Source organism: Podarcis bocagei (genome assembly GCF_964188305.1).
Source record: "Podarcis bocagei genome assembly, chromosome: 16".
NCBI lineage: Eukaryota > Metazoa > Chordata > Lepidosauria > Squamata > Lacertidae > Podarcis > Podarcis bocagei.
The window spans coordinates 29,636,941-29,693,650 of record NC_138142.1 but is presented as its reverse complement, the minus strand read 5'-3'; the positions used below and the strand labels follow the sequence as shown (position 1 = coordinate 29,693,650).

At 49.7% G+C, this 56,710-nt stretch overlaps 2 protein-coding genes and 1 long non-coding RNA gene across 6 annotated transcripts; 1 reads left to right on the top strand and 2 right to left on the bottom strand.

Moving 5' to 3' along the window:
- Positions 1-20,014: 20,014 nt before the first annotated feature.
- LOC308576247 (C-reactive protein-like) lies at positions 20,015-22,767 on the top strand. The gene is made up of 2 exons (XM_081175425.1): positions 20,015-20,199; positions 21,549-22,767. The coding sequence occupies exons 1-2, from the start codon at positions 20,133-20,135 to the stop codon at positions 22,166-22,168; spliced, it is 687 nt and encodes a 228-aa protein (XP_081031551.1). The 5' UTR covers positions 20,015-20,132; the 3' UTR covers positions 22,169-22,767.
- A 1,298-nt stretch (positions 22,768-24,065) lies between these two features.
- On the bottom strand, positions 24,066-26,250 carry LOC308576249. Its single transcript, XR_014003161.1, has 2 exons — positions 26,130-26,250; positions 24,066-24,605 (listed from the first exon to the last, which is right to left on the bottom strand). It is a non-coding gene; the product is annotated as an uncharacterized lncRNA (long non-coding RNA).
- A 4,564-nt stretch (positions 26,251-30,814) lies between these two features.
- On the bottom strand, positions 30,815-56,267 carry AP5B1 (adaptor related protein complex 5 subunit beta 1). Of its 4 annotated transcripts, none has more exons than XM_081174033.1 (3): positions 56,068-56,267; positions 34,754-34,916; positions 30,815-33,510 (listed from the first exon to the last, which is right to left on the bottom strand). In XM_081174033.1, exons 1-3 carry the CDS (start codon positions 56,169-56,171, stop codon positions 30,928-30,930), a joined length of 2,850 nt encoding a protein of 949 aa, XP_081030159.1. In that variant the 5' UTR covers positions 56,172-56,267; the 3' UTR covers positions 30,815-30,927. The 4 variants fall into 4 exon arrangements, with proteins under 4 accessions (XP_081030159.1, XP_081030161.1, XP_081030160.1 ...); XM_081174035.1 differs by lacking the exon at positions 56,068-56,267 and adding an exon at positions 40,468-40,486; XM_081174034.1 differs by lacking the exon at positions 56,068-56,267 and adding an exon at positions 36,596-36,702.
- Positions 56,268-56,710: the final 443 nt, after the last annotated feature.

The following is a 56,710-nucleotide window of genomic DNA, read 5'->3' as shown; positions in this document are numbered from 1 at the left end:
GACCAGCTTTGGGCCCGCTCCTCTGCCTTTAGCCGAGGCTCTCATTGGAGAAGTTAGCTGGGGACTTTCTACTGCTTGTTGTGCCCAATCAAAACAGCAGAGGAGCGGGGGCTAGATGGGCAGTTGGCAACCCTGTTTCTCAGCCACTGCTGCATGCACATGTGTGTGTGGGGGGGAGGTTAGAGCGCTGTGTGGCAAAGCTATTTCTCCATCTCTAGGTAGGCAGCTCAGAGGCGGAGAATCTGCTTGGCAAGCAAGCAGAACGCCAGGGATCAGCGAGGGACTCCTGTCTGAAACAACGGAGAGTCACTGCTGCCGGTCAGTGCAGACAGTATTGAGCCAGATGGACCCAAGAGGCTGACTCAGTATAAGGCATCTTACTCCAGCCCTCCATTTCCAGGCAGGGTGGAGGCCACTGCTCGCTGGCTGTTCCTCCTGGCCAGGGTTGCTGTGAGGTCAGGAGGAACGCTCAGTCCTTTCTGCTGCAGACGGCCGTGTTGCTGTTAGTGACCGGGGTGGCCCCCACCCAAATGGTGAGCCTGAGCGGGGTGGGGGGGGGGTGCTGAATCCAGCCCACAAGATGGTCTGCTTTGTCTCACGTATTTCTCCTAAACCTCTCCCCCACAGTTCAGCTTCTTCTTCAAACTTTTTTAAAAAAATAAATCCCAGTTTTGCCATTTCAGCCTTCCTGAGAATAAATGGAGGCTGGAAGCACTGGGTTAGGAAGGAGCAACTCCCACCACTAGGCACCGCTCCCTCCTGCAATGCCCAAGTTCTGTCGAATGTCAACCAGAAGCTTAATCCCTCGCATTTATATATGCCCCACTTCTGCAAGTTGTTGGGGGGGGGCACTTCTTATCCTCACAACTACCCTACATGGCAGGTTAGGCTGAAGGATGGCAAACTTAAGGTTCGCAGAGCTGAAGGCAAGCCATGTTGGCTGTGTGTGGATTTGAACCCGATACCTCTTGGTCCTAATCTAAACGCTGTTGGGCTTGTAAGCCTGAACCCTTCAGACTTCAGGCATATGTGTGGAACTGGTTCTGGTGAGACTGTGATGGTGGGCACAGAAGGCACTCTGTACATTCTCAAAGACACTACTTCCTATTTAACAGGGCTTCACTTTATATTGAACCTGTCATAAACAGCTGATTTGGAGCATGGAAAGGTTGCCTCAGTACCTTCATCATGCTTTACTTACCGGTAGGTGGAATCCCTGGTGCCCCTGTAGTCCCTGAGTACCAGAACCAAACTCTTCCAATGGAGACTACCAGAGGACAGTGAGATGCCAAAGGCAGGCTCTCACCAGACCAAGAGTAGGCTGGCAGCTCTTGCCTCGTTCAGTGTGGGGCTTGCATGGGAGTAGAGAGCTTTCCAGTGGCTCAGACCTATACGCTTTCCATTCTGTTGCTCTTAACAGCACCCCAAAACTGCCCCTGAGGAGGACTCCTCACCTCACTCCAGAGCTGTCTCTATGGCTCTATGGCTATACCCTCCCACAAGCCTCCTTTTCCCTGGGAAACATGGCGCCAGGCCTGGGAAAGGTGGTTGTGTTTCGCCTGGAAGTTCCCCATCAGTGCGCTGAACAATAATTTAGGAAGGGGTCTGCCAATTCATGCACGCCCCCCCATAAGATATCTCAACGGGGAGGAAAATGGGAAGGACCACTGAAGTTAGTCTTCTCCCTCCCCCACAAACTTCTATGCCTCTCACTGCTGCAGGGCAGGTATAAATTCAACAGGTGAAGGTGGCACGCCCATCTCTGTGTGCGACAGCTCAGGGCTGGGGGCAGTTGCATGTCTGCCTGTCTTGACAGGAGCCAGGATGAGTCCCTTAGCTGCCTCCCCCGCCCCACATCCCAAAGGGAGTAGGGTACAGCAGTTAGAGTGAAAATGCTTCAAGCCAGGGCATTTCATGGTTAAAAGCGGGGGCTGTGGGCCTTTCTCCCTGAGAACTCCTGGGTCCCAACAGGCGATGACTTGAGATATCAAACACATGGAAAGGGCTCCTCATTCAATTCCCCGTTTTCTGGCAGAGATGGTGGCACTTAATTGTTTTAGAGCAGAGGGAGGTGGAAGATGATCTTTTTCTTTTCTTTTGCTGCCCCCTATTTTAAAGAGGGAAGTGTGGGGCTTTGCGCGGGGGGGGGGGGGGAGGCTGGCAGTCAGGACTCCTGGGTTCTTTCCAGCCTTTGTCCTGCAAAAGCCATTTCCCCACTTGGCTCTTCCCCAGGCTGAGAGGGTGGGAGAGACATCATCGTGCGCCACAGGGGTTGGGGTTGGGTGTGGGACACTGAGTTCCTTCTCTCTTTCCTTCTCTGGGGGTGGAAGCCCCCCCCCACTCCAGACAGCTATTTCAGCCCCTGCTGCTGCATATGGAACCCTAGACCAGCCCCATAAGAATGGGGAGGGGTTGTTTGCAGGGGGAAAGGAGAGGCGTGTGTGTGTGTGTGTGTGTGTGTCTTGGACTGGAGGGTATTTTTTCAGAGGGGAGTGAATCTTTACTTTTCAAGGGTGGGGACTGTGTGCCAAGGAATCTCCCCCACCTCCTTTGCTTAGTTTGCAAGAGGTGCTGGGGCTCAAATTTCAGAAGCCCTCTGTCTGGCGTGGCTGTGATGATGACCCAGCTGCAAAGGAAGAACACCCTCTGTTCATGCTTGTCTTCCCCAAGCAATTTGCAAAGAAAATGCCCATGTTTCCCTGGTATTGCATGCAGGTTCAAGAGCTGAGCTCTGGGAACTCGGGGAAGGCTATCGGACCTCACTCATCCAACCTGGCAAGATGCTACCATATTTAATAGCAGCACAAAGCAGCAGAAAAGAAATATACAGTGCTACCTCTGGTTACGTACTTAATTCGTTCCGGAGGTCCGTTCTTAACCTGAAACTGTTCTTAACCTGAAGCAGCACTTTAGCTAATGGGGCCTCCAGCTGCCGCCGCACTGCCGGAGCACGATTTCTGTTCTCATCCTGAAACAAATTTCTTAACCTGAGGTAACATTTCCGAGTTAGCGAAGTCTGTAACCTGAAGCGTCTGTAACCCGAGGTACCACTGTAACAGGTTTTACTTTCCCCAAAGTGTGGAGCTGAATTGACTGGAGTGGGAGGGCAGCTTTTCCTCTTGAATTTCTGCCTGCTGTGACTCTTATTTCAGCCTGGCAGACTCTTATTTCAGGAATATCCTAACCCAGATGCAAAGTAAATAGAGCCAAAAGGGTTCACTCCATGTTAGGGTTAAGCCCCCAAATGCATGGGTGCCTCTTTCTGCCTCCATCCCACCCTGGTTCTCATCACTGAATTTCTCCACCTCTTGCCTTTTGAGTCTTGGACTGATTCTCTGCCAGAGATGTCCACAGACCCAGATTGCATCCCTCCCAACATGACCACCAGCCCAGAGAAGCTCCAGCCCTTTCAAGCACCAGCAAGGCAGCCCCCACCCCATGTGAAAAGGGTGGGGTACCTGATGCCTCATCATTCCCAGCATCATAGACTCTACTGAGCCAAAAGCTGGGGCTGCGGTGTTGCTGGGGTCAGACTGGGAAGGGAGGGTTACCAGCAGAACAGGAGACTGGACTCAGCTACAATTGGCAAAGAAAGAGCGCTTTGTACGCCTTGTTTATGCATTCTAACACTGCGACAAGAGATGGCGCTGTGGAGTTCGGTTTTTTGCTAACCTGATTTCTCATACAGAGTTTGCAACTCGTTTATCTGAAACGCTTCTAGATCCAGCCTGAGTTCTTCCCCACCCCCACCCCCACCAAAGCAACAACAACAACAACAACCCAGTCAAAGAGCAAAACAGTGCAGCTTTAAAATGATTGACATGATGTTTCTCCAGTGGAAAGGTCCTTCGGAAAGTACTTAGCCACAGATTGCACTGCAGAATTGACCTTTGGAACCTCTTGCTTCAGGATGTTGGGGTCGCCGCTGGCGGAATTAGGAGAGGAGCTGTACCTTTGTGATCAAGCATGTTCTTCCTCCTGCAGACTCCATCTCTAGCTCAGTATTGTCTACAAGGGCTGGAAGTTGCTCTCCAGGACTCCTCAGGGGCCCTTTAGCACCTCGAGTGTTTATGGCCGGCTGGGATTTGTCCCAGAACTCTGGTCATGCCTCTTGGGTCAGTCACAATCTCTTAACCTGACCCATCACACAGGGATGTTGTGGGGGTGAAATGGAGAGTGAGGAAGAACCATGTACAGCTCCTTGAGTTCCTTGGAAGGAGGGTGGGATAAAAATGAAATAAACAAATCAATAAATCATGGCAGCTTGACACAGTGAAGTTGCAATCACAGGGTTTGCAGCTATGTCTCACTTAAAACACACACACACAGGCACACACACACAAGGAAGGGTGGGAAACCTGGGCAAAATGTGCATTATTTTGTCAGCTCTAAAGGGGTGGAGATCTGCAGGCTTTTGCAATCAGGGCTGGACCTCAAATGGATGCAAAGTGGAATTGGATGGGGACTGTATGATCTCATCCCATACACTTAGAAGATACAAGCAAGGAACAAACAGGAAAACACACAAGGCCTAAAGATGTGAAATGTGAATGAGGAACCTCAGTTCTGTTCTCGCTGGCTCTCTGCGCAGAGAAAGAGGGGTGCATGTGGGGGGAGGCAGAGTGTCACGCAACCTGGGGTCCCAACAAGAGTGGGAAGGTACACTGCTAAGCCCCGATCCACGCAGCCAAAGATTTCGTGACTCTTCTGGAAGGGCCCTGCGGGTATTCTCTAAGGGCTGGTCCACAGTAGAAGAATTTCTTGAAGCTCAGAGCTGAGTTGCAGCTAATTTAACCAGCAGATGACTGGAAAGAGCCTGAGTAACATCTGGGAAGCAGAGTTGGCATTGTCAAAAAATGTGCTGTCTGTGCACTCCGTTCAGGTTCTGCTGCTTCGAAGGAGAGGGAGCAATGTCACCAATTCCGGAAACTGATTTCAAAGCTGGGAATCATATGGCGCAACCGTCAAGGGCGGCTCGATCTCTGAGCAAGCACAGAGTGCAAATTCATAACAAAGAAGAGAGTGACTTCAAACATGTGCAGAGCTTTTATTCTGCACCATGGCGCAAACACAACTATGTTTCAGGAACTGAAGAGTAAAGGGATGCTGGTCTGAGCCCCAAGCCCATCTCGTTAGCCCCTGAGCCAAATATCCATAATTAACCGCCAAATATCCATGCTGAAACTTTAGGTAGAAAACTGAGCTGGAAACAGACAGTGGCATTAAGTAGGCCTTGGCTTGTGAACCTGTCAGGCTAACAACATTAGGCTCTTACACAAGAGCAGAGGGTTTCCTGAGCATGGGCAGAGTAGCTTTCCATCACTGGCCCTTACACCTGTGGAATCAGAGGGAACAGTTTTCAGGATAGGGGAAATAGCATCTGGGTGTAATGATCTTTTCTTTCTTTCCTCACTTCCTTCAAACCCCTTTACAATCAAGGACCTTTCCTCCTATATCAAGGATAGGGAGCCAGTGACCCTTAAGATGTCGTCTTCATCCACTTTGACCAGCAGCACCAATGGTCAGGGATTATGGTCAGAGTAATTAATTCAGTAACACCTGGGGGGCCACAGATTCCCCTTTCCTGTTCTATAATCACCGCGGCACTGTTTACCATGGGCACATTCATACGTGTGGAGCAGAGCTCAAGAGTGGCAATTCAACATCTCTGTACTGAATTGTCATGGGTCAAAGTGGCAGGTGGGGGCTCTTGCATAGAATCACAACATTGCAGAGTTGGAAGAGACCCCAAGGCTCAACCCCCCTGCAATGTGTTGACTGTGAGTCTTCGGCCTGGTACCTTCCTGGGACGAAGGATTCCAGCAACATCTGGAAGGCCACAGGTACACTGGCTGTCAGCAGGGCTCCTAGGTTCCACCAAACACGCTTACCTGGAGATGCCAGGGTTTGAGGCCAGGACTATTAGCATATAAATGGTTGGGCTTTAGCTACGGCCCTCCCACAGTTCTTGGACAGGAATCCCGGGATGGCTTTATAGCTTAGATAAATTCACAACACCTAATTTTCTCAATGGCCACTAGCCGTTACTGCCCTCCAGGTGTTTTGGGGCTACAACTCCCATCATGCTGTTTGTGGCTGATGGGACCTGGAGTCCAATGATGGGCCACAATTTCTCCACCCCTTCGTGATGACAGGAGCAAGCCCAGCAGTAAATCAGACCGTGCAAGTTGGAGTTAACTCTTTATTAGCAAAACAGGGGAGTCAGGCCTAATGAGTGCAGCATACAAGTACAAGATAGTACAAGAATACTTGGCTAGTTTAGATGTATTCAAGTCTCCAGGGCCAGATGAACTGCATCCAAGAGTATTAAAAGAACTGGCAGATGTGATCTCAGAACCACTGGCAGTCATCTTTGAGAATTCCTGGAGAACAGGCGAAGTCCCGGCAGACTGGGGGAGGGCAAATGTTGTCCCTATTTTCAAAAAGGGGAAAAGAGAGGACCCAAATAATTACCGCCCAGTCAGTCTGACATCAATACCAGGGAAGATTCTGGAGCAGATCATTAAGAAAACAGTCTGTGAGCACCTAGAAAGGAATGCTGTGATCACCAATAGTCAGCATGGATTTCTGAAAAATAAGTCATGTCAGACTAACCTGATCTCATTTTTTGACAGAATTACAAGCCTGGTAGATGAAGGGAACTCAGTGGATATAGCCTACCTTGATTTCAGTAAGGCATTTGACAAGGTGCCCCATGATATTCTTGTAAAGAAGCTGGTAAAATGCGGTCTTGACTATGCTACCACTCAGTGGATTTGTAACTGGCTGACTGGCCGAACCCAAAGGGTGCTCATCAATGGTTCCTCTTCATCCTGGAGAAGAGTGACTAGTGGGGTGCCACAGGGTTCTGTCTTGGGCCCGGTCTTATTCAACATCTTTATCAACGACTTGGATGATGGACTCAAGGGCATCCTGATCAAATTTGCAGATGACACCAAACTGGGAGGGGTGGCTAACACCCCAGAGGACAGGATCACACTTCAAAACGACCTTGACAGATTAGAAAACTGGGCCAAAACAAACAAGATCAAGATGAATTTTAACAGGGAGAAATGTAAAGTATTGCACTTAGGCAAAAAAAATGAGAGGCACAAATACAAGATGGGTGACACCTGGCTTGAGAGCAGTACATGTGAAAAGGATCTAGGAGTCTTGGTTGACCACAAACTTGACATGAGCCAACAGTGTGACACGGCAGCTAAAAAAGCCAATGCAATTCTGGGCCTCATCAATAGGAGTATAGCATCTAGATCAAGGGAAGTAATAGTGCCACTGTATTCTGCTCTGGTCAGACCTCACCTGGAGTACTGTGTCCAATTCTGGGCACCACAATTCAAGAAGGACACTGACAAACTGGAACGTGTCCAGAGGAGGGCAACCAAAATGGTCAAAGGCCTGGAAACGATGCCTTATGAGGAACGGCTAAGGGAGCTGGGCATGTTTAGCCTGGAGAAGAGGAGGTTAAGGGGTGATATGATAGCCATGTTCAAATATATAAAAGGATGTCACATAGAGGAGGGAGAAAGGTTGTTTTCTGCTGCTCCAGAGAAGCGGACACGGAGCAATGGATCCAAACTACAAGAAAGAAGATTCCACCTAAACATTAGGAAGAACTTCCTGACAGTAAGAGCTGTTCGACAGTGGAATTTGCTGCCAAGGAGTGTGGTGGAGTCTCCTACTTTGGAGGTCTTTAAGCAGAGGCTTGACAACCATATGTCAGGAGTGTTCTGATGGTGTTTCCTGCTTGGCAGGGGGTTGGACTCGATGGCCCTTGTGGTCTCTTCCAACTCTATGATTCTATGATTCTATGATTCTATGATTCTATGATTCTATGATTCTATGATTAACCTGTTTCCACTAAGTCTTGCCCCCCAGGAAGCAGTTGCTGCGACTGAAGGTCGCTGCCTAAGTCCCCTCCTCTCTAGGGTTTCCCCCAAAGCAATCTGAGACTGTGCCTGCATGAAGCCAACTTCTCCTCCTCCTTCTTCATGCCTCTCCTGGTTCTGAGAGACCAGGGACAAGGGGAGCTTGTCATAGCAGGAGGGGAAGATACCCTCCTGACGTATCTCTGCCTCTTGGCCTCCCTCCTCTCCTGCTTCAGCTTCCGCCTCTGATTCTAGTCTTCTCTCTGCCACAGACTCTCCCTGCTCACTAAAACCTGGTGCCTCTTCAGCTTCCGACCCCTCCCCCCCTTCTCCCTCTGACCACTCATTGCCACCCCCCCAGGCTCTGCGCCTCCTTTCCTTGGAGGTTCCTCAGCGCATTCCTGCTGCCATTCCTCTGCATCCAACCAGTCCATGACAATACGCAACATCCAGGACTGTTGCTTTGCTGTCCTGCTAGTTGGCTTTCCAAGGGCACCCAACTGGGGATGGTGATGGCGGTCTATATTGGCCTTTGGCCTCTCCTTAGGTTCTTACAAGGGGAGACTGCTGGGAGGGCCTCTTCTTTTGTGGGTCAGGCTTGCGAGTGCAGCAGATCCCGGTTACGGAGGGGGCGCCTGCGTGGGCCCATGCAGCCAGGGGCCCTGCATTCTGCACCGTGGGTGTGTGGGAAAGCCATTCGGAGCTTGTGATTAGAGCCAGGTGGATGTGGGTGAAGGGCAGGGCCTGTGCTTTCCCCCCACCGCCCCGCCCCCTGGGAGGTGAGTCAGCCCGGGAAGAATCTGATGAGTTCATCCCTTCTGTCCCCGCAGCAGGAGCCCCACCCTGGGCCAGCTCTTTGTTCCAGAGGCCATGAGCCAAGATGACCCAGAGGAACAGCTGGGCCTGCTCTCTTTCCGCGGTGCTCGGGTCCAGCCTGCCTGGAGAACTTTCGGCGTGGCCAGGGTTACGAGCTGTCATTGACCCGAGTCTCTGTGTGCGCTGAGGACTCCCATGCACCTTCCCACCTCTGGCTCAGGAGCGTTGCCCTGGCTGGCTCTAACCACTAGGGACCCACTGCCTTTCCGGAACTGCACACAAGCTCACTTCCTGTGGAGCACTTGGAGAGGGCAGAAGCAGCAATGGGAAATGGAGTTAGGAGGCTCCGGGGAGAGGCAGTGGGTCCCCTCCTGAAGATGGGGCTTTGGCGACGAGGAATTAGACCACCAGTTCCTCTCGCTCCATATCATCCTGGCAAAGGGGCGTAGCTCAGTGACAGGGCGTCTGCTTTGCAAGCAGAAGGTCTTGGGTTCAATCCTCAGCATCTCCAATAAGGATGAGAGAGACCAGTGCCTGAAACCCTGCAGATTCTCTGCCAGTCTGTGTTGGCAATACTAAGCTAACCAATGATCTGATTAAGTCATGGGTAGGCAAACTAAGGCCTGGGGGCCAGATCCGGCCCAATCGCCTTCTAAATCCGACCTGCGAACGGTCCGGGAATCAGTGTGTTTTTACATGAGTAGAATGTCTCCTTTTATTTAAAATGCATTTCTGGGTTATTTGTGGGGCATAGGAATTTTTTCTCCCCCCCCCTTCAAAATATAGTCTGGCCCCCCACAAGGTTTGAGGGACAGTGGACCGGCTGACCTCTGGATTAAATATACGACATCGTTTCTCCGTTCCCAGGTCTACACTAACTGGCAGAAGCTCCCTATACATTTGGGATGGGGACATTCCCAGGCATGCCAAGGTTTGAACTGAAGTCCACTTGCATTGCAAAGCAGGTGCTCAGACATTGGGCTATGGCTCTTGTTTGAAACAGAAGGACCTGAAGACAACAAAATGATGCTCGTTCTAGGAGAGTCTAGAAGGATAGAGTTGGAAGGGACCACAAACATCATCTCGTACAACCGCCTGCAATGCAGGAATCCTTGACCCTGAGATTAGAAGTCTCCTGCTCTGCAGAATGAGCAGCAACGGCTGGGATCAGAATGGGGCAGGCAGACTGATTCATCCTCTTTTCTCACTGCTACCCCAGAAAGTCAGACCTCCAGACCAGCCTGTCCCCACTCCTGGCCGTGCCACCTGAGGCCGATGGGAGATCCAGGGGGACACAGGTCCTTCTCCCTGTTCCTTGGCAAAGGCTGTCTCTTTCTCTCCCATGGCTGGTGCTGGAAGCCCAGCTGAGTTGCTCCCCAGTTCCCAGCCTCTTCCATCCCTGTCTCACTTCCTGTTCTCCCAGGGATAAGATGTGCGGAAGGCTAAGGGAGGGCAGGCCAGGCCGGATCCTGCCTCCCTTGGGACCTCGTCCCCACGGCAGCTGTGGGGCACGGGGGCAGGGTGGTCAAAGGATGCCGCGGAAGTGAGGGCGGGGGGCGCAGCTGGGCCTCTGGGGCTGGAGCAGGGCCAGGGAGAGAAGGAAGAGGTCCTCTCAGTTCTTGGTCTCCCACCCCCATGCTCAGCAGGGACCAAAAGAGACTTTTCTTTAAGGGGGGGTGTCAAATGGAAAAACGATCCCTTGTCCTTTGTACTCACATGCTCTGCCTGCTTCCCTCCTCAGAGACCCAGCGTCTGAGCAGAGTGTTCGTTCCGCAGCGCACCTCTGGGTCACAGGCAGCGCCATGAGAGGGGGCTGCTTCAGTGCAAATCTCTGGCAGCGCAAAACATTGGGAGAGAGCCTGGCCACAACCTCCTGTGTTGCAAAGGAGCTGCCGTGCTCTTCCTAGACCAGATGTGGCTTCGCTGGGACCCAAAGACAGGCTGTGTACACACCCTTCATTTGAGGCACATGGCGACCTTCCCTTTAACCCCCCCCCACCGATTTTCCTGGGAACTGTAGTTTGTCCCCATTCCCAGCACCCTAAAACTATGGTTCCCAGGATTCTTTGGGGACAGACATGTGCATTAAATGTACAGCATGCCTGCACCCAGTGGTGCACGGCAGAGGAAGGTGCGCTCTGCAGAAGTGTGGGGAGAGGGGGAGAAGTGTGGGTGGACAGGTGCCCCCTCCCAATATTTTGTTCAAGTTGGTTGCTTAAGGTCACAACGTCTTCCACACTGTGGCGAGATGTATTGCATTTCTACTTAAACTTACACAATTATTTCTAAATCTGCAGCTATAAACCGACACGTGCAAGTCATGCGCAAATTAACCCCTGTGCATTTTAGGCAAGTTTGCATCTTCTTTCGTCATTTTCGGGGTCAGGAGTTCCTGGCAACGGCTCAGCAACTGAAATCCAGTACATGTAGGCTCAAACTGGGCAGTTGTTATCTCCCATGAAACCTGGGATTTGACCACACAATCTGTTCTGGGCCTCCCGGCCTCGGATTTCTGTGTGCATTAGATCCCTGTGCAATTGCGACACCCACACAGAGAGATGATTGAGGGGCCCAGAGGCAGTGCAGGCCTTTGCAGTGGGTGGGTGGGTGACCGGCCGTGTTTGGGTCACCTGCAACATGCAGCTGCTCTCTTAGTCCGAACGAACCGGCTTTGCAATGCTAGACCTCTCTGGGATACAGGACTGGGATGTGAGCCTTTTCCTTTCCTTTCTTTGCATGGGCCCAGGGAAGTTTCCCGTGACCATGCTGGAGAGGACAGGGAAGAAAACCTGGAGGTGTTCCCAAATGATCTTGGCCAGGGATTCTTCCACTGTCTGTCCCTGGCCTGTCTGGCAGAGTCAGCATCTCCAAGGCCTCTTGGCTAATTCTCCCATATGCTCTTTCGATTTTCAGTTACCAGCCAAGAAAGGAAAGACCTGAGCAGGGAGCGAAAAAGTTATGGTCGCCTCCCTTCAAAACAGATACTGTAGAGCTGGGAAAGCTTCAGAAAAGGGGATCCAAAATTAACCGGGGGGGGGGATTGGAGGGATTCCCCTGTGAAGGAAGGCTGCAGCATTGGGGACATTCTAGTTTCGAGAGAAAGGCGAGTGAGAGGAGACATGATAGACGTTTATAAAATTGTGCATGGCAGGGAGAAAGCAGATAGAGAAAATATTTAGTCCCTCTCTAGTACCGTAACTCTAGAAACTGGGACGTGGGTGGCGCTGGGCTCTCAACCGCAGAGCCTAGGGCAGGGGTCAGGAACCTTTTTAAGCTGAGGGCTGGTCCACTGTCCCTCAGACCTTGTGGGGGGGGGCCGGACTATATTTTGAAAAAATAATAATGAACGAATTCCTATGCCCCACAAATAACCCAGAAATGCATTTTAAGTAAGGTAGAAGGACACATTCTACTCATGTGAAAACATGCTAATTCTCGGACTATCTGCGGGCCAGGTTTAGAAGGCGATTGGGCCGCATCTGGCCCCGGGCCTTAGTTTGCCTACCCCTGAGCCTAGGACTTGCTGATCAGAAGGTTGGTGGTTCGAATCCTTGTGACAGGGTGAGCTCCCATTGCTCGGTCCCTGCTCCTGCCAACCTAGCAGTTCGAAAGCACGTCAAAGTACAGGTAGATAAATAGGTACCACTTTGGCGGGAAGGTAAACGGTGTTTCCGTGCGCTGCTCTGGTTCGCCAGAAGCGGCTTAGTCATGCTGGCCACATGACCCAGAAGCTGTCTGTGGACAAACCGGCTTCCTTGGCCTGTAAAGTGAGATGAGTGCTGCAACCCCAGAGTCATCCACGACTGGACTTAACGGTCAGGGGTCCCTTTACTTTTTAGTAACTCTAGAACTGCAGGACGGCCATTGAAGCTGAATGTTGGAAGATTTGGGACAGATGGGAGGTGGGGAGTCCTTATTCACTCAGCGCATAATTAAGCTGCGGAACTCACTCCCACTGGAAGCAGTGACCGACCCTCCAGGTGCTCCTATTTCCCAGGGACAGTCCTGGATTTATAGAAACCATCAAGAGACAATTTCTGCGACGTTATTAATGCAGTAAGATCTGTGAAGGAAAGGAGGACGATAAAGACTAGACCACCCGCAAGAAAGAAGGAAAAGGAAAAATCACGGCACCTGCCACCAATTATACTGGAACACATGAGCAGAGAACACATGGTTCATTTGGAAAAAGTAAGTTTTTACATTATTATTATTAAACTTATTAACATTGTTAAATTTGAATTAAATTTAATTTTTTATTATTATATTAGTAGTATTATAATTAAATTATTAATTAAATTTCTATGCTGCCCTTCATCCAAGAATCACAGGATGGTGTACAATATAAAAATGCAAAAATACATGCCATAGTAACAAACAGAAAGAATACCCCCACCCTCTGCCACCCCAGTTTAAAAGGCCACAGATGACTGAATCAGGCAAAGGGCTGGGGGAAAAGGAATGTTTTTGCCCGGTATCTAAAGATATTTAACGAGGGCACCAGGCGAGCCTCCGGGGGAGAACATTCTACAAATGGGGAGCCACCAGATAAAAATCCCTTTCTCGTGTTGCCAGCCTCTGGACCTCTTGCAGAGGTGGCACATGAAGAAAGGCTTCAGGAGATGGTCACAGTATTTAAATACCGTTTTCATTGATGCTTTGCAAAACATAAAAGCACTTCACACTTCACATCTGGAATTCCCCGATTCTTAATTGGATTGCTTGACATTGGCATGCACAGCTGATGAAGCTGACATGTAGCGCTGAAAAGCTCAGGGTTGACCACGTGTGCTTCTCTAATTCTTTTTTGCAGGTCAAGGTGGGATGAAGGGAGGTAGCCAACACTCTAGACCACTGAAGGAGAAGCATCATCTTCACAGTCATTGTCTGTGGGTGAATGAGAATCGAAGTTTAACAGGTGTGCTCAAATTTAAAACCTGGCTACCTTTAATGGTTGCTTTGTGCATGGTGGCAATTGATTTGTCCAGGACATTTCATTCTCTCTCTCTCTCTCATATATTTGTTGTTGTTTTTAGTCATGTCCGACTCTTTGTGACCCCATGGACCAGAGCACGCCAGGCACTCCTGTCTTCCACTGCCTCCCGCAGTTTGGTCAAACTCATATTAGTAGCTTCGAGAGCACTGTCCGTCCAACCATCTCCTCCTCTGTCGTCCCCTTCTCCTTGTGCCCTCTATCTTTCCCAGCTTTTCTCTTCTCTTCTCATGAGGTGGCCAGTATATTGGAGCCTCAGCTTCAGGATCTGTCCTTCCAGTGAGCACTCAGGGCTGATTTCCTTCAGAATGGAGAGGTTTGATCTTCTTGCAGGCCATGGGACTCTCAAGAGTCTCCTCCAGCACCAGAATTCGGCAACACCTCTGCTTCAAGGGAAAATGATTTGCTGGTGGCAGCAAGTCTTTTGCAGAGATTGGCCCCCTCCCCTCTCTGGCACTCGTACCAAAGTTCACTGATGTCCTTGTATGTTTTATGGAGATTACTGTAGCCCTTTGGGAGCTTACGTTGTAATCCTTACATGCAGCGTTGCCCATATAAACAATTGGCAGAAATATCATTCAAAACGCCTGGCTCTGAGCCAGAGAGCATACTCAGTGATAGGATAGGGGAAGAAAACTATGTTACCAAGGGAATATTCTTAGAGGAAGGGTCTGGATTGCAGAATACAGTATACACTAGGCACAGCGTAACCCAAGTACTTTTCTTTCAGTTGATCCCCCAAATCCCTCCAAGTCTCACAAAGGAAGGAAAGTGCAGACATAGCTGCTTCTCTCAAGCACAACCCTGACTTTTCTTTGCCAATGGCTATAAAGGCTTTTTGTAAATCCTCAGACCCAGTACTGCACTCAGCTCTGTTGAGGAATCCCAAACAAACAGTGCCCAAATCTTTTTGGAAGCAAAATCCTCTCATTGTAAGGAAACCTGGAATGTGTTTGTGTCACACATACAGCCAGCCAAAGAATGGGGAGCAGTTGATGGATAATGTACAGTAGGTGTGTTGATGATTATTCATTCTGAAGATTTGCTCGTGCCTTCGGACCACCAGACCCCAGGCAGGTTGGCAGAGGCTCTTTTCCCCTCCCTCATACCTTCCTTTCTGGCTCATGGAATCGCACTTTGCGTACAAGTTTTTTTTGAGTTGCAGGAGTTTCAGTCTAGATGAAACTCAGGGTTCCCTTCCAAACCTGCCATCCTGTAATTGCGAGAGTGGAATGTGCAAGGTAAGGAACGGCTTTGGCTGGCTGGCTTAAGTACCACAATTCAGCATACCCAAAGAAGTTGCCCTGTGCCATAAAACAAAAATGGGTGGGCCTTTCCCCCCAGCCTCTCACTTGGCTTATAGGGAGAATAACAATAGACTGAATTGTGTGTGAGAGTTAGAAGGTGGGGCACACAGAGACATGTCACCCCTGGAAAACCTAAAGACAAAGCAAGGTCTGTCTGATTCTTAGGTTGTATATATGTGTAAATAAAATCGTATATCCTAAAGACACCACAGTCTCTGTTGACCTTCATTCCAAGGAAGCCAAACCTGGGTAAATACAGGAGTCCCCGAAGTCCCTCACCTATCAGAGATTGGGGTGGCAAGTAACATTATTTTCTGCAGATTCACGGTAAATGTGTGTGTGTGTGTGTGTGTTGCAGAAATCCCACCCCCACTAAACAAAAAGGCAAATGGAAACTCAGCATGTTGTAGACAGACTTCAGAATGTCTCCTGCTTTACAGGACGAAGAGTCCAGACACTTACCGTATTTTTCACTCTATAAGATGCCCTTTTCCCCTCCTAAAATTAAGGGGAAATGTGTGTGCATCTTATGGAGTGAATGCAGGCTGCGCAGCTATCGCTGGAGCCAGAACAGCAAGAGGGATCGCTGCGCAGCACTCCCTCTCGCTGTTCTGGCTTAGCCACGTGAAGCCTCTTCAACATTTGATTCAGAAAATTTTTTTCCTTGTTTTCCTCCTCTAAAAACTAGGCGCGTCTTATGGCTGGGTGTGTCTTATAGAGTGAAAAATACAGTAAATAAGAATTTAATGTGCAATTAACATACGTGACAATAGTCCACATGTCTGTTCAGAGGTCTTTTTGTGTTTAATTGAGCTTACTCCCATTAGCCTGTTATGTGCAGATGACATGCCATGTGATTTCAACATTGCCAAGTGATGCAAGACCCCCCCCCCCTTCATGGAGAAATACACCCCTTGAGTTTCAGCAAAGCTTTTGGGGTTCCATGTATGACTGTGGCAGCATGGCACCAATCTAGAGATCAGATGGAGAAGTACTGCCCCCTGCTGGTGGATATATAGAGGACTTCAACATGACAACCTGGGTTGCTATCTAACAGCAGGGATTTAAGAGGCAGGGATAGGGATTTGAACATCTCTAAATATATGCTTCGTTAGACACACTCTTTATTATCTCCCCCCACTCCATTGCTGCCAACAATCTTGGCTGAGCCTTTGCTGTATCACATGACGTACAGCAGGGGTCGGAAACCAGGGCTGTGGGCCAAATGCGACCAGGTATCTCTCTCTCTCTCTCTCTCTCTCTCTCTCTCTCTCTCTCTCTCCCTTGGAATGCTCTCCAGGCCCCCCCCCCACTGGTCCTCCTGGAGCATTTTTGCTGCTGAATCCTTGAACTCTTGATAATGACCCTTGCCTGACCTGCACGGAGGAGAGAGGCTTACGAGTGTCTGCAGAAATGAGAGGTTTCCTAAGAGGGTTTTTTGGGGGGACTTCTCCAAATTTTGGGGCTCTGTAAGCCTGCTGATCAGTGCCGGATTTATGTATAAGCTAAACAAGCTATAGCTTAGGGTCCCACTCTTTTGGGCCCCCCCAAAAAATTTAAAGGAAAAAACAACCATGTACATTTCCAAAATATAAGATAAAAAACAAATAAAATAAAACCTACATACAGCAACAGTGTTTTGTGTTGTGTAAGCTCCTATGATGTAAGTAATGAGTCCCACCTGCTAGCCTGCTCCCTAAGATATCACTGGTTTGCTCATCTCTATACATAGGGAGCCTACATTCTGCATGGACTGGTTGCATGGCAACATGTGCAAATGGCTTTAGGTCCATAAATTACCATATAGCATATATTCAACACAAAAGACAGTGACAATTTGTTGTTGACAAAGGACAGCTGGACATATAAAAGGCCCCATTACCTTCAGTAGCTTAGGGCCTAATCAAACCTAAATCCAGCCATGCTGCTGATATTTCCCCCTTGGCTGTAAATGGTACCATTTTGGTGATAGAAGGGACTAAGTGTATACAAAGACTGGGGAACCTTTGGGATTTGACTGCAGATCCCATCAGCTTGGACTACCAACCATGCTAGCTGGGGGGAGATGTAGCTCAGCAATATCTGGAGGGCCCCAATGTAAGATGGCGCCCATTCAGTTTTATTTTTTATTACAAGTAAGGTGAAGGTAAAGGGACCCCTGACAGTTAGGTCCAGTTGTGGCCGACTCTGGGGCTGCGGCGCTCATCTCACTTTTCTGGCTGAGGGAGCAGGCGTACAGCTTCTGGGTCATGTGGCCAGCATGACTAAGCCGCTTCTGGTGAACCAGAGCAGCGCACGGAAACACCGTTTACCTTCCCGCCAGAGGGGTACCTATTTATCTACTTGCACTTTGATGTGCTTTCAAACTGCTAGGTTGGCAGGAGCAGGGACCGAGCAACGGGAGCTCATCCTGTTGTGGGGATTCGAACTGTCGACCTTCTGATCAGCAAGCCCTAGGCTCTGTGGTTTAACCCACAGCGCCACCCGCATCCCGCTTCCCAAGTAAGGAGTGGGTATTATTTCTTGGCATTCCATTCTGTACACATTTGTTACTCATTCCGGAGTACATTCCTTCCTCTGTTACAGGAGAGGTGATCACAGCCACCCTTCTATTCCCCCAGAATGAATAACTAAACTGAGTCAGGAACCTTTTTCAGCCTGAGCTCCACATTCCCTTTTGGGCAAACTTCCTAGCTGGTGGGCGGAACTAGAGGTTTTAAAAGTGGGCAGAGTGATAGATGGGCATTTTACATTTTGTACTGCAGTTTCCACACAGGGTCACAAAGCTTCCCCACCTCTGAACTAAACAAATGTGATATAAACAAGGAAAGGAAAGGAAAGGAAAGGAAAGGAAAGGAAAAAGGAAAGGGGAAAGGGGAAAAGGGGGAAAAGGGGGAAAGGGGAAAGGAAAGGAAAGGAAAGGAAAGGAAAGGAGATTTTAATAACCAAAACAGATGGAACAGAGATGCAGAGGGAGAGGAGGGGATCGTTCCAGTAAGAGGGAAAGAAAGGAAAGAAGGAGGTAAGAAGGAAAGAAACAGAGAGAGAGAGAGAGAGAGAGAGAGAGAGATCCTTCCACACTTGCAGCCAGACCTGGAATAGTGCAAAGCCAAGTAATCTGACTGAAAGGCCAGCAAAACCCAGACTGGAAGGCAAAGTTTCTTGCAAACTCTTGCAATGGATCCAGACTTGAAAGCTGACCAGGCAGCAGTAGAAAGAAAACACAAGCAAATGCTATTAAAAGCTTGCTGGGCCAGAAAGCTCCTGGGCAGGAGTTCATTGTTCCAGGTTGTTGTGAGGAGCTGGGGGTGGCTACTGCAGCTTCAGAGCATAGAAGACCCCCCCCCCCAGCACTGGTCCCCATCCACACAGTGCTGAGGGACAAGTTATAGATATCTTTCCCAGTTCTTTCTGCCAAAGTTGCATTCCTTTATGTTCTCTTCATTTGGACAAGTCTTCTTGCCTCTAATCGCTTATTTGACTCTGCTTCTTCACCATGCCACTGTCCTTTTGGCCCTCATGGTACCTTTCCTAATCTGCAGTATACAGTTGAACTTCTGACACCATGTTGTGTTTTGAAGCAATACCCGAGCATTTTGGAGTGATACGACCCTTTGCCTTTCTAGTTCCTTTTCACCAATCATTTTGTTCAGGGGGGGCGTTCCTCTTTTGAAATCAAATGTGACCGTGATATATTTTATCGACAATTGCCCAATTGCTTCTTTGGAGAAGAATCAAGTTCACAGTGAGTTCATCTATCTCAGGGTAAGCACTTCATCCTTATGATATAGAGCAGGGCTGAGCAATATCTGGTTTTCAACATCGTGATATGTGAGGAGGTATAAAGGTAAAGGGACCCCTGACCATTAGGTCCAGTCGTGGACAACTCTGCGGTTGTGGTGCTCATCTCGCTTTATTGGCCGAGGGAGCTGGCGTATAGCTTCTGGGTCATGTGGCCAGCATGACTAAGCCGCTTCTGGCGAACAAGAACAGCACACGGAAACGCCATTTACCTTCCCGCTGGAGCGGTACCTATTTATCTACTTGCACTTTTTAGCGAGCTTTCGAACTGCTAGGTTGGCAGGAGCAAGGACCGAGCATAGTAAAAATCAATAAAATATATATGCTTATTTTTTAAAAAATGCTGCCCATGCTTCTGCTTATTCACGACCCTTCCCCCCCCTTTTCAGCTTTTGATTTCATATGTCACTGTGTCGTTTCCATCTAATATCAAACTCATGCAGTGAGGTTTGACAGAAAATGGGGGCAAAATCGCCCAGCTGTGAGGCGTGAAGGTCGCTTCCTGCAAGGCCCTTTCCACCTGGCCTAGGGGGCAGGACCCAAACTCACCAGCCCTACAAAAAAGGCTCCTTAATTGTTTTAATATGCTGTAAACCGCTTTGAGATTTTTATTAAAAATATGAAGCAGTATAGTAATTTTTTTTAAAAAAAATAAAAATCTGAGAAACAGGAGGAGAACCCCAGGGATTGCAGAAGATTCAACAACCTTCACATAGACTGTGTTTCAGCAATGTACCGTATTTTTTGCTCTATAAGACACACTTTCCCCCTTTCTAAAAAGTAAGGGGAAATGTGTGTGCGTCTTATGGAACGAATGCAGGCTGCGCAGCTGTCCCAGAAGCCAGAACAGCAAGAGGGATCGCTGTGCAGCAAAAGCAGAGATCCCTCTTGCTGTTCTGGCTTCTGGGATTCAGAATATTTTTTTTCTTGTTTTCCTCCTCCAAAAACTAGGTGCGTCTTATGGTCTGGTGGCTCTTATAGAGCGAAAAATACGCTAAGTGTGCAAGTGTGGCCATTTCTACTATCTCCAGAAAGGGCCCCACCTGCTACAGGCTCAGTTACTTTTTATCTTATGTGCTGTTCGCTTTATAACCTCTTTTTCTGAAGAATTTTAAAGGAGGAAGCATCAGATGCAACTATTAGGCAATCTTTCCTGGGAAAAGAGTTTCCTAAACATGCTTCCACACCCCTCGCAGCTCGAGGGTATATTTTGCGTGGAGCCTGAAGCTCTCAAGCAAGATTCTTCCTCTTCCAGAGCGAGAGACCATCCCAAGTCCATTTCTTGACACCTGTTCTGCCTTGCCTTGGTTCATTCTGCAGACGGCCAAGATGAAGATGCTTCTCTTCTTCTTCTTCCTCCTCCTCCTCAATGCCTGTCAGTCTTTTGGCCAGCAAGGTAGGTGACCAGGGAGGTGGGTGTCAAGTTTGGGGAATTGACTCCCCCCCCCATGGCAGCAGATAAGAAGATCAAACGAAAGGAACGTCTTACCAGTTTGAATCTTTAATAATCACAGCGAGAGAACAAAGAACACGTATCCTAGAAATGGCGGTGCTCCCAATTAAGGGTTACCCCCCTGGTCCCTATTAATCTATGTCATTCCTACGTCTTGTAATCTGAGTTTGTACCCTCTGCCCTTTCTGTTCAGACACTTTCTGGGGGGTGGGGGATGAATGCTGTTCAGAGACTGAATCTGTTAACTCTCTCTCTTCCAGTGTTTCTTCTGCTAGCTGTTCCCTATCCAGTATTTCCCAGCTTCTGCCTTCTGAACTGTGCCCCTCTGCACACCGCTGTTCCAAACCTATACTGTCCTCCTGCTCCTGGGAAGATTCAGGATCAGGGGGAGGGAGTGGCTCCCACTTTCCTTCCTCAGTGCAGCCCTCCTCAGCACAGTCTCTGACACTGGGGTGGGAAGGAGCAGGGCCTGGACCATTTCACTTGGAAAACACACATAAGCCACATAAGCATTGGGTGGAGGGGGGTTTGACCTGAGGAGTGCTGGGGCACTGGCTCAGAACATTTTTACATGTCATTGCCCCGGTGCATGCCAAAGTCCTCTCCCATCTGGGTCTGCAAGAGCAAGGAGGGTCGCAGCAGCAACTACAGGAGAACAAAACCCACTGGCAGCACTGCAGGGCTGTTGTGTTGCAGCTGAGCAACGAAGGAGAAGTGAGAGGCTCTCTTGAGCATCTCCCCTTTGTCACACCTGCTCAGGTGAAAAGTTTTGAAGAAAGCTATAAAGAATTTATTTATGTATGCGACAACAGTGGCAAGAGTCTTGATTGCACAAGGATGGAAGAATGAGGAAACCCCGACAAAAGAACAGTGGCAAGAGAAACTGATGAACTATGCAGAACTGGCAAAATTGACATGCAAACTGCGAGACAAAGACAACTGTGACTTTAAGGAAGAATGGGAGCCTTTTATAAATTATCTAAAAAGACAACAAAATGAACTGGACTCCTTGGCAGGTTTTGAATAAACATGCACAAATTTACTGAGGGTTAATATATTAGATATATAATAGAAGGATGTATACAATTTTACAATATGCAGAGGTTAACATAGGTTGAGAAATCAGAGAGAGGAGCTGAGGGAAGGAGGTTTTGCTGGGGAGGTGGGAGGGGAAAAAGAGGGGAATAATGAAGATGATTTGTTTTGATAATTTGTTATGTTGAAATTGTTAATAAAAAATAAGTTTTGAAGAAAGCTGCGACATTCTCTCTTCCTCCTCCCTCTTCCTTCAGGTTCAGGCCTCTCTGGGAAACAAGTCGTTTTCGCGCAAGCATCGAATACTGCCCATGTGGTTTTGAAGGCCTCCCCGAAGCAGCCGTTGACCGCCTTCACCGTGTGCCTGAAACATTACACGGACCTGACCCGTGCTTACAGCCTTTTCTCTTATGCCACCCGGAACAGCCACAACGATATCATCATCTACAAGCACAAACCCAACCAATACAGCTTCTACGTGGGAGGTGAAGCAGTGACCTTCTTGACCCCAGAAAAACAGTCGCTTGAAAGAGAGACTTTGTGTGCATCTTGGGATTCTGCCACAGGGCTGGCGAGGTTGTGGGTGAACGGAAAACGTCTGCCGCCCAGGAGTCTGAAGAAAGGATACTCCATCAGCGCAGACTCATCGATTGTGCTCGGTCAAGATCAAGACAATATGGGGGGCGGCTTTGACATCAAGGACTCCTATGTCGGAGAGCTGCTGGACGTGAGGATGTGGGAGAGGGTGCTGTCCCAGGAGGAAATGAAGCGCGCCCTGCTTGACGACAATATTCCTGGCAACGCCATATTTGATTGGGAAACAGCCAATTATGAAGCAAAGGGTGGTGTTATTATTGAGCGCGCATGGTCACCTTAAACACATGAGCATGTTCTGGAAAGTGGGCGTGCCATTATTCTTTAAAATGTCTTGGTTGTTCATGTTTGTACACAACTCGTTCGTGTGCAGTGACTTTGTACGTATCTTCAATCCAATCGCTGAAGGGAGCTGCATTTTATTCTTCCAGTTCATCAATAACCTGTCTTTTTGCCATAGTAAGGGCACGGAGATTCCACTCATATTGTCCCTTTGTTAGGTTCCATGTATAATCCAAAAGCATATTTCCCTCTGCAAATTTAAGATCATTCTGTACAGTCATGCTGATCGTCCCTACTACCTTCTGCCCAAAACTTATCAATATTGTAGAAAACATATGTTTTAGAGAAGCGTTATCCTTGTTACATACTACACGGCTTAGCTCATCCTAAACGTAGACTTGCCATGGACAAATTCAATGATATTTGGAATTCATTTTTATAAATACTGTATTAGGTTAAGGTCTGGTTAACCACAATAACTTGATTTGTTTGGTTCCCAAATGGGTCCTATCTTTTCTTCTTCTTTTGTGTCTTATCTAACACTGTGCACTTGCAATTATGTACTTTTTAATCTTTCAGTAAAGAATATAAAAAGGGAAATGTCTTGGTTGTTCAGTAGATATGGCCTCTGGGCTGATTCCTGCCGTTTCCTCCAAATAAAATGTTGCATTTTACAAGCCTCTACAAAAATGTGTTCTGTCCACGGCGAAGCAGCACAGAGTTACCAGGAGAGCACTTCTTCCTCATGGTTATATGCTGACAAATCCCGTGAGAGGGACAGGGGAACAAGAAAGTACTTGGTTACGACCTTTGGTTCATCTAGCTCAGTGTTACTCACACTGACTGGCAGCCGCTGTCCAGGGTTTCGGAAAGGGTACCAGGGAATGAACCAGACAGCTCTGCGTACAAAGCAGGCACTCCACCACTGAACTATGGCCTGTCTCCAAATATTAGTGTATGAAAGTTGCCATCATATGTCTATCCAGCTCCGTTTCACTTACTGGTTGTTTTTTTTTTAAAAAAAATCAATACTCTACAACATGCAAAGCAGCATAGAATTATAGAATTGTAGTTGGTAGGTTTCTCCCTTGGGTCATCAAGTTCATGGGTAGGCAAACTAAGGCCCGGGGGCTGGATCCGGCCCAATCACCTTCTAAATCCAGCCCATGGATGGTCCGGGAATCAGTGTGTGTTTTACATGAGTAGAATGTGTCCTTTTATTTAAAATGCATCTCTGGGTTATTTGTGGGGCACAGGAATTCGTTCATTGTTTTTCCCCCAAAATATAGTCCGGCCCCCCACAAGGTCTGAGGGACAGTGGACTGGCCCCCTGCTGAAAAAGTTTGTTGACCCCTGATCTAGTTCAACCCCCTGCAATACAAGAATCTCAACTAAAGCAGCCATCCCAGACCCTCCAAGTATCCTTATTTTCCAGGGACGCCCGTGATTTAGAGAAGCCGTTTCGGTTTCTGATTTGAACCCGGAATGTCCTGCTTTTCCTTAGGATGTCCCTATCTTCATCGGAGAAATGTTGGAGGCTACGGCATCCACCGACCCACCCACACCCCAGACCCTTTGAACAGTAAGGTCTAGGATAGAGAGCTCACCCTGCCCCAGCCCACAGCCCTCCAGGTTCAGCCCTCTCCCCAACACTGGGACCCATCAGCTCTCAGACAGTTCAGGCAGGTGGCATGAGCCATGAGTTTCAGAGATGTTCTGCCGTTTCCAAATACTGTATGACTGTGGCAGCACGGCACTGATTTATTGATCAGATGGAGAGCTGCTGCCCCCTGCTGGTGGGTTTTTAGGACTTCAACGTGACAACCTGGGTTGGTTCCATAACAGCATGGTTTTGCAGGGATGGGAGGTTCCCCACAAATGTAGTATAAACAAGGAAATAAAGAAAATGTAGTAAGTTTTTAATAACCGAAACAGATGGAATAGAGATGCGGAGGGAGAGGAGGGGATCGTTCCAGGAAGAGGGAAAGAAAGGAAAGAAGGAGGGAAGAAGGAAAGAAAGAGAGAGAGAGAGAGAGAGAGAGAGAGAGAGAGAGAGAGAGAGAGAGAGAGAGAGAGATCCTTCCACACTTGCAGCCAGACCTGGAATAGTGCAAAGCCAAGTAATCTGACTGAAAGGCCAGCAAAAATCCAGATTGGAAGGCAAAGTTTCTTACAAACTCTTGCAGTGGATCCAGACTTGAAAGCTGACCAGGCAGCAGTAGAAAGAAAACACAAGCAAATGCTATTAAAAGCTTGCTGGGCCAAAAAGCTCCTGGAGCTGGACAGGAGTTCACTGCCGCAGGCTGTTTGGGGTGGGGCAGCAGCTACTGCGGCTTCAGAGCATAGAAGACCCCCCAGCGCTGGTCCCCATCTGCACAGCGCTGCAGCTTCTCCCTCCATCCAGAGGCCAAGGACTCAAACTCGCTCTCTGAGAATTCCTAGGCAGAGAAGAAAGAGAAGAGTCACTCACAATCCCTGTTGGGTGAAATTTATTGTTTTGTTCTCTGTCTAGGGAGGGGACAGATCTGTCAATTGAGGTTTCTTTCAGTTTCTCATTTTTCCAAGCATAAGTTCAGTTGTTTGCATCTGCATATCAGTTTGGGGACTTATTTATAAAGTCCTCGTGAAAATCCATCAGCATTTCAGTACAAATTTCTCCCAACATACACATTTTCTTAAGTATTTTTGCCTAATGCATGCATTTTTGCAAAGTGTCTTTCCCCATACATTTATATTTCCCCTCAAAATGCATTTTTTATGCTTCCTTTCACCAAGGTGTGCATTTTTATGCACACCTTACCTTCATTTTTGCATTTTTTTGTACAAGTTGCTTGGTTAGAAACTGCTTTGCAAAATCCAGAGAAGTGCAAATTTCCAAGAATAGCTCTGTTTCAGTTCACATATTGTTCCAGTTAGTGCAAATTAGGTAGGTTCATCTTTAAATTCAAACTGAATCATGTTGTCCCCCCCACCCCTATCACCGTATGGTTTGTTTTTATTTACACTGCTCAGAAATGCTATGATTATGCACATTATAAATGCTGTAAATAAACAGAGAACAAGAAGGAATTGTAAATGTCCTCATGGTGCAGTAGAAATATTTATACTGCCCGCTCTCTGCTCCCTTGGAAGTTTTGCCTAATGTTTGTCTGAAATCTGCTTGCCTGGAGCTCCCGTCTGCTGCTTGATTTTTTTTTGGGGGGGGGAAGGATTATTACAATTAATTACACCTATTTGTTGCTCATATAAGGTCTCGAAGCAACTTACAACTGTAAAAAAAAAAAGAGAGAGACGTTCTAAAGCTTAAAACATCATATTCTAAAAGTGCTTCTCCTGCATTTTGATAAAAAGGACAAATCCTGCCTCACCTCCGCCAAAGATGACCACCACAGCATTATTTACTTTGAGTGGCCATAATGCCACATGATAAAAAGGACAGATTGTACCCCAGCCTAGGTCACTGGTTCTACTTCGGCCCTTTTCAACTGCTTGCCCAGTCCCCCGAAATGCCCTTGCTCTCTCCCAATATTTGTTTTCGTGGTGCTGTCATTGGTCAGCGCCAGCCCACCCATGAGGCAGACTGAAGCAGCTGCCTCGGGCGGCGGAATCCCAAGGCGATTCTCTGCTCCTGCCACCAGAGAAGTGAGAAGCGGCAGAGGCAGCTTCTGGCGACATCTTACCACTGCTTCTGCTCGCTTTTTCCCAGCCACCGGAGAAGCGACTCTGGCTTCCAGGTTTCGGCAAGATCTCCCCGGAAGCTGGAAGCCAAAGCCGTGTGACCCTGGTAAGCGAGGCTTTGGCAGAGGGGTGATGAAACAGGATAGGCTGCTCCTGCCTGTGGTCCAAGTCTGTCAGTTTTCAACAGGTGTGTGTGTGTGTGTGTGTGTGTGTGTGTGTGTAGCCACACAGGGAGAGAGAGAAGCTCAGCTCTAGGCTGCTTCATCTCCAATCTGCCGACCCACCTGGACAAATTGCTGCCGACTTCTTTCCAGCTCTTGCAGCTCTTGAGTCAAGGCTGACAGCATCCGCTCTGTATAGTCCGACGCCTGGACCTGCCTGAATCCAGCCTCCTGCAGCACCTGGAAGGTGTTGGCAATGAGGATGAGAGGTGAGGGACCTTTCTCAATTCAGCTCTGCCAGAATCAATGGCTCCCACCCCTACCACACCCAGCCTTTCGGGAGCCTGTTTATACGATCACATTCCCTACAGCAGTGGTTTTCAACCAGTGTGCTGTGGCACCCTAGGGCATAGCTGTCAACTTTTCCCTTTTTTAAAGGGAAATTCCCTTATTCTGAATAGGATTCCTCACAAGAGAAGGGAAAAGTTGACAGCTATGCCTTAGGGTGCCTTGAATGGTGCTCAGGGGTGCCTTGGGCAACACTGGCCTCTGTCCCTCCTTCTTTCCCTCCCTCCCTCTGATGCCCTCTCACGTCTCTGCCTCCCAAAGGCTGCAGAGCTGTTTGTTGCAGCAGCCCTGGCTACAAGCTCCCCAGGCGAATGGTGCCTCTGGCGCTGGCCAAGGGGTGCTGGTTGCCAGGAGCTGAGGTGGCCTCGGAGTAAGCAAGCAAGCAAGCAAGCAAGCCCTCCAGACAGTGCTGAGCTGCATTGACCAATGGTCTGACTCGGTATAAGACAGATTCCTATATAAGCCAGTCCTTTAGTCAAGACCACGTGGACTAGAAACTTACTTTATTTTGAAGGGAATGTTCAGCATATTTTGAAGGGAATGTCTGATGGGCTGAAGTGAAGAAGTGATTGTATTTTGCAGGCGTTCGATAAAGAGTGGGGTTGAAGGCCCTTGGCTGGTCTCCTGCGGGGAAAAGATGCTAATAGGATTGGGAGCTTGATGCTTGGCAACCAACCAGGGCCGGATTTAGGTTTGATGAGGCCCTAAGCTACTAAAGGGACGCAGGTGGCGTTGTGGGTTAAACCACAGAGCCTAGGACTTGCCAATCAGAAGGTCTGCGGTTCGAATCCCCGTGACGGGGTGAGCTCCCATTGCTCGGTCCCAGCTCCTGCCAACCTAGCAGTTCGAAAGCACGTCAAAGTGCAAGTAGATAAATAGGTACTGCTCCTGTGGGAAGGTAAACGGCGTTTCCGTGCGCTGCTCTGGTTTCGCCAGAAGCAGCTTAGTCATGCTGGCCACATGACCCGGAAGCTGTACGCCGGCTTCCTCAGCCAATAAAGCGAGATGAGCGCTGCAACCCCAGTCGGTCAATTTACCTTTACCTTTAAGCTACTAAAGGTAATGGGGCCCTTTATATGTCCAGCTGTTCTTGGTCAACAACAAAGTGTTGCTATTTTTTGTGTTGAATATATGCTATATGGTAATTTATAGGACCTAATAGGTATCTAAAGCCATTTGCACAATGAGCAAACCATAATAATAATAATAATAATAATAATAATAATAATAATAATAATTTAGTTATATTCCGCCCTTCCCAGCCGAAGCCGGGCTCAGAGGGCCTGTTTTTGCCTCATTTGAGACTGTTTTGAGAGCTAGTGTGGTGTAGTGGTTAAGAGCGGTGAACTCGTAATCTGGTGAACTGGGTTCGCTTCCCCGCTCCTCCACATGCAGCTGCTGGGTGACCTTGGGCTAGTCACACTTCTTTGAAGTCTCTCAGCCTCACTCACCTCACAGAGTGTTTGTTGTGGAGGAGGAAGGTAAAGGAGATTGTTAGCCGCTTTGAGACTCCTTCGGGTGTTGATAAAGTGGGGTATCAAATCCAAACTCTTCTTCTTCTTCTTCATTGCATTGGCATCGCATTTTCCAAGGCATCTGGGGTTCCCCCAGGGGTGAGCGCAAGGAAAGGGGCTCTAGGATGTGCAAAGTGGCTGGATTTGACATAGCAGTTTCCAGCTGCTTCCAGGAGGTGGAGAACTTCAGGCCCAGGGGCCAGGGGCCAGATGCGGCCCTACAGAGCTCTCTGTCTGCTGGGATTCTCCCCAAGGGCCCTGCCCACCACAGGGATGTGGCCCTTGGAATGTGATTTTTGTGTTGCATGCTGTGCCCATGGCCATGATGTTTGATCTGATGGTGACTTTGGACTGATCTAGTGCAAAAATCATGATTTGATGGTGAGTTTGGGCTAGCCCAATGCGAAAAGCGTGAGGATCCATGAAGATCCGTGCTTCAAAACCACGTTTTTGGGCCACGGTACGGCCAGGAAGCCGTAGATTCGTGATTTTGTGGTGCAGGCTGTGCCACTGGACATGATGTGTGATTTGACGGTGAGTTTTGGTTGGCCCAATGCAAAAATCATGAGGATCCATGAGGATCCGTGCTTCAAAACCACGTTTTTGGGCCATGGTTTCACCAGGAAGCCGTGGATCCGTGATTCTTGTATTGCATGCTGTGCCCATGGCCATGATGTTTGATCTGATGGTGACTTTGTGCTGATCTGGTGCAAAAATCATGAGGATCCATGGGGATCCGTGCTTCGAAACCATGTTTTTGGGCCACGGTATGGCCAGGCAGGCGTGGATCTGAGTTTTTTGTGGTGCAGGCTGTGCCCCTGGCTATGATATGTGATTTGACAGTGATTTAGGGGTGGCCCAGTGCAAAAAGCGTGAGGATCCATGAGGATCCGTGCTTCAAAACCACGTTTTTGGGCTACGGTACGGCCAGGAAGCCGTGGATCCATGATTTTTGTGGTGGATGCTGTGCCCATGGCCATGAAATTTGATCTGATGGTGAGTTTGGGCTGATCTAGTGCAAAAATCATGAGGATTCATGAGGATCCGTGTTTTTTAACCATGTTTTTGCGCCATTGCGGCCCCCCGAAACAGTGGATGCGTGATTTTTTTGGTTCTGCCTACAGACTAAGATGTGGTCTACAGTATCATGGTGTTTTTATTTTGTTTCAATATAAAAATCATATGAATTCATGAGGATCCGTGCCTCGGATCCATGTGTTTGTGGTGCTGCAGTGTGGTAAAGTGTTGGATCCACGTTTTTTATAGTCCAGTCTGTAATCGTGCCTTCCAGGTGTGATTTGACACTGCATTTGTTGGAGTTATTTTTTAAAAAGTGGAGGATCCATGAGGATCCGTGTAGATCCGCCTTTTACCCAGACCCGTTTTTATGAACAGTTCCCATGCGCATTTTTGTTTGGCAGGAGAATGGCAAAATAGCGAATTTGGGGCAAATGCAAAAGTGTGATGGGTGGTTGCGTTTTGGTTCCAGAACATGAGAACTTGATAAACCCTGCTTTAAATGCAAACTGAATTCCACCCCCCTCATCCCTACTTGGCGGCCATTGGCCATGCAGGCTGGGACTGATGGGAGTTGGAGTCCAATTTAGTTGGGAGCCCAGATTTAGTTGAAGGGAAAATCTGTTCCAGCTCAGATATAAATCGAAGCCAGAGAGCAACTTTTTGGTCAGTGTAGTGTGTGTTCAGGTAGGAGTGGCGAGCTGCAGGTTCAAATACTTGGAAGCACATGGGCAAATCTGTTTTCCTTTTGCTGTGGGACTACAACTCCCATCACCCCCAGCCAGCACCGGTTGGGCCTAATGGGAGTTGTAGTCTGAAATCATCTGGAGGGCACTAGGTTGAGAGCACCCTCCACAAAGACTGCCCCCTCTCCCCCCAACCTGCAGAGGGTCCCTGAAGGGGCCACCAGCTTCTATTGAATCAGCTGTGGCTGTAGAGGTGCCTGTTCTTTTGAGCTCTGTGGGTCACAGACTCAAAATTTGAGTTGTCGAGTTGGAAGGGACCCAAGGTCTTTCATTGTGAAGGCTGTGGCTTACATATGCAGCCACAGAGTGGCTTAGCTTCAGGAAAGTAGGGGCCTTATGTGCCTTTAGATCTGTCTTGTAAATATGCAAATAATAATAATAACAGTAATAATAATGGCTTTTAAGCAAAATTATCCTGGAATGCGGGAGATCGGACTTATGTCCATGTGGAAGAGAGAAGCACTACAGGAGAAGTGAGGGGATGTATGCGAGAGCAGCCCTGCTGGATGAGGCCAGCGGCCCAACTAGTCCAGAGTCCTGTTCTCACAGTGGCCAAACAGATGCCCAAGAGAAGGACCTGAGAGCAACAGCACAGTTCTTCACTGCACTTGCATATAGTGAGAAGGTCTTTGCATCTCTCCTCTGTTCAGAACAGGCAGGAGGGAGAAGGTCCTGTCCTGGCATCCAGTGAAATGTGGGCGTGCTTAAGCCGACACATTCCCTGTCCAGAGAGGCTGAGCCAGTGCAAAGAGGAACTGAACAGGAAGAGGACACCGTCTCACCAGCACAGTCCATTATTTGAGGAGATATATACTGAGACTTTTTGCAGGAGGTAGCGCGGGCAGGCAGGAGCTGGGGTGGCTATACATACACACATACACACAACGTCCCTTTTTTTGATCATAGAACTGCAGAGTTGAAAGGAACCATGAGGGCCATCTGCAATGCAGGAATCTTTCTGCCCAATGTGCAGTCTGAACCCTCAGATCGTCTCATGCTCTACCGACTGAGCTATCAGAAATCAAGATACATTACGTCCATAGCATTCCCCTGATCCACCAAGCTTGTAACTCTATCAAAAAAAGAAAAGAAATGAGATTTGTCTGGCATGACTTGTTTTTGAGAAACCCAGGCTGGCTGGGTCTTGGTCATCGCAACACCCTTTTCTATCGGACTTGCAAAATATAGCCATACATATGCATTTATTTTGGGAATGCCAAAATGTTTAACAGATATACAAGCCCAGACCGCGTTACCTCGCGGGCTTCCTCCCCCCGCCCCCCGGAATCCATTCTTTCAATTCGCTTCCACGAGACTTTGCAAGTAGCTGTTCAGCGAGGGCAGCAGTCTCCAGTTGTCTGTGCGAATGCCCACGCAGGCCGCCTCTCCCACACTCTGCACCCGGAGGAGAATGTGGGACTGGGGAGGGAGGGCCATGCCAATTTCGTAGGAGCCCGACTGCTCGGCCAAAACGTACCGGGAAAAGTGATCGCATACCAGGGACGGCAGGGACTGAGGTGCCACAGCCCAGGTGGTGAGGCTTTCGGCGCCTGCTTCATTGCTGTCGGGGTGAAGGCGTTGCCAGAGGGCGCCAAAGAGACGGCGGCGCTTTTCTAAACTCCAGGAAGGCACCGTCAGGGGCATGAAGAGATCGGGAAAGGCTACCTCCAACGGCTCCAGCTGGCTGGAGCGCGTAAGGCCTTCCTGGGTTGTGTAGAGAGCAAAAACATCAAGTTGTGTCGGGTAGGGGCAACGTGGCTGCAACGTGAGCGTCAGCGTCCGGGGAGGGCACGCTGCTGCGAGACAGGGCACACACAGTTCCGGGACAGGCTCATAATGCCGGTCCAAGCACATGAAGCGAAGGACCACGCAGAGCAGGAGGTCGTAGGGGGGGCTTGAAGGACCCGTGTGGACCAGCTGGTACGTCAAGCTGAGCTGCGATGGGGCGCGGGGCTCCAGCAACCACTGGCAATAGCCCTCCACGTCTTGCTCAGGGCGAGGGGCCTGCTCAGGCCTGTTGCCGCTCGCCCCCACCCGCCGCAGCCTCAGTGGGGCTGGCTGCACCGGGTGCACGGTCAAAGAGGCCACGAAGCTCTGGCTGTCAGCCACGATGGAGGAGGAGAGCGTCCGGGCCTTGACGGCACCTCCCGGAGCCAGTACGGCCCCGAGCTTCTCGCCAGAGAGGTTGGCCAGCAAAGTGTAGTAGAACCGAGCCCGGTCTCGCACGTCCACGTCCAGGTGGCTGAGAGACACAGCTTGCAGGAGGTCGGCTAAGTGGGCTGGGGCAGGCAGCGGGCGCAGCCGCATCAAGTTGCGGCAGACACTCAGGAGGACCTGGCCTGAGCGCCAGCCCCCAAGGCGGCCCGAGGCTACCAGGCGCCTCAGGAACTGCATGGTGCTCCCCTGAGGGACGTCCTTTTCCTTTGCCAGCCGCGCCAAGACCTTGAGGTGCCAAGCCAGGTCCTCCTCTTGCAAGGGAATGCCCACGACGAGCCCTTGCAAGGCCTGGGCCAGCCCACTAGCCCAGCCGCCCTCTTCTGGAAACTTCCACGCCTCATCCAGAAGATCTATCAGGTTCGGCGCCAGGGTGCAGTTCTGGCGGTACAGGCCCAAGAGGCACTGGGTGAGCTCTGCCATTGGCTGCTCTTGGGAGCCAAAGTAGCGGGCGAATAAGAAGGCGGCCCGGAAGAAAAGCCGGGTGGCTTCTGGTCCTCCTCCCCTGGCCACCAGCCCCGCAAGGGTCAACACGTGCTCCAGGAGGTATCCCACAGCGCGCTCGGCCGTTGGGCCTTCACTCTCCACGCACACGAGGCACAGCAGGTTCAGCCGGGCCAAAACCGTGCCCTGGTCCTGGAAGAGTCCGGGGAACAGGCCGGACGTGGTGCGAGGAGTGAGCAAGACCGGCAGGCCCTCGTCCTCAGTGGCCGAGCCCAGCGGCCGGTTTTCAGGGAAGTGCAGGAGGCAGTCCAAGTGGAAGAGCTTCACCGGGGCGGGCAAGGCCGGGTGCTGGGCCAGACCCACGAGGCGGCGCAGCAGGAAGGCCTCGTCCTCAGCCGTGAAGAGGCTGTCGGTGAAGAGGCCCTTGAGCTGCAAGACGGCATGCTGGAGCGTCACCCCCGCCGTGCCAAAGAGGCGCACCAGCTGCGCCTTGAAGATGGCGGGAGACTGTGTACGCACAACGCTGACGGCCTGGGCCAGCTGCCACAGGAGGTGGCTCTGGGCCACAGAGGACAGGAGGTAGGAGCTGTCAAGGAGGGAGGACACCACAGCTTTCAGGTCCTTGACATCGCCCGGCGAGGGGAGCAGGGCCAGCTGCTCGAGGGTCGCCACAGAAAGGTCCCCCAGTTCCCTCGTGGCCTCCCACACCAGTCCCTCTTTGCTCTCCAGGAGCTCCCCCAGAGTCCCGAGGCCTCCCCGTCTGGCCAAGCGCAAGATGGCGTTCCTCAAGGCCAGCCCGTAGAGCAGCGTGTAGCCCTGGTGGGCGGGCGACGTCTCCTGGTGTTGCAGGGAGCGCAGGACGGCCAGGCGCTGAGAGAGGAGCCCCGGGTAGCAGCTCTCAAGCTCCCGCAGGCACTCACAAGCCGCAACTCGCACGGGGCGCTCCGCGGCTCCCCCACGGCAGTCGTTGAGGTCGGACACCAGTTGCAGCAGCAGAGAGAAGTATTCATGGGCAGCCTGGCAGCTCTCGGCGAAGGAGTCTGTGGCCACCAGTACTGTTGCCATGGCATAGAGGAGTTGGCACCGCAGATACGCCTGCTGTTTGGACGAGGGGCCCAACTGGCCGAAGAGGGAGAGGAGGGACGCGGCCACCTCTTGCCCAGCCTTGGCATCTGGGCACAACAGGGTGGGGTACTCCAAAAGGAGGGTCAACATAGAGATCTGTCCAGAAGGAGGAAAAGAAGAAGCTGTCAGGGAAAGCCAGGTGGAAAAAACAAGTCTTTAGACTTAAGCTGACAGAATATGCACAGCTTGCAGACTTAACATATAGAATAAGAGAACAAGAAGAAAATATGTATAGAGAAGATTGGAAAATGTTTATTGAATATATGGAAAAAAATTGTGTACACTTGAAAACTTTGGCAGCGCTAAGATAAATTCAACAGTGTAAATAAGTTTTGATGGATTTAATAATGGAATACTGAATGGTTTCGTTTTTGTAAAATATGCAGGGATTTATGATATGCAAAATGACCCATAGAAAGAGAAGAAGGGAAGTCATTGATATTTTAAGGATGCTTAAATGAGCATTCTAAATTGTAAAACAGAAAATTTAATTAAAAAGTATATAAAAAGGAAAAAAGTCTTTAGAAGGCCCTACATGAGAGGGCATGTCCAACACTGAGCAGTGTTGAAATCCCCACTCAGTGAGCTTAGGCTAGTCACTGTTCTACCTTGGGGGGTTGTTGTGAGGATAAATATGGAAAGAAGAGAACTATGTATGCCACCTTCAGCTCCATGGAAGAAAGGTGGGCCATCAATGAGACAAACAAACAAATATTTATAGCTTTTTGAAATGTTTTTTCTCCCCTCCCCCATCCTACTTCTTTAGGTCGTTTGAGTTTTTTATTTGCCTCTTTGTTTTGTTTTTTACCTTGTGTTATAAGTATCTGTTGGTGTTCACATTGCATTTACATGGGGTACATGTGCAGATTGGTTTGATTCACGGTTTTGTACACCAGTGGGCACATTCCGAATTCTGAGGAAGCTGATCACAAAATGGCAGCCGTGTGATGTGTGGCTAAGACAAAATGGCCGCCACGGGCAACGCAGCACATCCCAAATGGCATCCGTGTCTAAAAGAGCAGGGAAAGAAACAGGAACACAAAATGGTGTGTTGCTGCCCACCCCAATCTTGTGCATTGTGGATTTTTGAGGGGATGTTTACTTGAAGACCTTTTGTGGGTGCCATACTGGAGGGTTGGTGGACCTGCGAGCGAGACTCTTTGCAGACTTTTCCTCCTCTCCAGACTAGTGGTTTTAGTGGGCTCATTGACAGGGTGGTCTTCCCAAACGAGCGACAAGGCCAGTCTCACAACTTACCCTTTTGTGGGCGCTGGGGGAAAGTTAGAGGCATGTTCTCACCCCACCCACAAACACCCTCTAAGCCGTGGGTCTCACGTACCTTGATCTGCTCCCCCAGCCTCTCGCCTCGGAGCTCCTGCAACAGCTCGGCCACAAAGGTGTCGCCAGCCCCATGGGAGAGGAAGGCTGTGGGGCACGAGCGGAAAGAAGCAACTGCGCTGGCCCAGCCTTCCCCGCTCCTGGACCCCATGGCCGACAGAAGACTAGGGGGAAAGAAAGAGAATGTTAGTCATGCTTATGGATGATGGGCCTTCACACATCCCACTTAGTAGCAACCCTAGTCTTAAGGATGTGGAGGGCCACCTCCTCCTCGTCCTGCTTTGGTCACCCCACAGGGCATCATTTAGGGCATTTCAGAGGCCTTAAATTGGTAGCAATTCATCGATGCGGGATTCCACATAAATAGCAACCGTCCTGCTAGGGGTGGATAGGCCCATGTGGCTCAGTGGCAGAACGCTTGCTTTGAATGTAGAATGTCCTAGGTTCAATTCCTGGTGTCTCTAGGTAAGGCTGTGAGAGTCTCCCTGCCAGAAACCCTGGAGAGCCGCTGCCAGTCAGTGCAGACGATGCTGAGGTGGATGGACCGTTGGCCTGCCTTGCTATAAGGCAGCTTCCTGTGGCAGCAGTCCTGTTAAAGCAAATCTCTGCCCAGGAAGAACAAGTCTATGAGTGGAACTGCCAGCCTCAGGGGCAGTCAACCTCTAAAATACCAGCTGCTTGGAGAAACAGCAGAGGACTTTTGTGTCCCATGCAGAATGAAAAGGAAGAGGGAGGAGGGGTTGCATTTTTATGTTGTGAAGCAACCTGAGAACTGCAGATTAAGGGCAGTATACAAATGTAATTATCTTTATTAATAATACAAAGCCCCCCTTCTTCTTCCTAATTGTTTAAGCCAATTCATGAACCAAGAACGTATGCATTGACCACTAATAGTGAAACATAAGTTGTAGATATTTTTCCACATTTGTTATGCTATTTTTGTGATACAGTATACAAATGACATGAGAAAACTTGGTATACTTATTTGTATAACATTATTCTTGTTTATAACCCCCCCAAAAAAAAACCCTATAAAAGAAAGAAAGAAAGAAAGAAAGAAAGAAAGAAAGAAAGAAAGAAAGAAAGAAAGAAAGAAAAAGATAGATGCTTGGCTATTGCAATGGCTGCCCCATAGAGTTTTGGGCCATAGGCAGACAGGGAGTGAGAGTAGTTCAGTCAGTAGAGCATGAGACTGTGAATCTCAGGGCCGTAGGTTCACGTCCGATGTTGGACAAAAGATTCCTGCATTTCAGGGGGCTGGACTAGATGACCCACGTGGTCCCAACTCTACAATTCTACGAAATGTAATAATAATATGTCAGGCAAGCCTGTGGCCGCTTGATGTTGCTGGACTACAACTCCCATCATGCATTTCTACCCCACCTCCAAGCAGCTCCAGCTGCTTGTGCACGGTTCCCTTCTTCCCCATTTTAGCCTCACAACAACTACCGGTATGTGTGATAGACCAGGCCGAGGGAGCAGGACTGGCCCAAGATCCTCCAGGGAGCTAGGGGGTCACATACTTCCCCGCTTCAGGAAATGGGGCCCGCATTGTGTGGGGCTGGGAGAAAACCCCTTTGCACAGGAGAGGAGAGAAAGTGACTTCCATAGGGTGCTGTAGGAAGGATGGTGCGCCGCCCCACCCCACGGAAGGGGGGTGGCTAGGTCTGGATCCACAGAAAGTTTGTGCGCCTGGAGGGAGACCTACAAACAACATGGACTCGTGGAGGTGCAGGGCGGTGGGGCTTCTGTGGGGCCAGGGAAAGTGTGGGACAACGCACCCCACCCCCAAGAACCGTTTGCACGCAAATGCAACACCTTCCCCGTCGCGACCCACACGTACCTGCGGGGCTCGCTCGCTCCTCTACCTCCGCTTTTGCAATTGCAGCCGCTCAGCTGATCTCCGGTCCCGGGCAAAGCGGCGCTTCCGACTTCCCTTCCCGACGATCCCGCCGGCCGCCGCTAGAGGGAAGCGGAGCAGCGGCGGAGCAGAGCAGGAGAGGAGCAATTGGAAGAAGCGGCGGTGGGTTCATTATTTTAAAAGGCTCCTCCGAAAGCCATTGCTGCCTGTCCTGGGAGGTCTCTCCTCTAATCCCGCCCCTATGAAGCCCGCCGAGGACGAGTGCTGGCGAAAGACACTCTGCACATGCTCTGAGACCAATTCAAAAATTATTATTATTATTAGTTATTTAATTATGTTTGAAGCAGGACCATGAAAGACCACGCACAGAAGGGCGGTAGCTCAAAAGCACAGCCCCTTCCTTGCACACAGAAGGTCCCTGGTTCAATCCTCAGCATCCCCAGGTAGGACTAGGAAAACTCCAGAGAGCTGCTGCCAGCCAGTGTCTACAGCATAGAGCTAGATGGACCAGCTGTTCCCTATGTCCCTGGGAGAGCATGTTCCATCACTCCCGGAGCCACCAAAGAAAAGGACCTGCAAGGTAAGTCACAGCTGCAGCCCACAAGAGGCTAGAACTTGGCTCAGGACCTCAACAGGTGAGCTTAAAACCCGAGGCTGTACTGGAGAAGGCAGTCCCTGAGACATTCATTGTGGCCAGCGGTCAGGGAGGGTGGGAATTATAAATCATTTGGAGGGCCACAGGTCCCCTTATCCCTAGTGCAAGCCTTTAAAAGGGGGAAAGGGAACCCTTAGCAGCCCGAGGGCCACATTCCGTCATAGGAAAGCTCCCAGGGGCCACATACTTGGGGGGTGCAGTGCCAGAGGCAAATGTTGGCCGAGTAACAAGACTACAACAGACTACATCTCAGCCATGCAGATGCTATAGCTTTCCATACAGGCACACATTGAGATCTAGCAGGGCTTCATTTGGCCCCAGGTTCTCCATTCTTGCTTTAAAAACGCAGCCATCTTGAGCCGGGCCCAGGAAAAACATGGTCCTTTTCTTTTCCTAGGCCAGAGCACAGGTCTCTCCTGCAATCTGGAACTGCACAATCGAGAAAAAATAAAGAAAAGGGAGGAGACCTTTCTTCAGCTTCTCAGCTGTCAGGGAAGGGAACGGTGCCAACAGCTCCAGGGAGCATCTCTCGGGCGCATGGCTCACGGTGCCCAAGCAGCCTGTTGGAAGAAAACAGTTTTTGCTGGAAACTGTTGGCTCACCTTTTGGGAGGGGGCAAAGTGAGCGGTTACATGAACTGTTACTCAGGCCTTACTCAACGAAACTCCTGCAAGCCTGCTCTTGCCTTCAGCCTCCCTTCGCACCCATGGCCGGGCGTAGCTGCCACGGCAGCGCCTCCGTTAGTTGCTCTGGAGATCTTATCAGGAGAAGGAGCCTGTCTCCCCAGGTTAGCTCCCCGGTCCAAAACTGGGGAGGGGAGGGGTTGCCCTTCTTGTATCTGAAACTAGCCTCCAGTTTAGAAAGTTTCTGTTTCTAAAAACCATGGCAGGTTTCTCACAGGAGAAAGGGGTTCGTAGGGTGTTTGCACTTCCTAAACTTAAGCAGGCATTGGACAAGGCTGGGGGGAACAAGCGTCTAAGCTTGTTCTCTCCTCACCCCCCACGCCCCCCACGCCCAAGTTATTGCTTGAGATAGCTGCTGGGGCTCATCCTCTCCCCACACAGTACACCCTGTGACCTGGCCCTCTTGCCACCAGGGGTCTCCTGAACTACAGTGGTACCTCAGGTTAAGTACTTAATTCGTTCCAGAGGTCCGTTCTTAACCTGAAACTGTTCTTAACCACTTTAGCTAATGGGGCCTCCCGCTACCGCCACACTGCCAGAGCATGATTTCTGTTCTCATCCTGAAGCAAAGTTCTTAACCCGAGGTACTATTTCTGGGTTAGCGGAGTCTGTAATCTGAAGCGTATGTAACCCGAGGTACCACTGTAAGGGCGCAAAAAGGACTGCTTTTGACCAGATGCAGAGTGCTGAACATTTGAGAAAGTGCACCCTCAACCAAGGAATTGCACAGATTCTAGTTGATTTAATCAGCTACATCCTGTTGCCACCCCTAGTCTGCGGCGTGGATTAGCTAACGAATTGCAGATACCCCAATAGTAAGTGGCACTCTGTAGCTGCTTAGAGGCTCACAGCAACCAAATCTGTGGCTCAAAATTAATCTGTGTGTGAGATTGGAGGGGGCAGTGGTTTCTACAAAGCAGTGCTCAACTGCGAGTCCCCAGCCAGTTTAGCCAATGGTCAGGGACGATGGAAGGTGTAATCCAACAGCTGGGGACCCAAGGTTGAAGTATGTTGGTTTAAAGGTGTTTTTTTTTTACTTCGCACCAAGTATTTGAAGCACAAAGCTTCCTCTTAGGAATCCTGGGAACTGCAGTTTGTTAAGGGTGGTGGGAATTGTAGTTTTGAGGGGTAAACTACAGTTCCCAGGGAAGCTGTGTGGCTTTTAATGTGTGATATTAAGCCAGCCCTGCTGTGTTTGGAGGAGTCCCCCATATTCCGTCTGGTGAGGTGTTTGTGGGAGGAAGCTCTGGGCTCCTGCCTCCAAATTCTGCTCTGACAGCATTCACTGTGCAAAAATAAAAAAATGAGAGCGCTGTTGCCTTTACAAAATGGGAAAGGTTGCCTGAGGTTGATGGCTGGGGATCAGAACTCCCTGGGTGTCCGCTCCACCTGCCCCCACTCGGCTTCCACATTCCTGTTTCAGCTAACACGCCTTCCAGCTTGCACCGGGACCTGTTCCCCAAGCGGTACCTGCCCATCCTGCCTCCAGGATTCAGCCCCAGGCAAGGGCAAGATCAACACCTCCAACAGCAGGCGACAGTTCTGAAGCATCAAAACAAATCCAGTCTCGGGATCAGCTAGGAAGGGCCATGGGTATAGCTTGCAGAGCATGTACTCCACTCCCGAAAGGTCCCAGGTTCAGTTCCCTGTACCGTCCTTACTTGAAACCTCAGAGAGCACCTCCCTGCCAGTGCAGACTTTTAAAGCTGAGATTAATTTGCCAAAGGTGCGCACAGAAAAGGTGAATTGAATCTGAACAACCTGTTTGCGATACTAGGTTTCCATCTGAAAGCACTAGGTAAAGGTAAAGGACCCCTGGATGGTTAAGTCCAGTCAAAGGCGACTATGGGGTTGCGGCGCTCATCTTGCTTTCAGGCCGAGGGAGCCAGCGTTTGTCCACAGACAGCTTTCCGGGTCATGTGGCCAGCATGACTAAACTGCTTCTGGAGCAATGGAACACCATGACGGAAACCAGAGTGCACGGAAACGCCGTTTACCTTCCCATCACAGCGGTCCCTATTTATCTACCTGCGCTGCTGTGCTTTCCAACTGCTAGGTTGGCAGGAGCTGAGAAAGAGCAATGGGAGCTCACCCCATCATGGGGATTCGAACCACTGACCTTCTGATTGGCAAGCCCAAGAGGCTCAGTGGATTAGACCACAGCACCACCCGCGTCCCATACTGAAAGCACTATCCCAGTCTTGTCTGCTGTGACTCTACAATGTGGTGTCCTCTGGGTGTTGCCAAACTACAGCTTCCATCATCCCTGACCATCGGGCTGTGCTGACTAGGGCTGGTGGGATTTGCAGTCCAACAGCAGCTAGACCCAATCGACAGGCAGCTGGACACTTCCAGGCAGACACTTGAAAAGGGACTGCCAGGGACTGAAGCAATTTGCATGCGTAAATTGTATCCTCTACCCAGTGATTTAGCAGGAGGTTGCACCAGCTACTAACTATCGGAGTCGGAATGCCACACTTGGCAGGCAGCACTCGCGAAAAGCCTGACCTACTTACCAGCTCCAGGTAGTTGGGCAAGAGGCCTTCTAAGTCCCTTCTCCCCCTAGGCAGGTGAAGAAGAAAGAAAATAATGTACGTGGGTGGCTCCATACTATAACTGTAAACACGGCCAGTCTCAAAACACCTGAGGTAAAGAGAAGGTGTTTAAAACTTAGTCCCGCATCCCATTCTGACAGCGGCCAAACCGATGCCTCTGGGAATCCCGCAAGCAGGAGCTGAGGGCAACAGCAAGCTTATAATTAACAGCAACTGATATTTGAAGGCACATTTCCTCTGACAGTGTAGGAAGAACATAGCTGTTGTGGCTGGTACCCATTCTCCATGAATTTGTTGGAGGATGCTGGTCATCAAGCCTCCCAAAAGTTCAATGAAAAGAGGGCCGTCCTGTTCCATCGCTTTGTTCTTGTTATTTATACCCTGTTCATCTGACTGGGTTGCCCAAGCCACTCTGGGTGGCTTCCCACACATATAAAACATGAAACATTTTTTAAAAAAACTTTCCTATGTGGGGCAGCCTTCAGGTGTCTTCTAAAGATTGTTTAAATTACAGTGGTACCTCGGGTTACATAGGCTTCAGGTTACATATGCTTCAGGTTACAGACTCCGCTAACCCAGAAATATTACCTCGGGTTAAGAACTTTGCTTCAGGATGAGAACGGAAATTGTGCAGCGGCGGCGCAGCAGCAGCAGCAGCAGGAGGCCCCATTAGCTAAAGTGGTGCTTCAGGTTAAGAACAGTTTCAGGTTAAGAACAGACCTCTGGAACGAATTAAGTACTTAACCTGAGGTACCACTGTAGTTATCTCCTGGGCTTGGTGGTCACATAACTCCATGCCCTCCAATGTTTCTCCAATGAAAATAGGGACATCTTTAAGGAAAAGCGGGACATTCCGGGATCAAATCATAAACTGGGATGGCTTCTGAAAATCAAGGACTGTCCCTGGGAATTAGGGACACTTGGAGGGTCTGTATCTTGTGGGTACAAATCCCCCTGTTTCGGGATGTGCTGGGTGGATTCCTTTTGTCTGTCCTTCATTGGCTCATCCGAAGTTCTGGCGACATGAGGGCAGGAGCAAACCTTCCTCCTATCCATTTACTCCACAGGGTGCCTATTTTTAGACACCTCTGTGGTTTCCAAGGCAAGAGAGATCATGATTGCCAGGCAGCACCTCCCTTTTTATATATTTATAGAACTTAGGCCTGGCGATTGCACCCAAGTTCTGGAGGGGAGATCATACCCCAGTTTCGGATGGGGATTACGGCAGCAGGGATCAACACGGTGCATGCGTAGACGTGCTCAACAACACCTGACAAACGCTTGGCTCTGCCCACTGTAGATGCTGGCCAGGGGTGACAGAAAAGCAGCCAGCACATGCTCAGAGATGCTCTCTTCACAACAAACAGCAGAGAGCCTTACATGCCACACTTTGTCGTATTTTAAAGGATTTCATGGGACATGGGTGGCGCTGTGGGTTAAACCACAGAGCCTAGGACTTGCCGATCAGAAGGTCAGCGGTTCGAATCCCCGCGACAGGGTGAGCTCCCGTTGCTCGGTCCCTGCTCCTGCCAACCTAGCAGTTCGAAAGCATGTCAAAGTGCAAGTAGATTAATAGGTACCGCTCCGGCGGGAAGGTAAATGGCGTTTCCATGTGCTGCTCTGGTTCGCCAGAAGCAGCTTAGTCATGCTGGCCACATGACCCGGAAGCTGTACGCCGGCTCCCTCGGCCAATAAAGCGAGATGAGCGCCGCAACCCCAGAGTCGGTCACGACTGGACCTAATGGTCCCTTTACCTAAGGGATTTCATACCTGTAAGGGCCCATGAATCACCCCTGGCCCCTGGATTCCACTTCATGACAATCATGACTTTCTCTCTTGAGTTTCTAGTCCTTAAGATGCATATGGCTAAGAGAGGATTTTAGGACTGTCACTTTGGGTGCCTTCCATAGCATCCTGTTCCTCAGCACATCTGGCAAGGGCCAATTACATTTATTCGTGCAAAAACAATGCAAAATCCAGCAGATTTGCCTCACTAGCTATTTTAATAACAAGTCTGAGAATCTTTTTTGTTGTTGTTGTTCTCTCTCTTATTCCCTCCCCATATTTTGATTTTATTGTCTAAATTATGCAAAGAAAGAAAGAAAGAAAGCCTGACAATCATGACATTCTTGACTCCTTCCCTCTGACCCCGTTTTGCAAACGGCAATCCTCCTCCTGCCTCAGTTTCCCTTCTGCGGGATGAAGTTAATGATACTCCTCCTGTCCCCAAGGAGGGGGCGGGTGGTTTCACTAGTGAATGCGGGTGAGGCAAGGCCTGCACGGTGGAGATGAAAGCAGCAGCAGAGCCAACATTTTAAAAAGCACGGCGGGCTGTTATTAAATTAATATTAACTGGGACGTGATAACTGTGGGGCACGTGCTCTTTGTGGCCTCTGCAGCTTAAGCCCCGCAGCCCTTTGAGCGCTGGGCTGGAAGGCAGTTCAAAGAAAGCACTCCCAGTTAGCTAATGGGCAGGTTGGCAAACACACACCCCATTCAGAAGTTGCGCTGGCTAGGCTGGGGCACCCAAAGCTTGCCTCCCTCTGGAGATCAGACTTGTGGGCAAGGCAGCGTCCCAGAAATCCTAGCTCCAACTCTCTCCCCCTGCCCCCACCAGCCCCACTGCCTTCAAACGGGGCCCTCTCTGAATACCTCAGATGACCATGAGATCTGGGGTTGTGTAGCGTTGACACATTTGGTCGGGCAAAATACAGGGCAGGGCAGGGGAGGGTGGGAATTGGGGGGCACACATATGAAACCGGATCCTCAAACCCACCCCTTTGTGGAGGGGGATTAACTGCCTACCCCACTCTTCAAAATAAGCTGCTGATTTTGAAGGCAGCTCCCCTAAGTTGGGATGTTTAGAAGTCCCATTCTCTCTCTCTCTCTCTCTCTCTCTCTCACACACACACACACACACACACACACACACACACAAACCTGCTTCAACTTTAGCAGACTAAAGAGGTTACTCTGTCATTGGTGCCCATTTTAGATGGTAAGCGCATTCTGGAAAACACCATCAATACTGATGGCATGTATGAAAAGCCCTATGGAATCAGGCACATCTAGTCTGGCATCCTGTTCTCAGTGGCCAACCAGGTGTCTGTGGTGGGAAGACGTGAAGCAGGACCAGAGCACAGCCCCAACGCTCTTCACTTGCCATTGCCCACAACTCACTAGAGCAGGGGTCCACAAACTAAGGTCCGCGGGGTGGATAAGGCCCGAGGGACTCGTTTATCCGGTCCGCGGTGACAACCCGCCACCTGCTGCCGCTGCCCGCTGTTACCAAGCGCTGTACTGTGCGGCTGCCCACTTCCGGGTCAGAGGAGCACCGGAAATAGATAGCGCGCATGCGCAAGCGTTATTTGTGCATGCACAAGCTTTTTTTCCCAGTGCACATCCGGGTCGGAGGAGGCCCGTGCACATGCGCACAAGCTATTTCTGGAGCTCCTCCGACCTGGAATTGCGCCGGAAATAGCGTGTGCACACGCATATGGGCACATGCTCCCCCGCCCTCCGGCCTGCCGCACAATCGGCGCTGGAGACACCAGCCTGAGACACGGTAAGTTTACTGACCCCTGATTTAGAGGCATACGGTGGAGGCGGAACAAAGCCATCATTGCTAGTAGCCATTGACAGCCTCCTCCTCCTCCATGAATTTGTCCAATCCTCTTTTAAAGCCATCCAAGTTGGTGGCCATCACTGTCCCCTGTGGCAGGGAGTTCCATAGCTTAACAGTGTGCTGTCTGAAAGTCTTTCTCTTGTCTGTCCTGAATCTTCATTGGATGTCCATAAGTTCTAGTGTTATGAGAGAGAAAAGCTTTCACTATCTGCTTTCTCCCTGCAAATTTTTTTTTACACGTCTCCTCTTTCTATCATGTCTCTTGTTACTCACATTTCCTCTAAACTGAAAAGTCCCAAATGCTGCACCCTTTCCTCATAGGGGAGTCACTCTGTGCCCTTGATCATTTGGGTTTGCCCTTTTACAAACTTTTCCCAACTCTACAATATCCGGGTGAGGCGACCAGAACTGCTCACAGTGTTACCAAAAGCAGTAACACCATATAGATTTGTATAACGGCAATATGATGTTGCCAGTTTTATTTTCAGTTCTTTTCCTAATGATCCCTAGTACAGAGTTTGCCTTTTTTCACAGCTTGCCTGTCCTCTGAAATAAAAAGCCCTGAATATTGTAACTTTTAAAATCCTAACATATAGAGTGGTACCTCGGGTGACAGACGCTTCAGGTTACAGACGCTTCAGGTTACAGACTCCGCCAACCCAGAAATAGTACCTCAGGTTAAGAACTTTGCTTCAGGATAAGAACAGAAATTGTGCGGCGGCAGCAGGAGGCCCCATTAGCTAAAGTGGTACCTCAGGTTAAGAACAGTTTCAGGTTAAGAATGGACCTCCGGAATGAATTAAGTTCTTAACCCGAAGTACCACTGTACTAGCAGGGTGCATTAAGAACCACCCTGGTTATGTTTACAATATGTTGAAAACCAACGAAACTTCCATGAAATGAAAGAATAAATCCCGTTCTTAGAGATTACAAATCTGAAACCCTGCCCATGCCGCCCCCTCAAAGGCATTATTTTCCTCTCTCTTCTAACCATTAGTCACTACTTCCTCTCCACAACAAAACTTGGAACAAAACTCTGGACTCAGGAGCCTTGCTTCAAAAGAAGAAGGAATACCCTCCTTCCCTCATGTTCTCTCAGCATTTAAGTGGATTCTCCCGCAAGGTGGACAAGGAAAGGAATACTAGCTTTTGTTTTATCCGCTCCCTGCAAGCAAAACATTAGCAACCCAGGAATCTCTCTGCCTTCCAGGATGCCCACTATGTAACACTCTGCCTGATCGTCATTCCTGTTAGTTTCTCCTTCCCTCCCTCCTCCCGGTATTTGGAGGAACCTGTTACACTGGCGCCACAGCCGGTCCCTTTGGGCGTGATCAGCGTCTTTCGGAAGCCTCGCATCCTGCTGACAGGCTATGTTGTTGGGGGGTGGCGGTGGTGCGGGGGCAGATGGGCAAACTGGAAATCTGAGCGTCCCTTTAGGCTGCAAGGCCAGTTTCCACAACTGGATCTAAGAGATGTGGCTCCCCAGGAATTTTATAGCTGCTCCTTCCTCAGTACCTCCCTACTTCTGTGAGCGTACTAACCTGTGCCAAGACAGTGTGCCTCCGTATAACAACAGTGCCAAATTTAGGATGGTGTGGGTCATTCCCTGCAACAGGGTGCCGAGCTGAGGGGGCACAAAATAATAATAATCATCATCATCCCAGTCATACCTCATCTTACGTTTGCTTCATGTTACGTTCTTTCAGGTTACGTCCTGCGGCAACCCAGAAGTACTGGAAAGGGTTACTTCCGGGTTTCGCCGCTCGCGCATGCGCAGAAGTGCTAAAACGTGCTTCGTGCATGCGCACAAGTGCCAAATCGCGCCGCACACCTGTGCAGATACGGTGCTTCAGGTAGCGCTCTTTTCATGTTGCGAACAGGCCTCTGGAACGAATCTCATTCGCAACCAGAGGTACCACTGTATTTACGTACCCTCCAGCATTTCTCCAGTGAAAATAGGAGCATCCTAAGGAAATGTGGGACATTCTGGGATCAGATCAGAAAACGGGACGGCTTCTGTAAATCTGGGACTGTCTGTGGAAAATAGGGACACCTGGAGGGTCTGTTTTTATATGTGTACCTTCTCAAAGGTAGGCCCTGGTGTGCTTCAGAGCATGCGCAGAACGGAATGTGAGTGGGAAGAGGGCATGAAAATAAGAATTTCGGGGGGGGGGGTTGCACACCAAATTTTGTCCTGGCTCAGGGCGCCATATTACCAAAGTCCGCCTTAATACCAGTTTCTGGGAATCGCAGATGGAGAGAGTCTTGCTGTGTTCAGCATGGCACGCAGGGACCCACCTGGTATGTGGATAGACACACCTCAACCTTTTAAAATCCATGCCCCCTTTTAGCTAATGCAGCAATCACATGCCCACCCCCCTCCAGCTCCAAACCTGGCTCTCCTACTTATTTTATCTGAATTTTCAAAAGGATGGCAATATAATGACTTCTAATTATAAATTATATTTTCAAGCTTGATAATAAAGATAAACCAAAATACTTAAAATGTTCCCCCCCCAAAAAAAAAAATCCACAGGAAATTGGAAACTACACCGAATGACTGATGCCTCATGCTTGTTGCCTCATTTGGATTCTGGGCACCATGGAAGACAGAGCACATCTTAGGTCGATTTCAATGTACAGCCTGTTGCGCTGCTTTGTTTTAGCGGCCATCAGGGCAGAAGCACCAGCTTTGCAAAGCCATATGGGTGAAAACAGCATAATGATGTGCAGGGACTGCTCTCCTGTTTTGCAGTATACAGGGAGCCATTTCAACCCAAACTTTCCCAAAGCGAACTGTTTGGAATTATCTTTGGCAGACGAATGACACTTGCCCTTCAAAAACTCCTCCTGGAAGATACCCTGGCAAGCACTGGATGTCAGTGGCAAAAACGTTCCTCACAGAGTGCTCCTAAACGGTCTGCTCCGTTTCCTGTGCCAGAGGATTGTGTGCCATCTGCAGAATCAAGTTTGCTAACTAATGAAACTTTTTCCCCAAAGGGTTTCTAGATGGTCCACGTCAAAGCTTATCAACACTTCATCTTGTTCCGCTGATTTTCCCTGGGGGAAACCGCTCTTTAGCACTCAGTCGGAGCAAATGGCGATTCAAGTTTTCCCCAGATTGCCGTTATTATTATTATTATTATTATTATTATTATTATTATTATTATTAAATTTGTATACCACCCTTCATCCGGAAATCTCAGGACTATTCACAGCATAAAAATACAAGACACATAATACAAACAAAATACACAATAAGAACAAGAACAAACCGAACCAATAACCTCTCCACTCCCTCCCACAAACACAATAGGATGTTAGTCAGCCCAAGGCCTGGTTGAAGAGGAACACTTTCACCTGGCACCTAAATCTGTATAATGAAGGCACCAGGCGAACCTCCCTGAGGATGTTGCCACCTTCTTCTGGACCTCTTGTGGAGGAGGCGCACAAAGAAGGGTCTCAGAGGATGATCTCAGGGCCCATTTGTTCCAATCTATCACAAAATGGAAGGGTTTCCCTTGGAAAGGAGTGGGGCAAGGTGGAAACCGCTCAAACCCACGCTTTCTAGGCAAAGCAGAGACCCCCTGACTCAGTCCAGGCCTATGGTTGGTCTGGTCCAGGCATAGGCAAACTCGGCCCTCCAGATGTTTTGGGACTACAACTCCCATCATCCCTGACCACTGGTCCTGTTAGCTTGTAGTCCTAAAACATCTGGAGGGCTGAGATTGCCTATGCCTGGTCTGGTCCATCTGAAAGGCCTGACTAGGAGATGGATGAGTTTAGTGAGCGAAGCCCAAGGAATAAATAAATTAGTAGTCATTTTCTGGATTGGTTCACTAACTAGATCTCCTCTGCCTCTCACACCCAGTCGAAGATCTCCCTCCGTCTCTTGTTTTTGTCGGGGGGGGGGGAATAAAAGGGAAATTGTGAGTGCAGCACACCTCCAAGGAAGCAAACATAGGTATTTGGTTTCACTGATGGGCCGTCATTGTGCTTGAAAAGAAACACATGGCCTCCCTATCTATGGAAACAGAAGACGTTTTACCTTTTTTCATCCATTAAAATATGGCACCATGGACTGAGCAGGATCCCAGAGCAACTGTTTTGTATTGGCTTCAGAAGAAGACATGCAGAGCGTGAGACAAGCCTATGGAGTAAAAACAATGAGGAATTGGAGGTGACAAAGTGTTACCTACCCAAAGAGTAACCTGAAGCAGAGAAAGTTCTGGCCAAAAAGAAGGAGGAGTCTTAATATGGCTAGGTAAACGCTTAAGTATGGATATTGAGTTCACCTAATCTGTGTACTGTACACATCGTTCCTGACATTGCCTGTCATTTAAGCACTGATTAAACACCTACACTCTGCATATCCAGTCTTCTCCCCGCTTTCCCCAAACGGCACATTTTGGGTGGAAATATGACGACTGGGGTGTATGCGGTGTTTGGGGAGGGGGGGACACACCATGCTCCTTCTGAGGTAGCTTATCTACCGTTGGACCTGATCCTGCACTCAGCTCTCGTTCGTGGCTCCTAGAAACTGACAGTATGCAACAGTGGCAACACCCTGGGAACGGCTTCAACTGGCCTGCTAAACCGGGTGAGGATAGCCAGTGGTTCTCAAGCACCCAGCAAGTTAGGGGCTTCCTCTGCCTGCGAAGACAGGATCCGGCAGATTGAGCAGATGGAACCAAAAGTGGGTCCAAGGGTCAAGAAGGTGGTTTGCTAAAAAGTGGGAAAAAGAAACTGTGCCAACAAAAAAGGAATGGCAAGACAAACTGTTACGAGTATATTGAACTGTCTAGATTAACAGAGGCAATTAGAGATCACACTAGACAAGAGTTTCAAAAAGCATGGGGGAAATGCAGAGAATACTTCACAAAACAGTGCCTAAAAATACATACCTGGACTTGTTTCGATTAATGTCTGTAGGAGACTTTGTGGATATTTAAGTTATAATTAGAAAAATCTTAATAATTATTCATAAAGGAAACAGCTTATAAGAAGTAAATAAGGAGGCCAGATACAGGATAAAGGAAGTCTTTTATTTGGTTGTTTGTATTGTTGTATGTTATGCTTGTTGTATGTTATGTTCACGTTTAATGAGGGTGGATTTCTGTATTGGGGGGTGGGGTTTATGTTATGTTGTAAATAAAATTTTCAATAAAAATTTATTAAAAAAGAAGAAGGTGGTTTGTGCATGTGCTGTAGAAGGAAGTGAGGGGCAGATGGGAAGGTAGCCCATCTAAGAGAAAGAAAACTAATCCTAAACTTCTGCTGCCTTGAAGGATGTCTTCAGAAGAAAAGGCTAAAGAGTAAACACTACACAAATCCAGAGCAGAGTCCCTGAGACAGTTGGATGGCACCATGTATGCCTCCTTCCGGCAACTCCTGATGTCAAGCTGGCGCCAAACATCTTGCTCTGCTTTCCTTTGAACCACATCAGCAAGGCCAAGAGGGGGTCTTGTCGTCTGGGCAGCACAGGACCTCCATACACCCTTGCCCAGGCTTGCACCCCGAAGAAGTCCCTTTAGTGCTGCTAATGCAGCAATCGGATTTCAGCCCAATGGGGCACTCCAGTCAACAACAAATGTGATGACCGTTCCATCTCCACAAGGACGGCAGCTTTGGAGATGGAATGACCCCCTCTCCTCCCCTGTGCTCTGTTCTGGGAATGATCACTCCCCCCACCAAGCGTCAAATATGACTGAGGGCTGCCAAAAAAGGTCTTGAGGACCGCATGTGGCCCTTGGGCTGCGTGTTGGACCACTCTGCGTTAAAAACATGAATGGAGAACTTGTGGCTCTTGTTTCTTCTTCTTTGACTACTGGCGATACTTCCTGGAATCTGGAGGCCAACAACTTCTGGGGGGACATGGGTCCCCCGTCCCCAGGCTAGGGACTGCGTACACACCACACAGCACCCCCCCAAAAAAAACACCTGGGAACGGTAGCTTAGAGGGAGACCGTTCCAATGTTGAACGGCTTTTACCGTCAGAAAGTTCTTCCTGATCTTGAGTCAGAATCTCCTTTCTTGTATCTTGAATACATTGGTTTGAGTCCTACCCTCCAGAGCAGGAGAAAACAAGCTTGCTCCATCCTCCTTGCGACAGCCCTTCAGATATTTGAAGATGGCTATCTTATCTCCTCTGTAGAGAACTGCATGCATTGATTATGGAGATGGAAGAGTCACCACAGTGGTTCTTGGCAACCAGCCAGATGGGCAGAGTAAAAATAAAACAACAACAACAACAATCCATTGGGTCCTAGAATGGGTGCAGCCAGGATTTATGTTGGGGGAGCAAGACACCCACCTGCCATTATCCTCTTGTCTCCTTTAGTTAAGTATTTTTGTTTGTTTACTTGAGGGGGGGACAGCAGCCCCCCTCCTCCCCCTGCCTACACGCGGGTGGCGCTGTGGTCTAAACCACTGAGCCTCTTGGGCTTGCCGATCAGAAAGTCGGCAGTTCGAATCCCCGCGACAGGGTGAGCTCCCGTTGCTCTGTCCCAGCGCCTGCCAACCTAGCAGTTCAAAAGCACACCAGCACACGTAGATAAATAGGTACGCTGCGGTGGGAAGGTAAACAGCGTTTCCATGCACTCTGGTTTCCGTCACAGTGTTCCGTTGCGCTAGAAGTGGTTCAGTCATGCTGGCCACATGACCCAGAAAGCTGTCTGTGGACAAACACTGGCTCTCTCGGCCTGTAAAGCAGGATGAGCGCCGCAACCCATAGTCACCTTTGACTGGACCTAACCGTCCAGGGGTCCTTCCCCCCTTTTTTTTAACCTAGCGTCTGGAGCAGGGGGAAAACAAGCTGGCTCCATCCTCAATGTGAAGATGCCCTTTAGGCAGGTTCATATGGCTGCTGGGAATTATAGCTCTGTTGGCGGGCGGTAAGCTAGGTGCCATGAATTGGGGGGGGGCAGGGAGAGAGGTAAATGTGCTTTACCATAGGGGATGTAAACAGCCACTGTCCAAAGATGGCTGCTCCCTGGTGTGCCCCCCCCCCCCAGTCTCTGGCTGCTTCCCGTCACTCCAAAACACCCTTTCTTGTTTGCGAGAGCCTTGGCACTCCAAGTGCCGTTTGGAGTGCCAGAGGGAAGAACACAGCGAGCAGGTGCCTGCTGAGCCAGCCCCAATTAAGCACCCGGGACCTGGCTCGGGAGCTCCTGTGGCTTTGCCCGTGGGGCATCAGCAGGGCCCCAAGCAGGAGAGCCTGCCAAGGGACTCGACGACGCAGCAGCAGTAGCAGCAGCCACCCTGCGTGGCAGGTGAATCACGTACGGTCCAGTCCTCGCCCAAGCAGAGGAACCTGAGGAACCGCACGACGCCGACGCCACTGGGGAGGCTCCCAGCCGGCACCGCAATGAAGTCGCGAGCTGCTTCTGAGCACCCGCTCCCTTCCCCGAGGGGGAAAACGCAAGATTGGATTCCAGAGCGGATTCCAGGAGCGTTGCCGCATCCACACCTGTTGCAGGCAGCCACTACAAAGAGCTTTCTCCTGGCACCAGGAAGGATAACGCATTTGCTGAGGAAGGGCCTTCACAGAACCGTAGAGCCCAACCCCCTGAAATGCAGGAATCCTTTTGCCCAACGTGGGGCTCAAACCCACAACCCTGAGATTAAGAGTCTCATGTTCTGCCGACTAAGCTATTCTTCCGGAAGTGACAGGACAAAGCCAGCTTTTCAGGGATACAACCCCAAGCTTCGTACCTGATTACTACTACTACTACTGTTGTTGTTGTTTTGTTGTTTTTACTGTGCCCATCTGACTCTGGGCAGCTTCCAACAGATATAAAAATATAATAAAACATCAGACATTAAAAACCACCCTATACAAGGCTGCCTTCAGATGTCTTCTAAAAGTTGTGCATTTATTTATCTTCTTGACATCTGATGGGAGGGCGTTCCACAGGGTGGGTGCCACTACCGAAAAGGCAGAGGCTTGTAGCTTCACTTCTCGCAGTGAGAGAACCAAACAGAAGGCCCTCGGAGCTGGGAGCTCAGTGTCCAGGCTGAACGCTGATCGTTCGCCAAGATCCCAGCTCAAGCCTAAAACCGCTCAAGGGGGATGCAGTGTCCCCTTCCCTCCTCCATCAACAGCCACGAGACGCAGTGGCTCCCATTTGCCCTTGCTGATGGAGGCAGTGAGCACGTCCAGATGACCCGTTCCCTGAGCATTCACCTGGATCCATTTGTGGGGAAGTCAGAAGATGCTGCGTCAAAGCAAGTCTTATCCCTTTACTGTGCATTTTTCCATTCCTTTCTTTTTTGCAAACAACAACAAAAAAGGTTGGCTCTTTTGGAGAAGTGGGTTTCTTGCCCAAGATCTCGTAATGGACTATAAATCTGCAACCTGAATTTTCTGGGGTGTGATTGAATCTGACCCCAAAACAATGACAAGTGGGAAAAGTGTGTTACCTGCAGGCACCTGTAGATTGGCACTAGGACCCTGGACTAGATGGGCCACTGGCCTGATCCAGCAAAGCTCCTCTCATGTTCCCCCACTCCTGTCCTTGTGCCACAAAGAGGTGCACTTGGCTCTAGCCATTAGGCCTCACAGCCTCTTGACATCCAGGGCCTCGTGGTACTAGGGCACCAAGTTGCCCTCCCCCACAGCTCATGGGAGAGGTGCTTCTAGGACCAAGGTGAAAGCTCCCTTGTTATTTTTGCTCTTCGTGTTTGGATGTTGCTAATGTAATCATATTCTATTTACAGTGCTGAAATGTTTTTTTGGGTGCCTCGTTGTATTTGCTATTGTGTTGTTTTTATTATGAAACTGTTTTTTGCATGGCTAAATTTTCCGATGCGTTCCTGAGATCTTTGTTGTAACACGCTTTGAGCATGACTGGTGTTTTTGTGTGTGGAAAAGTGGCGTACAGATAGCATTACGAATGAATGATTGGAGACCCTCCCCCAGCTTTGCTGTCCCCCCCCCCTCAAAGAACTGGGAACTTGAACCCTGGAAAACGCGCTCCCCTCATTCAACCACCACTGTCACTGAGCACCACAACTGCAAGCTCCCCACCTGCTCTGCCAGAAGTACAAACAGGACCCAGGAGTCCTGCTGCCTGGCTACCATCCTTTTGAGTGAAATGAAAGGGTTTGCTTTGAGAAGGGGCTCCTCTGGAAGAGGGTCACAGCTTGTCCCCCGATCACTCGCTGCTTCTTTAAACAGGTTACCTTTTGCTTCTGAGCTGGCAACTGGGGGTTGATGGTACATTTGAAGACAGATGCTACCAGAAATATATGCAGTTGCGTTCTTTTTGTGGAGCGTATGGGGTCGTTTGTCCACCGTTGGTCCTCACCCTGCACTCAGCTCTCCCCTGTGGCTCCTAGAAGCTGTCAGCAAGCGATGGCAGCCACACCCCGGGAAATTGCTTCGACTGGCTGGCTAAACCAGGTAGCCTATTGGTCTCAAAACACTTGGTGAGTTAGAAATTCCGCCAGTGAGCGAGGACGGGCTCTGGCGGATTGAGCAGACGAGACCAATGGTAGCGGGTCTAATGGTCAAGAAGGCGGTTTCTGCACAGGCTGCGGAGGGAAGTGAGGGGCAGATGGGGACCATCCACCTGGGAATGTAGCCCATCTAGGAGAAGGAAAACTCTGCTCCTAAACTTCTGTTGCCTTGAGGGATATATTCAGCAGAAGAGAAGGCCAATAATAATAATAATAATAATAATAATAATAATAATAATAATAATAATAATAATAATAATTTATTTATACCCCGCCCATCTGGCTGGGCTTTCCCAGCCACTCTGGGCGGCTTCCAACCAAATATTAAAATACAATAATACATCAGACATTAAAAGCTTCCCTAAACTGGGCTGCCTTCAGATGTCTTCTGTTTGGTAGTTGTTGTTTTCTTTGACATCTGGTGGGAGGACATTCCACAGGGTGGGTGCCACTACCGAGAAGGCCCTCTGCCTGGTTCCCTGTAGCTTGGCTTCTCGCAGCGAGGGAACCGCCAGAAGGCCCTCGGTGCTGGACCTCAGTGTCCGGGCAGAACGATGGGGGCTAAGGAGTAAACCCTACACAAATCCAGAGTGGAGTCCCTGAGACGTTGGGGAGTGCATTGTATGCCTCCTTTCGGCAGCTCCTGCAGTCGAGCCAGAGCCAAATGTATTGCTCTGCTTTCCGTTGGACCATAGCAGTGAGGCAGGTGGAAGTGGTTTGTTCCCTGGGAGGGCACTTTGGCGCTGCTAATGTAGTAGTTTGACTTCACCCCCAGAGGCACACTCCATTGTCTCTCGAGACAGATGGATGCCAACAACTTAGGTATTTTCATCCACTCCAGGTCTGCAATGTCCACTTCTTCACTGCTCATACTATCCATGCCCAGATTTGCACTAACTGCCCCTCGCACCACTGCTGTTCAGCCGAGCATGGAGACAACACTTCACCCATCTCATTATTAAGCCTTCACCCTTTTCACAAATGAAAACCAAATTATCTGAAACTCAGGCCCCAGAAATGCCCAGTTCCACCCCCCTCCCTTCATCCATACAATACTAACTGAATCCTTCCATTCCTTTTTCCGTTTGCAAAATGGTTCACAGCCTTCATTGTGTTTGCCACTTCAACAATCCCAGACCCGCCAAGTGTCCCTATTTTCCCTGATTTAGAAAAGCCATCCCTGTTTCTGATTTGATCCCAGAATGTCCCGCTTTTCCTTAGGACATTCCTCTTTTCATTGGAGAAATGTTGGAGGGTATGGAGTTTTGCGACCCCTCCCCCCAGCCAACGTGATAAATAAATCTACCCAGTGGTATAGTGTGGGGGGTGCAGGGGGGCCCCGCCGCACTGGGCGCAACATCTGGGGGGGCGCTCGCACTCACAGCTCTCTGCCCCTACCTGGCTCACTCACTCTCTCTCACTGCAGTGCTGGCTGTGCGAATCCGATCCGAGCTGCTGGGTCGCCGCCCACTGTGGAGGGGGTGGGTGCCAGGCGTGCGGTGCGGAGAGAGAGCAAGGGACTATCTGGGGGAGGGACAGTGCAGCGGCCGCCCAGCGCAGCGCTGAGCGCGGGAGAGAACCACACCAGACCAGACCAGGCAGCAGCAAGAAGAAGCTGGCAGCGGTGGCAGGCTAGGGGTTAGGGGGTGCAAATTACTTGCCTTGCTCCGGGTGCTGACAACCCACGCTACGCCGCTGAATCTACCACCTTTAGAAGACACCTGAAGGCAGGCCTGTATAGGGAAGGGGTTTTTTTTAATGGACAGTGTATAAATAATAAAATTATTATTATTATCATCGTTATGGAATTGTTTTTTAGTTGTTAAGTCGTGTCTGACTCTTTGTGACCACATGGACCAGAGCACACCAGACACTCCTGTCTTCCATTATGGAATAGGACGTCCCTATTTTCATCGGATAAATGTTGGAGGGCATGCAATTCTTGGAAACAAAACACATCCATACCCCCCACTCTAATTCACAAAACACACAGAACTCATTATACACCTTTAGGCACCAGGCAAAAACATTCCTTTTTCTACCAGGCCTTTGGCTAATCCAATTTACATCTTATACCCTTTTAAAATGTGGGGGGTTTGGGGGGGGGCTATAGGGCTGTTGTTTTATTTTTATTAGGTATATTTTGATTTTATTCTGTGAACTGCCCTGAGACCCCTGGGTATAGCGCGGTATATAAATTCAACAACAACAACTGTAGAGGAAAGTGACAGTGATTTGACGAAGGTTGCACACCAAGGTCTGTAGCAGAGGTGGGGAATTAAAACCAGCTCTCTCTCCTTAAAAGCCACAACCATCTCCATAACCCTCGGGGAGATTCTCCTCTTCTGGGGCCCCGCAGTCCACACCCAGGGCTCTTCAGGAGACAGCAAACACGATTTGAAAAGGCACCAGGACTTGCAAACCCACGCAGGAAGGGCCTGATTTTCCACCTCACGCCACCCGCCCAGCTGACTTACCGCTGGAATATGCTCCGCCGCCCGCCTCCAGCAGGATCCTCCGTGCCGCAACCTGGAGAGGAACAACAGCGCAGCTTCTCCTCCGCCGCCGCACCCCGCCCCATTCCCCGGGGCGCTGCGAGGCAGTTGTTTGCAAAAGCGCCCTGTCATTTCTTCCGAGGCCAGCGAGGCACACCTGGACCTGACCTTGCCCAAACGCTCACCTCAAAGAATCCAGGCACGCACCTCGGGAGCAGGTGGGGACATGGGCGTAGCCAAGGGGGGCAGCTGCCTCCCCCCCTCAAGTAAAACAATAGAAATACTTAAGTAACTGACCAGTCACGTCGGTTCTAACCCCCCTAGCAAAAGTCTTCCCCCACCACCACCACCACAAATCCTGGCTACGCCCATGGGTGGGGAGGCTGGGAGTGAAGGGGGGGGGGAGAGGGAGAGAGAAGAAAAAAACCACACACAGGTTGCCCAGTACATCAGCTGGGGGGGGGGGAGGAAAGGGTCTAGCTGAGTTTTTTGCCGTGGGTTTTTTGCCCATTGAGGCTCCCAGCCTGTGTATGTGTGTAGGAAAGTGTGCATTGGGTGTCTGTCTGTGTGTGTCAAACTGGGCCTTTGACCCGGGTGGAATAAAGCCTAGTTTTGACCCTGGGTC

What these genes read in the sequence shown, in the direction of transcription:
- LOC308576247 (XM_081175425.1), top strand. Translation starts at nt 20,133, where the DNA reads ATGAAGATGCTTCTCTTCTTCTTCTTCCTCCTCCTCCTCAATGCCTGT. An exon ending in TCAGTCTTTTGGCCAGCAAG is followed by an intron (nt 20,200 to 21,548) that starts GTAGGTGACCAG and finishes CTCTTCCTTCAG; the next exon opens with GTTCAGGCCTCTCTGGGAAA.
- AP5B1 (XM_081174033.1), bottom strand. Translation starts at nt 56,171, where the DNA reads ATGGGGCGGGGTGCGGCGGCGGAGGAGAAGCTGCGCTGTTGTTCCTCT. An exon ending in CGGCGGAGCATATTCCAGCG is followed by an intron (nt 34,917 to 56,067) that starts GTAAGTCAGCTG and finishes CTTTCCCCCTAG; the next exon opens with TCTTCTGTCGGCCATGGGGT. An exon ending in GGCTGGGGGAGCAGATCAAG is followed by an intron (nt 33,511 to 34,753) that starts GTACGTGAGACC and finishes CCTTCTGGACAG; the next exon opens with ATCTCTATGTTGACCCTCCT.